We start from the raw sequence: 72,089 nt of genomic DNA on the forward strand, positions 1-72,089 counted from the left end.
GGCAGGTGCAGAGGAACGAATGCCAGGTCCTTGGCCATCCTTTATAGTGTCTACTACTCACCATAGTGTCTACAGATTTCAGGCTTCCTAAGAGTCATTATCTAGAGATTGGGTTTTTTTCCCCCATTTAGCACACAATTATTAGGGACTGTATTAGTTTGCTTGGGTGGCCACAACCAAGTACCACAGATGGGGTGGCTTAAACAACAGAAAGGTATTTCCTCACAATTCTGGAGAGTAAGGGTCCAAGATCAAGCTGTTGGCAGGAAGGTTTCTTCTGAGGCTTTCCTGCTTTGTTCGTAGCCATCTTCTTCCATTGTCTTCACTCTGTATGTCTGTGTCTTAATTTCCTCTTTATAAGGACACCATTCAGATTGGATTAAGGTCCAACCGTAATGACCTCCTTTCAACTTAATTATCTCTCTAGAGGCTCCATCTCCCATAACAGTCACATTCTGAGGTATAGGGGGTTAGGATGTCAAGATGTAAATTTGTGGGGGATGCAATTCAGCCCAGAAGGGGTACCTGATATGTGCCAGCCACCTTGGTGAGTGCTGAGTTGGGTGAGCTCTGAAGCTGGCCCCACTGACGTTCACAAAGTTGGTAGCCTTCGTACACTGCCCTTTTCACTGACTCAGGCCTCCGTGGGTGGGGGGGGCATAAGAGAAACTACAGACACAGTCTCCTAGGATAACTAATTAGCCAGGGGAGATTATTTATTCATCTCATTTCCTCCTGGTCACTGTCAATACCTCCAATGACTTTGGAGTCTTTTGCTTCAGAGAAGTCAAAGCTTCAGAGAAGTCAAAAGAGGTGTCCTGCTCTAAATGTTGGTATTCCTGTATCAAAATGTCTCGTCTAGCATTTGGATGACGTAATAGAACCATGCCACAGATGTGCCGCCCACCCCAGTACTTACGACTTTCCTTATCATTTGTGCTCTGGCAGCAAATGGTTAATATCGTAAAACTGGGGCTGTAAGGAAACCTGCCAGAATTTACAGGGCAAACCAGGAGTGCAGCATGAATTCAAAATCCCTTCCCCCGAGTGCCTAAGTCCTTTCTTAATGCTGTGAATCATGGGATAAAGGATTTTAGGTAAAAGCTGGAAAGTTTTCTCCTTATACAGTCAAAAGCCAAGATTTCTCATGCTTTTCTGAAGGAAATATATCCTGTAAATGATGACAATATCGGTCACGGCCTTAATCCCCACATAAAAGAGCAATTGTGAGACAGACACCTTCCTCCTGTCTTCTCTCGGAGTCCCTCGAGTGTCCCCACCACTCTTAAATCATCATGCCCTTTCTTCTCTACGGTAACAGTGAGCCCAGAAGGACCAAACATCTAAAGCATCTTCTCCCAGGGGCGTCTACTAACTCATAGGAGAGTTTAAGACTCCTGACAAAGTCTCCTGTCTTTTTCTCCCTTCATGTCCCCTTCAGCATCTTCCTTTTCTATTTTCCCTCTGTGATGTGAAGTATTACAGATTCAGAAATACAGCGTTGTATGAATCCTGGAGAACTCAAAGACCAAAAAAGCAATGAGCAAACACACAACACACTATCTGAAACGATGGAGCACCAGACACGGCGTTAAGGTCTGACCTTGTCTACTTGGGTTCGGAGTGCAAAGATCAGGCACGAGGAAATTTTACCAGGGGAGTCCAGGCATAAATAAATAAGGCCGGTAGTGTTCCAATAACATCCAGCCATACTCCCTGCATACTGGCTTGACCCTTGACCCTTGACAACTGCTTCCACAGCCTTCCTTTCCTTGGACTTTTTCCATGTGTTCATTACATTTCAACTTACATTGAAGCATTCTGCTTCTTGAATGGCTCTACTTTATAAAACATCCCAAGTAGACTTTGCCCCTTTGGGTTGTTTTAAGAAGTCCTTGATTATCCATTCCTTTCCTCTACTTTATGTATTAGTGAGTCCACTTCCCCCCTCGGTGTAGGGCAGGCCGTGATCCAGGAATTGGAGGACTGGTTATTGGACCTTCTGGTGACAAGAGAAGGCTGGAAAGTGGGGTGATGGAGAGAAAAATAGAATTTATAAGTCTGTTTGGGGTACTTTGGGAGAGGAGAAGTTGTTTAAAAGGTGGGGAGGCTTGGGGAAGGAGAGAAGGGGCAACAGGAGAAGCAAAGGAGCCATCTCTGTGAAGCCCCCTACCTAGAGAATGTCCTCATGGGGATTTCTGGAAAGTCTGGAGCTCAGAGCTCTTTTATGGTATAAGGGGATATGTTGGCTTGACCAGGGAGACTATCACTCCCACATTTTTATATTCCCTCCCCCTCCCTCCTCTGGTTCCCCTATCCTCTGTGGTGTTGTATCACTGGAAACTTTGACTCATAAGCTTCTGATGACTTCTTTGTGGTTTTCATCCCAGCTGTGCTGCAAACCACATGTTTGATCTTGGACAAGTCATTTTTCCTTCCCCGGGTTCCAATTTCCTCACTTGTAAAACTGAGATGATAATACCTACTTTGCATGTTTGCTTTGAGAATTAAATAGGACAACAGAAGGAAAGAATCTAACAGCTCGTCTTGTATACAGTGGGCACTCAATGGGCGTTTGTTATTGAGAACAGAGATGGTTTTTCTCTCAGTCCTACTAGTACAACATGTGGAGCCATCCCCTATGTACAGTAGGTGCTCCACGAATGGAAAATAAAACAAGTTATAAAGCTATGCCTTTGAGGAACCAGCGAGCTCCACACGTAGGGGTTGGCTGTTCCCTGACACGCTGCTCACCCTGCCAGAGCTCACATGCCTACACCCTTCCCTCCGGCCACTTGAGAACAGCTGCTTATTTGAACTTGGCTGTGGTTTCATTCCTCTCTGATGCTCCTCTTCCTGGAACGTACTTTTTCTTCTTTACCCAGTTAATTCTGCCCCTTTTCAAATTCCGCTCAAATGTCCCTTCCTCTGGGAAGCTTTCCCTGTCTCCCATGCTCCACACCACAAATGATGCCCTGTCGTTCAGGTCCAGGGAATTGTCTTTCTGCCCTGTTAGCCTGAGGGGACCCCTTGTGCACTCTTGTGCCCCCAGGGTCTGAGCAAGGGCCCAAGCACAAACGGCACCAGCCCAGGAAAGGGTTTTGATAATCAGAGACGGGGCTGAATGAATGAGCACGACCGTGGGGCCCTTCAGGAGCAACAGAGTTTGGGTCACAAGCTGAGCCATGTTTCAGTAGATCGGGCCATGACTGCAGCCCGCTGACCTCGGGTGCCTGAAGCCTGGAACCATAGCAAGGTGGAAAAGGATTCTGGAAAAGAACTTCACTTCTCACAAAGAGGCTTCATGACAGAGTTTCTCAGAAAAAAAGAAATGTTCAACATCTTGCTAATGGAAGAAACTCTAAGAAAGATGTTCTCAATTCCACCCAATACTCCCACCCTTAGCATTCTTCGTGGGAATAATGGATGTGGCACTGGCAGACCCGGATGGATGGGTCCCTAGGGGAGGCGCCAGCCTGGCTCAGGGTCTGCAAGGCCCTGGCTACTGAGAACCACCCGGGGCATACCTTGCTTTCAGAATCACTGCAAAGAGAATGTGACTATTATGATAATCAATGAATAATCAATTAGTGTCGTAATCTTCCCTTGTAGAAAACCTGCCGAAACAATGATGAATCATGCAGACTCAACCAGGCCCAGAAGATTATAGAAGGGGGGAAAGTAGCTTTGTAGTTTAAATACATACACACACACACACACACACACACACATTAAAAAAAAGAGAGAGAGAGAGAGAGAAAGAAGGAAAGAAAGAAAGAAAGAAAGAAAGAAAGAAAGAAAGAAAGAAAAAAAAAAAAACCTTAGAAACCAAATCCCCTAGTGTGGCTGTCTCTGGAAAATGAATTCCACAGGCACTGACTCCAAGATGTTTTATCGAATGTGCTTTAGACTCGTAGGTGATGCATTGTCCCTCAGAGTCATTAAAAGGAACCCAGATAGCTGTAACGCAGCTTAGCTTCCAAGAAGTGCACACTGGCCACACTTGTACTTGTGCACAATATATGGTTATTGTTCGATGTGCACATCCCCACATGCTGCCTGGATGGGGGTCTCTTTGTCCTTTATTCAGATGTGCGCTAAGGATGCTTTCAGCACAGCGAGATGGAGCCATGCCTCCCCACTCAGCGCAGCCCCACAGCCCAAGCACGAGACAGAAGCGAAAAGTTCCTTTGTTCCTCATGCAATGCTCATCTTTTGTCACACGGGCCCCCAAAGCTCAGAGACATGCAGACCATTTTAAAATAATGTTGATAATTTCTGGAAAACGCCATCTCTACTAATTTTGGGGTAAGTAATGCCGTTAGGAAAGCTTTCTAATCCATTGTTGTGGGCATCATCCACGGAAGACATTTAGAAAAAAATTATCTATGTGGGTCTGCGTTTCATTGAAAACAGAATGGTCATTATCCAGAGTCCAGATGACGCCTCCCTTTGTGACACTGCGTTGGGGGTCCGACAAAAACCCTGCCCTTTCTACAAAAGACGCTGGCAGAGAAATGCTCCAGGGAAGGCTGCCTGAGCCGGCCTGGGCCCCGGGGAGGCAGCTTCGGGCATTCTGTGCTCTGGGGGCTGAACCTCAGAGCAGGATCTCACTTCATTTTTTGGCAGTGAGGGCAGCGAACATTGACCATTACGGATTTGCCCGAATGGAAGCCAACAGCGTGGCAAAGCATTGATCCCATCGAAGGCCTGGCCCCCAGGGAGGGCCTGATTACATCTTAATGGTTTTCTAATGTGACTTAGCATCGGAGCGGTAGACATGGCTTCACAGAGAAACCGTGCAAGACGTCGTGCATCCTGGGCAGGAAGGGCGATCTGCGCACCCTGGAACCTTAGCTTCTCCAGGACCATCCGAAGGCGAAGCCACTAGCTGAAGACTCGGAGATACTTTTGAGTAGAACTCTTTCACTGTGCACGCTTACCCTCTTCTCCAGATGCCACGTCTGTCTGCGGTGGAGGGGGTGTGCACCATGGCTTGCCGCGAGGATGCCATGAGGGGTCTTTTCCATTCCTCTTCGGAACAATTACAAAGTAATTAATCTTCGCTTTCTCCTCCAAAGACTTTTGTGTTCTCATTCACGACATACCAATTAAATCAGTTGAACTTAATACATCTTTACATAAAAGCACATTTTAAGGATTTATTTTAAGCATGAGATTATCATCATTATTATTTCCTTCCTCCACCCCTTTCTGGTAATACTTCAACCAGCTCTACGGGAGGGACCAGCAGATGTCACTGTAGTTCTGTTCATTCATCTTTCCTCTTGACGGGATTCTAGTTCTCTCCTTTTGGGCTCAGCCGATCGCATTTCTTATTTAATCAAAGCATAATGCATCATAACATTTGTAATTCATGTTGTTGTTATTCTTTCATTGTGTGCGGAATTGGATACATATCTTCGCAAACAGAGACGCAGGCTAAAAAGTAGCCCAGACACCCCCAGTGAGGTGTGGAAATCAAAGGCCCTGCTGGAGAGCCATGATAAGACACGGGGACAAAAGAGCAGTGAAGGGCATCTGCACACTCACTCTTGGTCGTGATGGACAATCTTCGGATTAAAGACAGACACATTCCCTCCATTCCTGTGGAGGCTTTCAGGGGGCATCAGCCGGGGGACAGGGCTAGGGGTGAGCGCAGATCCCCTGTCAGGATGGCTAGAGACTACTCAGTCGAGGAGGAGGACGGGAGGTAGGCCGTGGTGAGTCTTGAGGGACGAAGTCCCTGGAGTACAGCATTCTCTGCATTAGAAGAATCAGTGCCCTCTTGGATGAAAAGAAAGACCCATGTGTTAACTTCAGAGTTTTGGTTCAGCAGAAGGTGTGATATAGTTTCTGAGAAGTTTTGTGTTTGAGGGAGAGAGATGGCCCATGAAATGAAGAGAGTAGGACAAGGAGGCTGCCTGTGCCCTCCACACTGAAAGAAAGTCACTATTGAAAAACTAAAAAGGGCTTCTTTTCAGAGATACTCACATCAATTGTTTGAGCAATAGAAAATTTTGTGATACTTATTTGTGGTAACTTAGGCAAAGAACATGGATGAACAATTATATGTCATTCAGTCACAGAGCCTCGTCTTATTCAAAGATCACCCAGGAGTAAGTAAATGAAGCCCCACAGCTTGGAAACAAAGCCATGCTAATGTAATGACCTGTCTTTAACGGGTCTTTATACCCCCTCTATGGCCCAAATCATCAGCATCCCATGAGCAAAAGACAGAACTTTATGGACTAGTGTCCATTCTAGATGGACACATTCAACAGAAAGGCCATGCCTGGGAGGAAGTCTTCATGCTCAGCCCTCCCACCAACTGGCACTCCCCACACATGCACACAGCTGCTGAGTAAAAACTTGGATTATCCAATAATACAGCCAGTCTTAATTCTCCTCTACAATTTGCTATTTTGACTTAATTTTTATCCAAGAGTTCAAGCCAAAGTCATCGTTAGAAAATCAGATTCTCAATTAAGCATTTTTATTTCCCTTTCTCTCCTTTTCCTCTTTCTTTGTAGTAACCAGTCTTCCAAATGGTTCCCAACGATCCGTCATTCATTCATTCCTATGAGTAATTTCCTCTTACACTGTATCAGGGTTGGTCCGTGTGGCCAATAGAATATGGTGGAAATGAAGGTGTGTAATTTCTGAGAATAGATGATAAAAGACATTGTGGCTTCCACCTTTCTTCCTCATGTCTCGCTTGGCCTGGGGGAAGTCAGCCACCATGTCATCAGGACACCCAAGCAACCTGTGAGAGGCCCATACAGAGAGAACTGAGGCCTCCTGCCAGCAGCCATCACCAGCCTGCCAGCTGTGTGAGTGAGCCACCTTGGAAGCAGCTCCCCCAGGCCCTAGTCTAACCTTCAGAAAAGCACAGCTCCGGCCAGCACCCAGAGTGCAGGTCCACGGGAGACCCTGGCTAACCCTTACATCTAGCTGCTGACCCACTGAAACTGTGAGAGATTGTACATAGTTTCTGTTGTTCTAGAGAACAAGGACTACAGTGAGGCAAGCCAGGTGCGTAGGGTATAAAATTTAAGGAGATGCTCACTCTGGGGGTCATGTAAGTACATCGCCACTAGCCACACCCTAGTCCTGGACCCATCGTTTTAAGTCATTCAATCTTGGAGAGATTTGTTACTAAGCTATAGATAAGCGATACATTATTCTCCTTCTTCTCCTTTTTTTTTTCCTCCTTTGTGGAATTGCATTCAGTTCATTCTGGCCTCCTAGACGTTTGTCACTAATTTCTCTTTAGACTTCCTGTTACCAGAAACTGTGCTGTAACTAACCTCTTAGAGATACTTCTTTTTGATTTAGAGTCCAATATTGTAGTCCTTTATGCCAGTCAATTAATTTAGAAAACAAAAGAGCCACAACCATCAGGCATACACTATGTTTCTAGTATTGATACACGATAATGGCATCTTTATCAGATGCTATCATATCAAGATGATATTAAAGCCTCTCTCTTACCGCAGGTTGTAATAATAGAGAACATTTTTCATGATGTGAAACAATGGGTTTGTGGTTTAGAACACAGCCTGGAGTTATGGGGGGCAGGGTGAAGTAGCAGCTAAGGTTAATGTAGGTCAATAAGAACCAGAGGTTTTTCAGTAAAGACAGGGTGACCAAAGACAAAGACTTTAGTGAGAGGATGAAGGACAAATGTCTCCTTCAAAACTGTAGAGCAGTTAATTTTTTTTTCAATATACCAACATTTTTTATTTAATTTTTTTATTATATGTTAGTCACCATACAGTACATCATTAGTTTTTGATGTCGTGTTCCATGATTCATTGCTTGTAGAGCAGTTAATTTTGAGGACTTGTACACACTTCCTGAACAGAGACTGATAGATGCTGTTTTGTGACTTACCCCAAATTTTCTAATATTAGAAGATTTGTGGGAATGTAGAATTTTAAATGAAATGCAGGCCATTTATTTTATTCTTTTGACTTTTGGCAAGTTTGAATTTCTCTGTATTGTTGTTGTTAAAGATTATACTTTCACGGACTGAATACAGTTCAGGAGTCCTTTTAGATCTCATTTGCACCACTAAGCTGTTATGGAATATAGCTAAAATCTTATTCATACCAATGATTACTTAGACCACATAGAGCATACAAATGTTTTTAAATTAAATTCTTCTCAGATGTGTTAAGAGTTGATGAAAATAAAATTAAGAAGACCAGCATGTTCTTTCTCCACTTCTAAGTCCATTTCAAGGACTTAGTATTACTAGTGTATTGTCAACTCTTAAGACAAAGGGAACTCCTAGCTTATAATGAGTTTGGTAATAACAATAACAAAAACAAGAAGAGGAAGAATAGAAGGAGGAAAATGGGGGGAGGAGGAAGAGGAGGAAGAAGTTGGAGGAGAAGGAGGAGAAGGGGAGGAAGGAAAGAAGAAGAGGAAGAAGGAGGAGGAGGACAAGCAGAAGGAGAAGGAGAAAGAGGAGGAGAAGAAGGAGGAAGAGGAGAAGGAGAAGGAGGAGGAGGAGGAGAAGGAGGAGAAGGAGGAGAAGGAGGAGGAAAAGAAGGGGAAGGAGAAGGAGAGGAAGAGGAAGAAGGAGGAGAAGAACCAGCTAAAATCTATTCAGCATGAACCATCCAGACACTCTTCTAAGTGCTCTTTACATATATTAACTTGTTTAATTCTCACAAAAATTCTAGTGAAAAATCCTATTGTTATGCGCACAATACAAGAGAGACTGAGATGCATATAAATTGAGTAATCAGAGATCACATGGCCGATAAATGGCATACTCAGGAAGGTTACAAATTCTTGAGGTTACCAACAAGTCATTGTTATCTCCTTAGATGTTTTGTTAATGTCCCTCGACACTATTGCTGAGGTCCTTGAGCATAGTCACTTCTAGAAGTGATGTCCTACTCAGCACAACTCAAGGGCCCATAGCATATAACCATAAAGACCAGAGTGAGGAGATGCAGAAGGGCCTCCACTCAGTATGGGTGGAAGAAATCGAGCCCATTATAAAAGTGTGTTGACAATAGCTTCAAGTACCATGAGATGGTTTAGGGAATTTGGTAATTAGCATCCACAAAAACACCGATTTCTTTTCAGAGATACTTTTGATGGAGGAAGGGACAAGTCAGTGTTCTTTATACCCACAGCTACAGCCACCAGTCGCAGACTCCTTGCAGGTGACAAAGAACATGGGGAAGAAGACATTCTTTGAGCCTCTCCATGTACTTGGATGACTATTTCAGTGTCAGTACTTCCATGGATAGAGTGTAAGCTCTTCAAAGGGAGGAAACATCTGATCTTTGACACCAAACACAGTGTCTAGCATCTAACAACCATTCAAACGTATTGACCTGACATCAGAGTAGGAAGAATGATTATATACTCACAGCCAGTGAACTGCAATGGATACAAGAAATAATATAGGCTTCTGGCCCCTAGTCTTTGGTGCTAGAAAGACCTGAGTTCAAGTCCAGGCTCTGCCACTTCCTGGCTATGCAATTAGAGAAATTGTTAATTATTAATTAACCATTCTAAACCTCACCTTTGTTACTCTTACAAAGAGAGTAATTGCAGTATGTATTTCATGGAGATAGGTTGAAGATGCAATAATGAAGTAAGAGTTGAGAACATGACTGCTTGGGTTTGAATTCTTGGTCGGCCTCTTAATGAGATATATAACCCTAGGCAAATTTTTTAGCCTCTCTGTGCCTCAGCTTTCTCATCCGTACAATGTGATAATAATGGTACTTACCTTATGGGGTTCGGTGAGGAGCAAGGTGTCAACACATATAAAATGCTTACGACAATGTCCGGTAAATAGTAAGTTCCATAGTATTCACTGTTACAGTTAAGTCACGGAATGCTTTTAAAGCTCATGGCGCAGTGGCCGGGACACTGAGAATGTTCAATAAATGGTTGTTATTGTGTATTTTATTGGTAATAGTCAATATTAGCTGGAAGGAGGGGGTGTCTAATGTGAAATGTGAGTGAATTGTAAATTGCTACATTGTTGCAACTTAACCAAATGCTATTGTCTATTTCCTGTGAGTGACACTCTAAATTAAACTGTTTGCTCATTAAGTGGCTGTTTCCTGGGATTTTTGAGTCTGTTTTAACAGCCAATAGCTCTTCTGGCTAATGTCACATGTTGATTTGTTAGTGGTGATCATTTAGTGATGATCAGTGTTGAACCTTAGCTGGGGTACAAATATCCTCCGTGTTTTATGGGCTATATATTTGGAACTTTAGCAATACTTATCTGGGGGACTCTTCCTTAAAGGCACACATTCTGATTTTATTGTGCCCATTTTTCTCAAATGTAATTTTTTCCTACAGAGCCAATGCTGGTGGAGATATTACAGAATCAGAATGGTGGGAGACCTTTAGACCCCACCGAAGAGCCTGTGGGGCCCGAACTTTGTCCTTCCTTCTGTCTTTCATAGGCAGGAGGCGTTTACCAGGTCCTTCTTCTCAAAGGACTAACTGGGGCCAGGGCTTGTTCTCAAATGCAGACTCTCCTTTTCTCTCTCACTGTCTGTCGGAATGACTCACCCCCGGTTGCTTGTCAGGTGCAGGCTTTTGGCAACCTGGAGACAGGCTCAGTGGAAGCTCATGTTCCCAACCATGGCATAGCCATTGACAAGAAGGGCTGGCATGTATCACTTCTCTGCGGCCAACCAGGTGATTGCTTCCCCAAAGGTGGGAGCAGGTGCTTCTCCTATGTCTCCACTGTGCCTCTTTTTCTCCAGTCAGGCTGTTTGGTGGGTTGCGCTTTGGTACAATCCACGTAGACAGTGCCTGGCACACATTTTATGCCACTCTGGGGCACCTATGAGAGCTGGTCTTTGCACAGTGGAACAGATCGCCAAACATGCTGGTCTCTTGGCCTGTACAAATCTTTCCCTCAAGCTGGCCCACATTTAGAGGAAGTCCATCAGTAGAGAATTTAAAAAATACATGGCAGAGTTATGCGCAGAAATACAATTTCCTTTGGGAGGGGAAGTATTTTAAAAGTCATTGCCAGTCATGGAAAACGAATGTGAATTAACTTGTCAGGGTTACAGGTGTGGTCCTGAACCGGGCTGCCAGGATTTGGCCCTTCCTGCTTATGTATCCACTGAGGAAGTGTCTGAGGGGACACATCTTCCAGGAGGTACAGTGGCCTTGCTTTGAGGTGTCATCATTCTGCAGCTCCTCAGAAAGCAAATTTCCTCCGAGACCACGAGGCGGGGCCCCGACGCCGGCTTAGGCTGGCTTCTTCAGTGAGGGACATAGTGGAAGAGGGGACACACATTAGCCTTGTGCAAAGTGGGGTCAGAGGAGAGAGTTTCCTTGATGAGCTCACCCTCCAGAAAATAAAAACAGAAGGGTTTGGGATCCAGAGCCCGAAGAGTCTGGTAAAGTTCGGAGACTTTTACGATGTCCCCACATGGGCATGCTTTGATCACCCTGACCGTTTCTACTGAGTGATTTGTGGAAGAGCTTTCCAGATGAAGGGGCCTTGTGCTTGTGTTCAAGTTTGCAGGGAAGAAGGCTCCTGGGAAGACTCATCCTTCCCTGCCCCTTGGCTGTGTGGTGTGTGACTCCAAGGGGCAAAGGCTGGTGGCAGCAGCAAAGCAGAAGGTTTGTGGGGTGGGGGCGTGGGTAGAGACTCACATTCCACTGGAAGGAAGGTGAGCAGAGACCAGGCCCTGCCCACTGGGGGATCTGGCACCCCTGCTGCCTCTCGCTCCTTCCTTTCACTCCATTAGAGCTGCGTTTGTCCCAAGGACCGAGCTCTCTTAGCTGCCCGAGAAGCAACCTCACTCCTCTCCTCACTTGACGTAAAAGAAATATATATACATGCACACATACACACACACACACACACACACGTATTTACTAAAAATACATGTCACTGACATCAGCCATTTTCTTTCCCAGGGATAACTGCAATTTCAAAGATTACTAGGTAAGAAGGAATGCTACACTCGTGGGACTAGCCCTGGCTGGAGACATCTCAGGCATCAGTTAAAAGTCTCAGGGAAACTATTTTATCTGCAGAGGAGTCACAAAGGCAAAAGGGGAAAGATGGGTTGATTTGGTGAATCCACTCTCTAGGAAGTCAAAACTCGGGCCAATACAAAGCTGTTGTGTTGAGTTTATCCCCAATGCCATTTGATGGATGGTGTTACGGTGACATTCCTAGGACCCTTTGGCTAGTACCACAGAGACCTCTTCCTCTTTTATCTCTAAGGCCAGCCTTGTGTGAAGCCAGGCTGACTATGAAAATCTAAACATCCTTGTCAGATAGTAAATTCCACTAAAGTAGGAACCAGACCCATCCTTGAGCATAAATTATGAATGTTTAGTTCAGAACTCTGTGCCTCACGGTCACTTCATAAATATTTGCCGACGTGTTGACACACTGCTCAGAGAAGATGTGGCCATGAAAATAAGCATGCACAGCATTTATCTGTGAGACCTTGGGCCAATTCTCTAGGCTTTTTGGATGACTGTTTCCTCATCTGTAAAAAATACAGGGCTAACATTTATTGGGTGCTAACCCTGTACCAGGCATTGAGTGAAGCACTTTACAGTCATAATCTCATCAAGTCCTTGAAATGTGTCTACAGAGTATGAGCTATTATAATTTTACAGTTGGGAAAGCTGGCAAGAAGAAGCCTCAGGCCTCTGCGTGGTCGAGGGGCAGAGTAACAATCTGAACACAGTCGTCTTGTTTCAGAGTCCACAGTCTACTCATGACCCATCATGGAAAAGAATGAAGATGTCTGTCACTAATTCCTTTATGTACTTACCGAACCTATCTCTGGGGCATGTCCTGTGCTCTAGGACCCTGGAGCTGTGGTGTGAATTCAGTGGAATGAGGAGAGGAGAGCCTCTCTCGTTAGGAATGCTTTGGGCTGCAAATAACAGAACATGGCACTAACCGTGCCCTGCAGGCGGTCGGCTCTCCAGGAGAGGGGATTCCGCTGTGCGCTTGGGTACTCAACATCCTTAGGCTCTTTGGTCGCAAGGGCTATGCTTTCTCGGCATCCACGGGAGCTTGATACTTCACCAAATCTGTGCAGGCCACCCGCATGAGGCCTTTGTCTGCGTCCCACCTCCCCATGCAAAATACTGTCTCTTGAGTGGGGACTAGAGATGCCCTTTGGGTGGCAGAATTAGAGAGGTCCTGGCTCTTCTTATCATAAAGCTTCATTTCCTGTAATGCCTGCAGCCCATTTCTGTGAAACCAGGCCATGAGTAACTAACTGGAAAAGCAATGATTTGAGATTTAAAAAATTACTTTTGGTCGAACCCCCTGATAGTTCCCTTCATTATTTAAAATTAACTTTTTTTTTTTCCAGAGGAGCAATTGAAATGGGGAGTGTGGCAATTAAAAGTTTGGCTACCGCCACTTATGAGGGTCTATGTTTTTCATTACTGTGTCTATTTTTTTCCTAGTAGGGGATATCCTGACATGAGGTTAAAATGTCTTGGATACCCACACTTTCTGCTATGTTTTTATTGCCAACAATAACGCTCTCACTGAGGCCCCATCACTTTGTGGACATTGCAATAGCTTCCTGACTTGTCTCTCCTCCTGTGACCCCTCTAATCTATTCTGTTCCCGACCACCAAATTAATCTTTCTGAAATACTGCTTTCATCATGACATTACTCTGCCCATGAAACCGCGTGGCTCCTTTCTATCCCATGAATAAACTCCAGTATGTCCATCCAGGCACTCAATCCTACACACTTGGGCCCCCGGCATCCCTGTTTGCCTCTTCATTCCCCAATGAGAACTCATGTCCCCCATGAGGCAGCTCCTTGCCCTGTCCCACCTCCACTCTACCTTCAACATGGAGTTCTCCATTCTGCCTCTCCAGCTTCTCTTACTCCACCTATTGCCAAAGGCTCTCTTCAACCATGTAGACTCCACCGGCCAGACTTGCCTTCCTCAGCAATCTCTCCTCCCTACTACTGGATATTCTGTCTCCTTATTACCCTGGGTCATTTTCACAGCTTGTGAGGATTGAGCAAATGCTAGATGAGCTTATTACTTATGGCTCCAAGACCTGACTCTACCATTCTCCCTATTTACTGCCCTCAGTAGATCGATGATGTGTTACAGTATAATGAACAGCTTCTGGGATGGGTTTGAGTCAGACATACTTACAGTAGACATTGTTAGTGGCCCTTCCAATGTCTCCCTTCTTCCTTACCAATTAGATCTCTATTTTATTCAGCACAGTAATGTGCCCAGCCATAGTGGTTTAATCTTAAATATAAGCAAATCAGAACTCTCACAGCTCAGGTTCCATTACATCCAGGGGTGGCTACGTGATACCATACTGCCAAGTATGCGAGACATCTTTGAGAAGTGTTTTGTTTCCCCACAAAAAGCACAGTGTTCGAAGAGAAAGCTCAGGGATACTGAACCTTTCACTTCTTGCCTTAAATATCATTAGGATGTATGAGGCCCATATTGAACATTTTGCAACCACGAGACAACAAGAGAATGAAAAATCAACATAACTGAATATAGTAAACAGAAGGATGAGAAGAAGCTGGGTGCTTGGTGTCTTTGTTGAATCACTATGTCAACATGCAACTATCACTCAGCTTCCTGTATGTGAGATAATCAAATGTTTTTAATATTTAAGCCACTGTTAGTTGGATATTCTATTACTTGCAGCTGAAATCATCCCTAACTTGTTCAACTACAATCGTATTTCCAGAGGCCTAAGCAATGCATGGATTTAATCAAATGCTTTGAACCAGTACAGGAGCAGATGTTGTGATATTTCATAAAACAGGAAATCTTCAGGAAATTAACATTGTGTGTGTGTGCATCTAGGTAGATTATATTTATAAGAGAAATAAACTCTTTCGATGACAAACGTTAAAGTGTGAATTCATAGCCATAACAATCAACTCCATAATAGGACATTTGAGGAAGGAAAAACAAAGGAAACAGTAGAAAGAGTACATTAATCCCACTAACAGGGAAACCCTGCACTTGGGCTCACTTTTAAAAATAACCAACTTTTTAGCTGTGATTAAGGTCCCACTAATAATTACCTCCACTCTTTTGTCTTTGTGTTTCCTTGAGAAATCGTCTTCCAAAGCAATATTCCTGGCCCTCTTTCCCCCCTTACAATTCCTTCCCATGAGAATAGTGAATTACTGTATAAGAAAGTTTGGGAGAAGGTTCTGGTCTACTCCAGCCAGCCTTTCCCTGGCTTTCTGGGTGCTGGTGGAGCAGTGTGACCTCTGGATGCAAATACCTCTGCTAATCCATGCAGTAAGCTTCACGGGTCTTGATCTGCCCCCACATAGGTGATGCCTGCAGTTTGAATGGACAAGTTCAAATCCAAGGGGATATATTAGGAAACTCGATTGTGCCCATTAGTCGAACACAGCTCTCCAATTCAGATTTATTAGTAATTAAGTTGATATTTTGATCTCCATCAGTCTCTCTCTTGTGTCTACTTCTCAATTGGTTTCAGATATAGGAAGGGAAAAGAGTTTATTGTTAGTTGGTGACCTGGAATGCTGATTTAGAGCCATGGGTATGGAATTCTTCTGGGGTGTTTCTTATTTGAGTGTCAGAAAATCCAGTCTTCTCATTTTTGGAATAATAATAACACTACTTTTTCTGATTAGTTATTTATTTATTAATTTATTCAGTGACTATTAATTGAGTATAATATACGCTGTAGACATGTGCTGAATACACAGTGGTCAGCAAAAATACACATGACTCATATAATAAATAATCAAACATAAAATTAGATTATTCTGAGTGCTACTAAAGAGAGGAACAGAAGGTCACCTTCCATGAAAACTGATAATAAGGGGATTTGATTTAATTGAGGAGATCAACAAAGGCTTCTCCGAGGAAGCAATTCTTAATCAGAGGAATGAATTGGTATTAACTAGTTGAAGGGAGAAAGACTATTCTAGGAACATGCAAAGGCCCTGAGACAGAAAGGAGCATGGCAAGTACAAGGGAATTAAAAGAGTCCGGAGCAGATTGAGGAGGAGGAAATAAAGTGATAGTTTAGATGAGGTTAGAGAGATAGGGGCCAAATCATGCAAAATCTGGAAAGCCACAATAAGTAAGGAGTTTGATCTTTATCTTCAGAATGATGTTTTAACTCCCCAGGCCCTTGAGACTCCCCGAATTCCTGCCCTGCTTCTCAGTCTTTCAGCTGTGCTCAGACTATGTGGTACATCAGAATCAACGAGAGGCTTTGTTACAGAAGATCTGAGTCTCCCCTCAGAGTTTCAGATTCAGCAGTTCTGGGGTGGAGCCTGATTATTTGTAGTCCTACAAGGTCCCCTGTGCCACTGCGCCCTCAGTGCCCACACTTTAAGAACCACCGTTCTAGGGAAAAGGCAGCTTTGCATGGGCTTCCTGCCTCTCTGGGACATCGACAGCATGATTTCTCACTGCCTTGATAACTTCCCAATGTCCTTAAAGTGACGTTTCTTTTCACGTGCTGCATATGGCCAGAGAGAGGGTTGTTCTGAAACACCTACTTTGGTGTTGCCAGAAGAAAATCTTCCAAACTAACAATGACGGCTAATGCTTACGGAGAGCGTATTGTGTGTCGCACTGGGGTTGGCATGGCTGTTGATTGAGCAACTCTAGGGGGCGTCATTCCCATTGTGTTTTATATGACTGGGGGGCACAGTACTAGTTAAGGTGTGCAGGGCAGCTGCCCCGCGTAGCTGGCTGCATTGCACTGAACTCGATATGTATGATGTCCTGAATCCCACAAACTTTTTATTACCCTTATTTGCAGATGAGCAAACTGATACTTTGAATGAATCACTTTCCTTCTGTGGTGTGTCAATGGCTAAGACTATTTCTTGACATGTGGGAAACAAAGCCTGCATTAAGCCTCTGAACTTTCCACTCTTCCTATCTGTGAAATGGGCACAGTCGTATTTATTCTCCACCTCAGAGCTGGGTAGAGTGAATTAATGAAGCAGGAGGCTGAAACTCCTGAGAGTTTTGGGGAGAAGAGAATTACCTTTCATTATCGTGATCCTGTTCAAGAAAGTGATTTTGTTAGGAAGGTATAAACACCTCCAGTTGTTAAGCGAGCAAATGAAGACAACCAGCGAAGCAGAGCTAAGGCCAAGGCAGGTGTTTCAAATGGCCCTGCAGAGTGATGGTAAGAGGCAGTCGCTTTTCAAATGGCACCCTGCCTTAAAAAGCAACAGCTTCCCCCACTGAGGCGTGTAAGAGCAAGTTTCTCCTCCCCCAGTTTTCCTCCTTCCCTTAAGGACGGCAGGTGTTCAATTCATTCCTTCTCTCGTTTCTTCTCCTTCCTCAATGACTAACTACAAAGTGCTAATTTAAAAAGTAAGTGTTTGGAGAGCACCTAGATCCTTCAAGCATTGTTATTGCAACATAAAACGCTTTACTTAGAGGTTATAGGTTCAAATCTAGGCTAGGTCAGTAACGACCACATGTCTGATAGCTGGCCATATGTTGGCTGTTTTACAGTTCATGTGAGATGAATTGATGGCCTCAGCTTGCCCACCAGGACACATCAGAACGGGCGCCGCCAGACATTGGCTGGCACTTGGCACAGAGGCCAAGACTCCAATTGGAAGCTTTCGCCCTGCGAGGTCCCTTCTTAGAGAATGTGAACATGGGACAAGGGAGAAAGTGCAAGAGTTGCCTGGGAGAGAGAGTAAGAGTCATTGTCTTATCCTTCCACCTGCTTGATTACAAAGATGATGCCTCTTTTCAGACCTAGGGAAGGAGTTGACTTCCTGGTTTGTCAGAAACTTTACCCAGTAGAGGCGAGCTGGCGATTGCCAGTGGTAAAGGTGCAGGTGATGTTGTATGGAGGAACATTGCTCTTGCTCTCTTGACTAAAGAGAGGAACCAGACTGGAGAACATGCAGGAAGGTGATAGGACAGGGAAGAATGGGCAGGAACCTCTAGAAAGGTAGACACCTCCATTTCTTCTTTGCATGCGTAAACAATCACATGAGCCTCAGAGGTCCGAAGAAGCAAGCAGTAGGATGTCCCGTTGCTTCGCTTTTGCCTGGCTGTCTCCCAGCTGGAATCATGCTCCCTGTAGCCAGGCCAGGTCTCCATCTGTGCTCTTGTTATGTCCCACAGGGTCAACATCAAGGACGGGGGTGACACGGACACCCCCACCCTCCACTAAGGGGTACTACTACTGCCATCTCTGGGTCTAGGCATTCCCAGACTGGTTTTGGCTCAGAAAACAGACCAAACAAGGGCAGTTGAGTGGTTGTTGTTGTTGTTGTTTTCAGTTTGAAAGTAGTCATTTATTAAATGACAAAATTACAAAAAATAATCGTGGTAGGTACCTTAGTTCATCCTTCTAATAATCCTATTGATCGGGTCTTCCCTGTGGCCAGCATCTCCACCTTCTACAAAATGGGTGGCCTTTTTCTTCATTCCCCCTCATGGAGAAGATAATTTGAAGGGCCATAAGAAGGTGTTTGCTTCTTTAGAACATTTTCCAACAGCACAGATCTCATGAATTAGATCCTCCAAGCAGATGATGTTTACAAAGAGATCGAGCAAATCAACGTGTTCTCTCTCAGGGCAGTTCACTTCTTGTTGATTTGCCACAACCATGCTTATAGATCGATTCATTCACCAACTTCAGGTTTGGGTCACCCCCATGCTAAATATGGCTGCACAATCCTTAGCATGTTAGCTGAAGGCTCTTGGAGCTTCACAAAGGTGCCACTGAGGATCTGGCAAAGGTGAAGAAGCCACAACACCTTTTGAGCCTTTGGGCTCACACCACGGCTACCTCTGATGCTGATGACAGATGCCAGTGTGGGTTCCGCAGGTACACAGAAGCCGCCAGCTTTTCTTGCCATCCTCACCTTTCGTAATGCTTAGCTTTTCCTAGATAAGCTTCCTCCCTGCCTTTCCTTTTTTTTTTAAAGATGTATTTATTTATTTATTTATTTATTTATTTATTTATTTATTTATTTATTTGATAGAGAGAGAGAGAGCCAGTGAGAGAGGGAACACAACCAGGGGGAGTGGGAGAGGAAGAAGCAGGCTTCCAGCGGAGGAGCCTGATGTGGGGCTCGATCCCAGAATGCCAGCATCACGCCCTGAGCCGAAGGCAGACGCTTAATGACTGAGCCACCCAGGCGCCCCCCTCCCTGACTTTCGAAGCATCTTTTGGGCAAACATCTTCCTCAGATGCTTGATCTTCAACTCTGCGAAATTCCTTTGCTTTCTCTTAAAGGTTTCTGGCACAGCAGGAACCTTCTTTTTCTTCCCTTCTGTACCCTCCTTGGTTGCAGCTGGAAAAGAGGGAGAGCAGTTGAGTTTTAAGCTCCACTTTTTGTTTTCATTTACTGCATTATCCCTATTGCCACAGTCCTTGCCTGAATCCAAGGGCAACTTATTAAGTACCAGGTCCTTTCCTGACTTTTGTTGGAACCATGGATCTTCAACACACGGTCAATAGAATCTAATATGGCGGGATCCAAATGTCAGGGGCCAGTGTGTGACTGAAGTTGAGGTGGTAGTAGTGAGGGACAGGACTGTTCTGTCCAGCAGTCTGCTGGTGGAAGAGCAAGACAAGGTGATGGGGTAGGGGAGGGGTTTGCAGGGAGGTTTGTTAGAACAAGGGAGGAATCATGCATATATTTTCAGTTTGAGAGATGGTGAAGAGGGAGAATAAAAATGCATGAGACAAAGGGGGAATGAACCACAAGAGACTGTGGACTCTGGGAAACAAACTGAGGGCTTCAGAGGGGAGGGGGTGGGGGGATGGGATAGGCCAGTGATGGGTATTAAGGAGGGCAGTTATTGCATGGTGCACTGGGTGTTATATGCAAGTAATGAATCATGGAACTTTACATCAGAAACTAGGGATGTACTGTATGGTGACTAACATAACATAATAAAAAATTATTATAAAAAAAATGCACGAGACAGAAGGGGAACTACTTTTTAGCCAAGCGCCAAAGGTGGGTAGAAAGGAAAGCAATCAGCTGCAAAGGGAGAGGAGGAATTCCTGAAGATGAGGGCTGGGGGCAGAAAAGGGCACCATTATGGATACACTTCAGATGTGGAGACGGTGGCCCTAGGCTCTGCTTGACGATGTGCTCTCTTTGTGCGTTAGAAGACTCTTCCCTGAGAGGTGGCTGGGAACCTGAGGGATGTGACCAAGAAGTGGGGAAAGGGAAAGGAGGCCACAGGGGGACAGGAGTGGAGGGCTGCTGGCGGGGCTGAGCTCAGATGGATTTGCACCCTTTATCTGTGTTTTAGTATCATTTCCAAAGCCGTGCGCCGTGGCTTGGCTTCCAGTCATGCAGCGGGGACCCCTGCTCTATACCACGGGAGGTTTGCATGAAAATTGGAGAGAAAGCAGACTATAGAGAATTCCGCCCAATATACATGGGATGGGGGGAAAAAAAGACCAAACGAGATTGTCAAAAAGTTTTCAAAGAACTTTCCAAAAAAACTTTTTCTCTGATTTACTTCAAACAGCATGGAAAATAATAATATGGCGTTCAAGTTCCATTGTCTCTGTTGGGGGTGATGCTTGAAGAAAAAGAAAGTGTGTGCTGTTGTTAGTCATATTTTAATTGGTCACAATGTGAGGCAAAAGTTTAAAACTAAATGCTGGAAATATCTCCCCTCTGGAACATTCAATTAAAATCTGTGGGGGGAAAAGCTTCAAAATGACAGCCAGAGAATAACAACAACAACAGCAAAAGTCCCCGTTAACCTGGATTTGAGGGAGGCTGATGACTTGAAATGAGTCAAGTGTGTGTGTGTGTGTGTGTGTGTGTGTGTTTGGGGGGGTGTCGGTGGGGAGCTGCAGTGGTTATCTGGCCACTTCTAGCGAAGACTCAGCCTAGCCTGGGTGTTTAGCAGTATGAGCCCTGCAAGTCTGTTTTGATCTGAGTGAAAGTGTGATGTGGACAGAATTCATCTTTGTCACCTGAAGTCCTTCTTTCCAGGCTCTTTCTTACCCTTCGAAGTTCCTGCTTCCAACCCTTGGGAATAGCCGGTATCTTCTCCCATGCCTTCACTCAGACAGGATTTGAAATGCATTCACACTAAGGTAAAAATAACTGAAGATAGAAAAGATCAGTTACTTATCCCAGGAGTATTAGCACTTTAATAAGGCAGGTCTTAGGTAAAATAAATGTTACTGAACTCCGAAATAGCATCACACGGAGAGGAGCCTATTCCGCTTATTTATAAAAGGCATTTTGAGACCATCCCACACTCCCACCAGCAAGAAGCCTATGTGGGATAGCTTATAGAATTGCTTGAGTCCTAGAGGGAACTTAGACATTTTAACATACTGTATTGATTAAGATGATGTCAAAATCACCATCCTAAGAACTGGAGGTTATTATAGACAAAACGATCTACAAACTCTTGAGCATTTAACATTCCACTTGACAATTTCTTTTTGTCCTCAAAGGAGAAAATTCGTGCCTTACAGGTGGCGTTCAGGTGTTCATGCATGTATGAGCACATGCCCGTCTGCGCCCCACATCGCCGTGCAGCACACATTCACCCCGAAGTCCCACATGCTTGTGAACTCGCTCAGTCCTCAGAGCCACCCCCTGAAGAAGGTACTATTATCTCAACATTACCAAAAAAATGGAGCCCAGACATAGAGAACTTGAACGAGTTGCCCGAACACATGCAGCGTGCCGGTGGTGGTGCTGGGATTTGAACCCCTGGATCCATCATGGGTATGGTATCTGGGCTCTCAGCACTCTGCAAGCCGGCTTTGAAACACTTGAGATGAACTTCACAGAGGAGTTGTTTTGGAACAGGTGCTGCAGGATGAGAATTCCAGGTTGGAATGGGGAAGGTAGGGTCTGGTCAGTCTGCCACGTATGGGACGCGGTGTAGTAAAGTTGGGGGGGTGCAGTAGCTCAGCAAGGTGGGCGGCATCGGCTGGACATGGAGGGAGATCATGCGTCCCCGTTAGCCCCTGGCGGTCTGGGTTTTCATCTGTTTCCCCAGCATAATTGCAAACGGCACTTGCTTTTCTTCTCAAGAGAATCTGGGTTTGGCTGGTGCTACGTGGTGCCCTTACCCGTGGGGGCTTGTTCCTGTAGAACCTTAAGTGGTCCGCTCCAGAGGTTGCATTTTATTCTGTGGAGTGGAAAAACAGGTTTGAGGCCCAGGACTGCGTGGGGGAAAGGACAGGAGTGGCAGAATGGAGACCTGTCCTTACAGTACTAAAGGATCGACTTTGTAGGAGTGTTGAGAAAATGAAGTTAAGTGGGTCGAGAACAGCACGGTATGCATCAAATGCTCAGTACATACTAGCCGTCTTAGCCCTCTTTTCCCTCCTTTTTCTCTGTCCTCTTTCTCCCCTGCCTCCTCATTCCGGCCTCCTCCATTCCTCCTCCTCCTCCTTTTCCTTCTTCTCCTGGTCATTACTGGGAGCTACAACCTGCCCCACTTTCCCCTCTGCAAACCCTCTCCCCAATCTTCTCCTGCCTGGCCTCCCTCCTTCGTCAGTCAGCAGGATCTGTGGGCTTTCAGCTGGGCAGGTCCAGGGTAAGGCTGAGAAATAGGATCCAAGGAGCACCTTGAGGTAGTCGGGAGGTGGGGAGGCAACGTGACGTATGAAGATTTCCCTAGGCCCTGATTTTTGAATTTTAAGAGTTCAGCACGCTCAGAGGAAGGCTGTTACATTGGCTGCTTATTCAACCTCATCCTGGCAGTAGGAGGAAAAAAAAAAAACCCAGCAACCACTGAAAGCCCACATTTTAATGCTCACAGCTGGGAATCTGGTCAGGGTCATGTTACCAATATAAACAGCACAAAGCCGGCAGTCTAATACTAATATCTAATAGATCGAGTATCACACATCAGCATCACGCATCAAACACAGCCGGCTTTTGAAGCAGATATCAAATAATGTTTCCACTCTTGATTATGTTCCCTTTGTTCTAGGGCAGTAAAAAAAGAAATGAGTGAAGAGTCCCTGGTCACATTATTTCGGGAGTTGGTAACAGCAGGCCAAACAGTGAGTAAGGGAAGGGCTGGAAAAATGTTATTATGTATTAAGCACCATCCCTGCACCAGGGACGTGGTCTAACCTTACATTAACGCTGCCAACAGGCTTGTGAGCAGGGATTATTATACCCATTTTATAGGTGGGGAAGCCGTGCCCAGAGATGACAAGAGTTGACAGTCATACCAACAGTGAGTACTAGAGCTGGGATCCAAATACAAACGCTTCATAAGGACAGCCCGGTGTGTTTTGCAAGGAATGATACTCTAGTGACATCAAAATATGCATCCAGAGATAATTTCATAGTTTTGCAATCCTGATGTTGGAGCTGCTTATGGCTTATCTCCAGTTGTTAGGAGGGATACAGGCACCATGAATGAAAAATGTTGAGAGCGGAGCCCTGTAGCCAGGCACGTGTGGCTAAGGTGGAAAACCTGGCAGAAGTGAGATCCTAAGCACATCGAATAAGCGAGTGATGAGAATATAATGCAGACTGATAAGGACTGCGGAGAAAAATAAAACAGAAAAAGGTTGGGGAGTTTGGAGAGAAGCTTGATTTTATTTGAAATTAATTAATAGTAGAAATATTAAGTGAATGTCTGGTGTCCCACAGGCTTCTTGCAGGCATGGAACCTCATAGACGCTGCAGAGTAAAGTGGGTTTGAATTCTGCTTCTACTGGCAAGCTGTCTGACCTTGGGCAATGTGTACAAGCCTTTGTTTCCTTGGCTCTTACAGGGAAAGAACAGTATCCAGCCCATAGGGTTGTTGTTGGGGTTCGGTGAGTTACTGCACATCGGTCCTGAGAGTGCCGGGTGTATGCGGTCTACCTCCATTGAGTGCATGCCCTCATTACCATTTTTACCATTCGGCTTGTCCAGCTTCCTGCAGCGACTTTAGTGGCCCACCCGCAGCTCTGGTTGTTATTCTCTCATGGCTTTAGAAGTGGATGTCCTCTCGCCTTGTCATTTATCCACATTTGGAATTCAGTTGAACTTGACTTTGACGCAGAGTCTTCTCTTCCTATGGTTGGGTTGCTCCCGCACTGTGTGCCATGATTATTTCAAACCTTCTCTTTCAGCCATCATACCCCTCGCTCTGCTCTTAGGGCACACCTGCGCACATAGACACACACTCCACAAACACGACATACACCAAACATAACTATGTCTTCACTTCTGAGAAACCATAAGGAATCAGAAAGGAGCTCCCTCAAGTTCTTGCCAGTAGACCTAGAACCCCCCCACCAAGTCTGTCCATCTCCCTTCTTTGCTCCCTGTGAAGTCAAGGGAAATGTGCCTCCTGCCGAGGACCGTCCCCCACTGCACTCAGAGTCCCAGCTCCTCTTACTTCTGACAAACCTTATACTACCACTTCTCTGATTTTCTTTCCAAGATTATTCCTACATACAAGTTCCAATTTAAACATCTCCACCATTCATCTTTGTCTTCTTGTTTTCCAATAAACACCTCAGCATCCATGTTGATGCTTGACCTCTCCAATCTCACTCCCATCTCAACACTTGACCCAACTGCCCTCCCAAAGTCACCAGTGACTTGCATTTTGCTAATTTCAATGTATACCTTTTCGTAGCAACCAACCTGCTTGACCACCCTTTCCTTCCAGAAAAATATGCTTTCCTTCATGCTGGTTTCCTGATCTTCTTCTCTTTCTCTGGTTGCTTCTCAGTCCCCTTTGCCAGTGAGTCTTCTCCCTCAGGAAATTTTAAATTTTTTAAATCTGCCCACTTTTCTCTGCCTCTGCAACTACTACCCCAGTCCAAAGCATTGATTTCTTCCACCTTAACTGTTCAATAGGCTTTTGAATATTCTTGGCAGGACCTCTCTTTAGATGCCTGCACTGCAGTGACCACCTTCATACCTGAACTCCTTTACTGGCCTCCCTGTTTGCCTAGAATAAAATACTGTCATAGTAATGATCCTTATCATGGCCCAGAAAACTCTGCATGTTCTCCATGGCCTCCCTCTCCAGTTTTGTCTTATAGTCCTTTGTCCCTGACTTTCTGCTACTGATACATTGGTTTTCCCTTTGTCCCTCAAGTAATCATGGTTTTTGTTTGTTTGTTTGTTTCCAGCATCAAGACCTTTGGGTGAGCTCATCCCTTGGTCTGAAAGCTCCTGCCCCATTCTTTGCTGAACTCTTGCTTATCCCTAGGAAAGTTTCCTGGAATGTCAGAGAACTACGTCAAGTCTTTCTGTTACAGACTTTCCTGATACTTTACTTCTCCTTCATAATAGTTATTATAATTGACTGTTAGTGTTGTTTGGGGTCTAACCTCTATCTCTGCTGCTCGTTTTGTAAGTCCATGAAGACATAGCCAAGCGTCTCTATTTCACCATGGTGCTCCTGGCATCTAGAACAGTAAGTGGACCATGTGGAATAAATGAACGAGAGGAAAAACCAACTTCAGTTTTCAAAACCATTATTCCCAAGGTAGACCTGCCAAGCTGTTGTACATAATATCCATGTACTTCTAAGGGTTAAACTCGCAGCTCCTGCCTTCCCTAACCCCTTCATCATCTCGACTCCCTTTTTCCATTGAGTTCAGGACTCTATCTGGATATCTACCATCACTACCACTTCTTTAAGCCCTGTTTTGAATATTTCTTTCCTAAACCCTCTCTGGTTCTCATCTTCTCCATTTCAGCTATTGGTGTCACCATTTCCTTCACTTCTTTCAAGTCAAAATGAGGAAGCTTTAAAAAGAGCATTTAGAATTCTTCTTTTTAAAGAAGATTTTATTTATTTTGAGAGAAGAGAGAGAAAGAGAGAGTGCGTGAGAGAGTGGAGGGAGGGACAGAGGCAGAGGGAGAGAGAGAATCTCAAGCAGACTCCCACTGAGGGCAGAGCCCAACAGGGGGCCCATTCTCAAGACCCTGAGATCATGACCTGAGCCAAAATCAAGAACTGGACGCTCAACAGACTAAGCCATGTAGGCACCCCCAGAGTTCTTTTCTTTTAATTATGATAAAAGTATATGTTCACAGTAGAAATTTGGAAAATATATTTATAGGAAAAACAAGAAAATGAAAATCAACTGTTTGTCTAGCCAGCAAATTGCAACTATTTTGGTATATACTATTTCCAGCTTTTTCTATGCATATGCATACATTATTTTTAAAGTGTGGCTGGGTTCTGCCTTCCTTTTAAAATTAACATTTTTATTATGGGAATTTTCAAAACAGAACTATACAATGAATACTTATTAACATTTTGTCATTTTTGTTTTATCTAATTGTCTTTCCTTTTGAGTAAAGCAAATTCCCTATAATACTTCTGCATGTATCTCCAGTATTAAAAGTTTTTTAAAACCATAACTAAACTGTCATTATCATACCTGACAAAATTAACAATAAATTCTCAATTTCATCTAATTAGACCATATTTAGTTTTCTCTGATTGTCTCAAAAATATCTTTTTATGGTTAGCTTGACTTAGAATCCAGAATCTACAAATTATTTATATACACAGATTTTAAAAATTGGGAACATATTATGCAAGCTGCGTGTAGTCTGCTTTTTAAACTTAAGGATATGTTATGCACATTTTCCCAGGTATTAATGATTTTTCTTCACTGATTTTAATGTCTATATAATATTCCATACTTTTTATACCCAATATCTTATTATTGGACGTTTAGATTATTTTCAATTATGAGTAAGTCTTTGATGTATATACATGACACATGACTGATAAGAAATAGAGAAAACCTAGGCTCAAGGTATATAAAAATATTCATAATATTTTTGATATTGCCAAATTGTTCTCCAGAAAGGATATACCATTTACCGTCCCATAAACAGTGTATTCCTTGCAGATACTGGTATTATAGTTGAATGATTATCATTATTTTTACCCAAATCAATAGGCAAAAATAATATTTTGGGTTTTTTAAAAATTTTGCATACCTTAGTGTGGTTAAATATGGCTTCGCATATTCAATAGACTTTCAGATTTCTGTGGAAATATTCCTATTTATATTCTTTGTCCATTTTTCTAATTTGTTCGATTTCACTACTGATTTGTGAGGCTTTCTTTTCCTTTTTATTTTCGTTGGCAAATTTTACCAAGATTATGCTATGAATGTTGCAAGTATTGTGTTTTTGGAGTTTGTCGTGTGCCCTTTTAGACTTATGTTTTATTTTGCCCGGTCATACATATCCTTAACCAATCCTAATTTATAATTTCCCAATGTGTCAATTCCTCTTTCAACTCACAACTCTGTGACTCTGACCGAACTTATCAACAGCTCTTCCCTCTGACTGATTTTCAAAATCATTCTTTCTTCTAATTCATTGTGGAGGCTGCTGTCTAATGAATATTTCTATAGCCACTTCTCCATCCATGACTTGACAAATGGCTCTTTGTTGCATAGCAGATGAAACCTAAATTCCTCAGCCCAGTATTTAGTAACATCCACAGTTTAACTTAGACTCCTTTTCTAAATTTATTTCCAATTCGTTTTGCACAGGAGCCATCCATGGCAGCCTGAAAGATGTCCTCACTCTTCCTATCAGACAACTCTTTTACCATGTTCTTGCTCGCCCTCCTTTCAAAGCTCACTGCGGTCCAAACCTCTCCATCTTCAAGGTCCATCCTCCAGTCTGATATACTCTGTGAAGTCTGCGGGGAGTTGCCTCAGCCCAGAGATCTCTTCCTCCTCCCTTCGCAAATACTTACCATTAGCTCCATGTTTTTTTTAGCATCTTCTAGTAGTTCAACTATTTAATTTTGGTTTTCTAAAAAAAAAAAAGTGTGATTCCTTCTATGAGAGCAGGTGCTGTGTCATCTTGTTTTGATTCTTCTGTGGTTCATGTGCACGACCCAGGTGTGGACACCAAATTCATGATGACTTGACTCTACATGCGAGAATGGCATTCCTTACCTGCCAAGGGCAGAACGGGGACTTTGAAATCATTTTCCCTTGTAGTGATAAAAATAGTCACAGAACATGTATGATCTTTAACCCCGCCTTCCTTTTGACTCGTTTCACACATGTAAACCATGAGTGATTGAAGTACATCTTCAGTGAGAGAGGAATAGAATTTTCATTTATACTCAAAGCTAACAGACTCACTGAAAGGAATTTAGTGATCTCAGTGGATGGACCTGTTGTATGGAAAGACAACCAACCGATGGGGAGTATCCCTATCTTAGGGGAGGGGAAAATATGAAATTCAATCTGTTGCTTTAAAAAGCTGAACAATAAACTCAAGATGATGTTCACAGAAGCTGTATTTCCATTGTTAGGGGGAAAAAAAACAAGACAGATGAACTCAACCCTCATGTTAAACACACAGGTAAAAAAGAGAATCCATTTGTTTATGCTCACGTTGGAGGAGAACATTGAAAGTCAAGGGTGTATGTCCAGGGGTTTTGCAAAGAGGTGCCTCCCGGGGACCATGACAATCAATGTTGCCCATAGAAAGTCACTGTCTTTGCTACAGTGAAGGACAAATCGTCTCCCACTGGTCTGCTTTTCAAGATTCCATGATGAACTCTACTCCTGGAAATGTCTGAATCAAAACATTTTATCTTGTATCTTAACTCTAAATACAGACTTCTAAAAGTATGAGATAATTGCCCTGGCTGTATGGCAGGTTTTCCGAGAAATTATTTGGATGACAGATTTTATCAGAGTGCATGCTGTTTTGTTTACTGATGTATCCTCATACTTTAATAAGTGCCTGGCAGATAGTAGGTGCCCAATAAATATTTTTTGAGTCTAACTGAGTTACACATATGTATGCTAATGGAAAGAAAGCAAAAGCAAAAGCATGTGCTTACTCCCTGTGCTATCATGGTCCAAATAATGACCTACTGATAATACGATAGTTTTCCACTCACAAAGTTCTTTCACCACCCATCCGCTCATTCAGTGGGTATTTATTGGGCTCTGATTATGTATCAGGCACTGTCTGCATCTGTTTACAATCTAGGAAAAATCGGCAAATAAACAGACCACTGCCAAACATATGTCAGATACAGTGGTAACCAAAGGGGGCTTAAGAAGGACAGGCACGCCAGTCACAGAGGTTTGGGGATGGTTTCCCCCAAGGGGTGGTGCAAGCTGAGACTGGGGGAGAGGCCCCACTCAAGGGACTGCGGCAGAGGGACAAGGAAAGAGATAGGCCTGCTCTAGGGCCTGTCTATAAAATCCTCAGCCTGCTCCTCCTCAAGCATCTGCCCCCGACGGCTCTCCGCTGGTGGGGGGATGGGGCTGGTCCGCCAGGGGGTAAGTGGATCCCAGATAAACGGTCGACACCCTTGCTGATGTGGTGTTCCCATCCCTGGGCGGGGGAGGCTTTGAGGGAGCACCTGATGAGTATCTTTCCTTGAGTAACTAGTCTGTCACCACCTCCCCATCGGGGGCTTGCCAAAAGCCCAGTCCAACAGCTATGGCCCTCAGGACTCTGCTGCATGCTGGTGAGCATGCTTCTGTCCCTGCCCCAGCACCGCGGGGTCACCCTGCTGCTGTCACTTCTTCAAATATATCATTTTCTCCCTGCCCCAGTCTCCTAAGTGCAAGCAGGCCAGTGTCACTAGCATGACTCCCATCCTTTACTCTATTTCTGGAAGGATGGAGTTCTTTCCTGGGCTCCCCTCCTCTCCGGGGCCAGTTGAAGCTCTCTAGTTCCCTCTTGTCTCAGCTTGTATCTGGAGGATCGGCTCTCTGAGTACTGCATGTGGGCCCTGATTCACTGCCTATGGATTCAAGAATGTATTTCAATGAAGGCCATTATTGAGTGAGTACTGACTATGTACCAGGAATTTTGCAATCATGATCTCTAGTGCTATGGACAACCCTGCAAATTAATTACCAGTATTAGGTGAGAAAACTGAGACCTAAAGCAGTTTAATAATATGCCCAGGGTCGTTGTAAGGTCTAGACTTAGGATTCAAATTCTGGTGCATCTCTCTTCAAAGCTATGGTCTTTCTAGAATGTCATGTGACTACCCACCCACCCCATCATACTCCTAATGCCTTATTTCCCAGGCAATCCTCCAATGGAAACTTTCACTTTCTATACCATCCGTCTTCCTGTAGTGGCAGGAAGGAGGTTTCTGTCTCCAGATTGTCTGATACAGACCCTGACGCACAGTACCTACCCCCCCAGGACACTGGGGCACACTCTCTCATGGTCAGCCTCTCCTCCCACCACTTAACTCTTAGAAACAGTGGCAGATTATAGCTTTGTAATGCCTTTAAATCCTTGGGTTTATTATTAAATGGTTGTGATATACTAGGTACTAGGAATGCAAAGAGATAAACTTCATCCTCAAATCCAGTAAGAGAGCCAGATTCAAGGTCAAATAATGGCAATATAATATCAAAAATGCAACAGTTGGATTATGTATAAGGGACAGTGGTAAGAGAGAGGGAGTCCGGGAGAATTCACTAGGAAGATGATGCTTAGGTGGACCATGAGGTATGAGTAGGAGTTTGGTGGGCACCTAAGGGAGGGACAGGACATCGGAGACAGAGGGAGTTAGAGTCACTCTTGGGGTCCTATCCTGGCTTAGCCAACATCACTGGCACATGCAGGGATAAGACATTTGGCCCCTCTAGGTCTCAGTCCCCCCTTTACAGGGAAGACATGTTGTGGAAGCTACCCACAGACCTTCAATAAAAAAAATCCTTTCTGGAGGAAAGTGTGGTGCTACAGCAGAAAAACCTGGGAGAGTGTTCTTGCTTCCTCAGATGAACAAGCATGAAACTCCTTGTCTTTGCAGTGGGCAGGGCATTCGCCCTTTCAAGCCTCTGGGAGTCCATTCAGTAAATGAACTGTGTGCATGGCAGTGGGATTGAGTCACAGCTGACCATTGCCATTGGTTCTGAGCTTGTCCTAGGGACACAGGGGCACCCAGGCCACCCAGCAGCCAGCTAGGAGAAAAAGGGAAAGTTGTCTTTCCCTCTCTTCCTCTGTTACAGGGATTCTGTGAATGCTGAATGTGGGAAATGTAGCCAGGCAAAAGGCAGCATAATGTAATGTTTTTAAATAACATTTTTGTATCTAATTACAAAAGTAACACATAGCCATTGTAGGAAAGGTTGAAAAGTAGCAGGGAAGAAAAGAGTACTTCTCAGTTCTTTACTAAGAACTAGTTATGTCACTATTCTGTCCTTCATGCCTGTGTCTTAAAACTAGACAGAGAGTAACAGTGTGCTCCCCATACTCTTTGAGCCTATCTTTTTCACTGACTAGTATGATGAAACACATCCTTAGCGCTCATCTGGTGTATTATTTTTAATGGCTTCATAATATTCTCTATATTAAATGGCTTCTTCATGATTTATTTAAGCAGCCTGCTATCACTGAGCATGGAGATTATTTCTGAATTTTTCCCAACCATAAACAACACTGTGATGAACATCTTGTGGTTAAGTCTTTGTGCACATGAATGATTACTCTGGTCCTGTCTTCTGTGAGGTGGTGTGGACAGCAGCTTTGTTTAAGGAGTTGCTTCCCCAGTTGCCTGGCCAAGCCGAGATCTCATGGTGGGATGGTACCATCAGAGGAAGAGAGGGTCCTCGGCAATTGTTCATGCCACCAGGCTTCTGCTCAGTGCTTTGGAAAACTAGAAAGAGACCCTCACCCAGGCTGCATCTTTGGTCTAAAATCTACTGCGGGTAGATTCTGGACTTGGCTCTTGAGGGACAGAGCAAAGCACAGTCCTCGGGATGTGAACACTAGATAGAGAGAGGGCCTCGAACGTGCCATGTGGAGATGGATTCTCGGCACGCCAGCTCAGCTAGGTGACCTCCTAGGTCCTTTTCATCTGGAATTCTGGTGATGAGTGGAGCTCTACAATGAGTAGAGCGTGACCAGACTCAGAACACAAACATTTAACAACGAAAGCAGCCTCTGTGGAGTCACAGGCACGTCCTCCTTCTCTACAGCCTGAAACCCACCTCTGTTCTCCCTGAGGTTTGGGGTGGGCTGCCTCCCTTCCTTGGTCTCCTTGGCTGTGGGAAGCTCTGTCTTCCCACAGTAACTACAGAAGCACATGCTAGAGCCCGCTCAGCCCAAGGGATAGGGCTTCCTCCTGGAGTCCTTCTTCCAGATCGCAAACGAGGGCATGACGCCGCACCCGGCCACCACCACCCTTTATTAACTGGTGTCCCATATAACCAGGGCACTTGGGACAGGTTCCCAGTCTTCCTGCTTCTCTTTGGAGGTTTGATGATGGGGTCCTCAGGTTTTTTGGGGGGGGTTGTTTGTATTCACTTGGAATGTAAACATTTGGCCCCGTAGGCACACAAATGAGGGTTTCTACAGGCCTGGCCTGCATTTGGCCAACCCTCATTCAATGCACATTCATTATTAGAATGGGCTACATTCACCTGCCTATCGCTAAAATCTTTGCAGGCAAGAATCCTTATCTAACTTGTTTACAGCTATATCCTCAGGCATGCAGTATGCCCTCAATAAATATTTATTCACTGAATGAACGAAGTACCCACGATGGCAAGGTACTGTGCTAAATGCCAGGGAAGCAACATGATACCATGGAAAGGCCATTGGATTTGCACTCATTCGGTTCTGGGTTCCAATCTACCATCTGGCCTCCATTTCCTCTTCTGAAAAATGGGACTCACGATGCCCACCTCTTGTGGAGGTTGCAATGATTAAATCTGTCTGTCAAATGCCTAGCTAGGCACCAAGACACAGCAGGTCCTGAGCAAGTCCTTATCACGCTTCTCCTTCTGTGTGTTCTGGACGGTGCATCTCCCTGAGGACTGAGGCAGGCTGGGAAGATGCTGGAGAAGGGAGGGCTGGCTGCTTTCTGTTCTGCTGTCGCTCCCTTGTACCTGGTGGAGGAAACTGGCTGTGCCTATACCAAGTCATCAATCTCCTTTCCGGCCCCACACCTGGAACTGGGAACTGGAAAGCATCCACTCCAGCAGCAGCTGGTTCCTCTCACAGCTACAGCCCAGACACACAGAGAATTTCGAAAAGAGAGGAGAAGGAGATTTTTGTCCCTCTCCACGAAAAAAAGAGTGAAGCCTCACTTTTATTATGTACGTTGGCTCATTGGCTTGGCAACTGACATCGTCCTTTTATAGCGTCGCTTTGCATAAGACTGCATGATTCCAACTTACGGTACACCAGCGCTGGGTTATATTTAAAAGTCAAAGATGGAAGATGCCCATTGTCCACAGCAGAGAAGAAGGAGAAGCAACGGCATGAATCATGATTCTTTGTACACTTACATTCCCCAAACTAATTGCTTATATGCTTAAATAAAAGGCTCCACGTTGAGTACCAGTCATTAGCAAATGCAAGCTGATTACATTTCAGAAGAATGTCTGAACTTCCCAAGCCTTACATTTTACACCAGAAACCGAAGATGAAATATTTTCATGTGGTAACACTTTTGATAGAGGCAAAATAATTTAAACAAATAATTAGCCTTGAGAATAAAAGTGTACACAAAAGCACAATTAATGAATTTACTAATTGTTCTTCCCTGCTGTGGACATTGCTCAAAGTTGAATTTTAAGCTATTATATAAATATAAACTACTGTACCAAGCCACAAAACCAGATGACTCACCATTAGTCATTAATGTTGCCTTAAAAACAAACTTGAGCTCTCAGAGAGAAAATGCGTTCACCTAGGCAGACATTATTTTGAAAATAAAGCAAGTCTTAGATGATAAACTGTTCTTTGAGTCTTTGGGAAACACACACACACACACACACACACACACACACACACACACACAGGAGATTTGTGGGTTTTAATGCCCTATATAAATATCAGACAGGCAACATTTACCTTATTTGAAACTCTCCATTAGCTGAACAGGAATGAATTTGGTCCGTCCTGCCCACGTGGTCAAATGAGTCCGCGGTCCTTCCCTATCACACTCCTTCGCGAAGTGGAATCAAAATGTGAGCTAAGGTGCCTTTTGTGTTTGATATTCTCCATATGTGATTGGAGAGAGCTTCATCCTCTTCCCCATCTTTCTGCTTTTCAAATTCATCTTGTCCTCTTCCTGTAATTCCCAGAGAAATGGTGTTTTCTAGATTTGCCTAGAAGGCTGCAAGCTCTAGAAATTGTAAAACAGAAACTGTTGTCATGTTTTTCCAGCCTGGGAATGAAAGTGGGAGAAAGGAACAGAGGGATATGTGCAGGTTAGATGCACTCTTGGCAGAACTCGTGTCGTTTCCTTAACCAGAACAACAAGAAATATCTTTGTAACCCTTAGGTAGTTGTTTTTAAATATGGTCCCAAAGATTGTTATTTCTAATTTTTAAAAAAATTTTTTTAAAGATTTTATTTATTTATTCGACAGAGATAGAGACAGCCAGCGAGATAGGGAACACAAGCAGGGGGGAGTGGGAGAGGAAGAAGCAGGCTCACAGCAGAATAGCCTGATGGGGCTCGATCCCACAACGCCGGGATCACGCCCTGAGCCGAAGGCAGGCGCTTAACCGCTGTGCCACCCAGGTGCCCTGTTATTTCTAATTTTTATATTTTATGTTAAATAATAGGACAGCACTCACCCATAAACAAGGAGCTTTAAGGTAAACCTACATGTATAAAGAATTGATCATTTATATCTCCGACTTTGAAGTCTTAAGGGACTGCATATGGCTTGACATCAATTCATAAAGTGGAACATTCAGACACCCATCCTTGGTGGGGTTTTCTTTCTTCTCATCGACACTCTATAATGTGATTGATTGATCTATAATATTATGGTCTGATCTCAATAGGGACAACTGCAAATAATAAGAAGCCCGAGGATTCTGGAAGGGCTCCCAGTGATGGGATATTCTAGGGATAAGAAAAGAAGGTGAATGGTTTGACAATGGGGCTTGGAGGTTAAAACTTCTTCGGAAACTGCTTTATGATATTCTACTGGGTGGGAGGGGTCAGGCTGTGGAGAAGCAGGGAATGGGAGGTGGAGGAGGGGTGGTGACAACAGCACCTCTTCTCCAGCCGGAGCAAATGTCCACAATGTCCAATGTGTCCTGTTTCTAGGGCAGTGACCTGGCTCTATGGTGTGGCTAGGGCAGGGAGGGGGGCAGTGTGGTGATGTCATCTCAGGGGCTGCATGCAGGGTCCTCTCTCCCTAACGACATTAGGTTTATATTGTAAAACTCTGTCCACCTCCCCTCCCCATCCCACTCTCTACTGAGAGCTGAGGGGAGGAGACTGCAGGGAAAGAGGAGCCCCCAAGAGGGGGCATCTTGCCACTCAGGTGGTCTCTACTGGTGCTAGCGTCGATGAGGCCATGATCTCTTTAATTTTGTCCAGACTGTACATTTCTGATGATTTGGGTAATTTCAGCAGGAGAGAGTGTGGGAGCAGGTGGAGAGGGGAGGGAGAGGGCGGTGAGGGAGGAGATCTGACTTTGAGGGGACAAAGGACACAGAATAAAGATGGGAGAAGCAGGCAAGCCAAGGTATTTTTCCATCTTTACATTTTGCCCAGGGCCATCCAAGTCCACCAGTGCAAGCCCCAGCTCCCTTGAGATCTACTGGAGAGAAATTTCTACAGGCAGAAAATCTAAGCGTTGAGGGCTCTTCTCTGCCCTGTGCAGCCGGGAATGCACCTGCCGCAGAGGCGCCCAGTGGGAGGAAAATGTCCTGGGGGCTCGGCTGGGACAGTCAACCTCAAAGCGGGTGCAGGGGCTGTGTTTGCCCTTATCTGATGACTCCTTTAACGCTGAGTTCTGTACTCAGGATCCCAGAGGAATGACTGCCTGCCTAGTTGCCCTGTTTCCCGCCTGCACTTGGATCCTGGCTCAGTCATCTCCCACCTGTGTGACCTTGGGACAGAGGTTTTGACCTTTCCGTATCTCAATTTCCTCCTCTGTAAAGTGGGGATGGCAACAGGACCTACCTTATAGTCCTGCTGTAAAGATTAAATGAGATAATCAATAGAAAGCACTAGAACAGTGTCTGGTACCAAGCGTCATAAATGTTAGCTAAAATCCCAATTGCTTTTCCCTCCAAAGAGTGCAAAATTCACCCCCGTATCCAAGAGAAGAAGGGATCAGAACTGCTTTGAGTGGTGTTGTTTTTTTTTTCCTGGAATGGTTTCCAGAATGATTTGGCTTCTGGAGAGGGAATTATAAGGCAGCTGAACTTCTGTGGTTCTGTCTTCGACTCATTATCGTGCAGGAGGAACCCAGGTTAATCGCATAGCTAATTAAGAGATAACATTAATGGAATCTGAGTTGGTGCCCTGATAAAGCCGAGCCCTGGCAGACAAATGCTGAGGTGGAGCCAGGCCATTTATTTGAGGAGCAGCAGGGTTCCTATCAGGGCACCAACTCCGGTTCCATTAAAGTTATTGATATTACACCCCGATCTAAAACTGTAAGAAAATTCAATGAGTCTTTTTTTCCCTGTTTCTTTCTTCTGAGGCAGCCCAGCATTGGCAGTACCAGAGGAGCAAATAGCAGGGTCGCTAGGTGATCTGAGCCCCTATGATTGAATGACGTATTTAACAATGAATTCACAAATAAATGAATGAATGAACATAAGGAAATCCATTCAGAGCAAACGCTGCTGCAATTAATATGCTGCCATGTGAAGAGGGACGTTGACAGGGCGTCTAGCAGAACCGATCCCTCCCGCATTGATCAGTTGTTTTTTTCCAGGGCTTTGCCTCTGAGCAAATCAATGACGGACCCAAAGTACCATTTCTATATTTCTCCTCATCTCCTTGCAGTTAACCTGATGAAAGCATTTTGGAGAATTCCTCTCCTCCTTGCTTTAATAAATTCTCTCATGGTTTCTTTAATTGTTGCTTTTTTTTTTTAACCTTTCTTGAGGAATAATGATCAATTACTGCATTCAGCAAGCTGATGTCTGGCAAATTCTATTTGACATAATGCAACCATGATTTAAGGAAGAGCCATCATACTAACTACAGGCCACTTCAGGAGGAGCGATGGGGATTACACTGGACCCTCCATAAAGATTGGGATGTTTTGCAATTAGCTGAGTGCGTTTCTGAGAGCCATCGGCAGTTTAAAAGATAGCCTGACCCCGGCTCAGGACGACGGCTGCAGAACGCTGTCATCGCTGGTCGTGGATCTAGTGACATCCTCACAACTGCCTGCACACAGGCCGCTGCAGCCCCTTGTCTCCGCTCCCCAGAAGCCCCCGCTGGGGCAAATTCCCTTCAGACTCAATACGCTCCAGCAAAGGCTTTGGACCGGGTGAGGGGCCTCAGCCACTGAAGCCATGTGACTTCACTTGGCATTCCTGGGCCGAGAATGTTAAATACCAATTCCATAATGAGAAGTGAACACGGGGGCCATCTGAGAATCACACATCAGTAAGAACGGACTCCTGCCCGGTAGTGGCATAGCTAGAAGTCCACCTGAGCTGTGTCCGAATGCCAGCTGGAACACGGAGACACGCCACAAAGAGAAGTTCCTCTTATTATCGTAGCTGGGATGGCCGATATGGTCCTATAGCGGGTTTTATACACCCGAGTGAAAGCCAAACGCCAAAGCGGTGTAAAGCAGAGGAGGGAAAGCACTATCCCATCTCAGTGATTCACCGGGATCACAGGAACATTCACTCTCCACTGTCTGATTTTGACATCCTGTATTGTGATTTCAAGTGGGAGGGAATTTGACTCCGAGGAAAGTTCTGTCATTTTCTCAGCTATCTAAATTAAAAGTAGGTTGAAAATCGAACACGGATGCACTTTTGTGCTCTTCAAAATTCCCATTTACTGAGTCTCGAAAGCAGTTGTATTCCTCTCAGCAATTTGCCGAATGAATCTGAACACATCTGAGACACCGAAACTCAAGAGGGAAAATTCCTTTTTTTTTTTTTTGCCTCCTGAAATTTTAAGCACAATTTTTACAATGAGACTAGATGTCATAATTTTGTCACTGTACATGAAGGTCTATCATTAAGCCTTATAAACACATGATTACACTATTTGTTTCAATTGCCTCATTAAACAAGCAACTCTTAAGTATGTAAATACGCGTTAACAAAAATAGTCTATGAAAACTCCACGCAAAAGGTCCTCACGGTAGGAGGAGGAGCTGGCAAAGTAAAGAAGCTCACAATTAAGAATTAAATCTCTAAAATCTACACGCAAAGCAAACCAGAGTTTTATGGAGATGGTGACCTACCGTGCCTGTGTACTAGAGAGTAAATTCTATTCTGTTCAGTCCTTGATAAATACACACAATTTCCATGTCGAGCGAACTCTAATTACCGACAGTGTCAATACGAGATACGTGTGCGGGAACACAGAGTAGCTGGTGGACATGACGATTTTCTTGATTTTTTGGTGGGGGGAGCGGTAAGAGAACAGGGGACAAAACTTATGTTTTTGAACCCCAAACAAGCCAGTTCCCCTCGGTGTGTACATCCTTCCGCATCTCATTCCACTTGGAACAAGAACACTGTGCTTTGGTGTGTTGCAAGCTGCTATTCAAGAATGACTATGTGCCCAGGCAGAAACACTGGACTTTGTTCGACGGCCAAGACTCGCTTGACCCAGAGTGAGAAACTTCATCCTGCCCCAGCCCCTCTCGCTCTGCGGAATTAAGCTTCTATTTTCTGTCGTTCTCTGCAGTCTTCATTAGACCCAGGCTCATCTCAGTCTTCTGCCTTAGTTCCTCCCTTTTCACACCTTGACTTGTACAATATGTTACGCACCATCTGTATTCTTTCCCTGAACTCTTTGTGATTCCTTTCAACTCAGTTTTTATTTACTTCATGAGGGCAGAGACAGTTCCATTTATTTCTCCCTAGTCCCTGAGCCAAATGCATAGTCTCTAGCAGATAGAAGGTGTTTCTGAAAGTGTTTATTGAATGACTGAGCGTGGTCCTCTGACCCTCCCCCCTCATTCCTATTATATTTGTCTCCCTTGGGATTCCTTAATCAAGTGGCACTTAAACATCCTCTCTCTTAATGCCCCATACACTCTGGCATGGCTTTTAGGAGGTCAATGTCTTCAGCTCTCCTGGGGTTTCAAAAATGTTCTCAGCTCCTGGGGTTGGGGCCCTTATTCTTCCCTTCCCTGATAGTTTCTCCCTGGAAAATTGCCTCTGTTTCTTTTGCTCAACAAATCACATGAATGGCTTCTGGACTAACCTTGCTTTCGCTTAAGCCCACCACGCGTGTGAAATGGTGAGACACTAAGACGCTAATCTGCTCTAGTCACGGAGGACTTGAACAATGATTCGCAGGGGAAGCCATTGATTCAATGCTTCTGCCCAATGAGGGATGCATTTTGAACCTTGGTCCTTGTTAGAAGTTATTCTTCCAACAAAAGGAGTAATGTAGCTCCATCTCGGCTCAGGCACACACACAGGCCATCGGCAGAAGTGGAAAGCAGCCAACCTCTAACCATATTCCTCTGGTATGTTGAAGTGGGCTTTGGAGAAAAGCGAATGCCCTTGAGCAAGACCTTAGTATAGGCCCGGCTTTTTTAATTAAAAAAACACATGCTATCTAATCATATTCTGCAAGGAGCACTGAGTGTCTATAGAAAGCCAGAACTGAGGTAGAAACACAGAGCTTGATTCTGTTCAGGGGGGACTTTTATAGGGGGTGCTAGTCACAAAGGTGTTGGGAGAATTGCAAAACAAAAATAAGAAACAGGTGGCAGAAAGGCAACCCAGAGGTTTATAGAAGCAGGAAGCCTCTAGGGCCTGAAGATCCGAGGGAGGCATGGTATTTGCAGAGCCCAGAGTTCAGTAGCAAGTGGGGTCATGGAGGGAGGGCCAGACCCAGGACCTGGGACCACAGAAGAGGTGGCAGAAACGCCACCCAAAGCAGAGAGAGAGGGAAGAAATACAATGGATTCCCTTCCCCCCCCCCACTTTAAATTACCTGGGGTCATTTAGAACCCAGTAAACCCAGTGCTTTCCAGTAATTCCAGTGCAGACATCTATGGGCTCAGAACTGTATGGGAGACCTCTAAGAGATTTAGAACCACTTGGAGATCCAAGAAGAAAAATCTCAACCAAATCAGAACAAAGACTAGTCTTACCCACAACCATGTATGAGGGTGGGTTTTTTTTTTTTTTCTTTTTTGGTAACTATTTCTTTTATGAGGAATAAATGGAACTTGGTAACAGACCTCCAGTATAGATTCATTTATGGTTTCTTGCATATAATCATACTTTATGGTTTACCGCACATAGTTCTCGTTTCATGGCATATGTTCAGCAAGTTCAATTAATGTTTTTATTGTCTTCATAAATTGAAGCATCGGAAGATTCTTCCAGGTATTGTCACAGATAGACATTTGAGTAGGGTGGCCCCTTCTTGACCATTATAGGAGTAATATTGGTGCCCAACTTAGACAAATAGGATGTGGCCTCGGTGGCGTCTATTTTTGACCGTTAAAGTTACAAGTTACACAACCATGAACACATTTTTCACTTCTTGTCTTTTAGTGCAGGTCATGTCTGACATTTCGTTTCATTAGACAAGACAAGTGGAGATTTTTTTGTATTGTCTCTTAAAAAATCTAACCCATCAAAATCTGAGACACCAGAATGTTCTCATTCCCCTAGAGAGTGCCTTATCTCTTTGAGTTCCCCTCTGTCCTCTCCCGCTTTCCTTCTCTTCCTTCAACATATTTCTCTCTTCATAGCTAAGCCCTTCTCCCAGGTTCTGACATCCCTGTTTCTGAACTTTGACTGTTTTTCTTCCAGAAACTTCCATTCCTTTTCGCTAATCACTTAGAAGGGAGTGTTCTCCTCCACCAACCCATCGTTTTCAATACCCGGAATAAGCAACCAAATGGCTTTGTTTCAACTGTCCTTCATTTCATCAAAGGGAAGCTGTTCATGGCCTCGCCTCTGCTCTTCTCTCTCCTGACCCAGGAGCAAACCCAAAGTACAAATCAGAGCAGCAAATCCAGGTTAAAGCAAACTCTGTGGCAATCTAGAGTCTTACACCAGACCCCAAACTCCTCCAACGCCCAATCCTGGTAGCCGAGGAAGGGGAATGCCCATCATTTCAAGGGCGGGGGCCCTCTGTGGAGATTTCTCAGCCTCTCCTCTTAATGAGTTTAACTCCAGCGATGGGCAGCTAGAGCTTTCCCGCTGAGCATAATTACCATGATGGGGCACCTGGGGAGAGATTGTCACAAAGATAACTGGGTCTCAGGCTATTTAGCGCTTTACAGATGAGAGTAAGGTGGTGACTTGGAAAAACGAGGTCTGGTTCGGATAGGAAGACTGCTATGGTTCATTTTCCTCCCTCCTGTAGAAGCGTAAACTGTTGTGTTTCTAATTGATGTGCGTGAGCCCAGGGCACAAAATGGACTCAGGTGAGAAATCATAGAATCCCAAGGCCGGATGGGACTGGAGGGGTCATCCTGTCCACCCTGAGCCTGCAGGCAGGACTGCTTACAAACCATCTCGGGAGGAGGGCTCGCTACCCTTTTCATCATGACCTCGGGAGGACTGAACAGCAGATAACCAAGGGCTACCTGGGCACTGGCGCTCACTACAAAGGACACTTGTATGTGTTTATCCCAGCTCTTCTTGCTTAAAAGCCCTACCCAGGGTCAGGGGCAGGTCCCTAACATGGGCAGCTTAAAGCAGCACACTGAAATGTCAAAAATTCACCCGGCAGTACAAACATACTGAAGAACACATAAGGAAAATATATTGAATCATCCTGTGCAAATTCACATCTAACCGAGGAGCTGAAAGAGAAGAGCGATCTCTTAACCATTGTCACACTGTGAGTGGCAGGATGGGATGGGGCTTCTGCTGTCCCGCAAGAAAAAGCCCACGGAGGACTGACAACAGGGAATAGTGGAGTGGGCATTGAACAGGTAGTCCTGAGGCCATTTAGAAGCTGAGATTCAGATGCCTCCTGGAAGCAATTTGCTAAGTACAGATTGGGAGAGGTAGGGCGCTTGGGACCTGCGATTCCTTCTCTGGCCTTAGTGCCTCCTTCGCTGGTATGAATGTGACAATGTGGAGAGGGAACCAAGAGGTGTGGGTCCCAGGAACTGGCAGAGGGAATCAACTGTCCCATGGGTCAGACCAGGCAACGTCCACCAAGAAGCCTGGACACAGTCCCAAGGTGCCAGGGTACAAGGGAAGGTTGTAGGGCCAGTAGGCCCTGCTCCCTGGAAAGAATGGAAGTGGAGTTCTCTCTCTCTGGACTGTCCACACCTGGGCTCATTGGATTTTACATGTCTCCAAAGACTTTAAAGGGGAATGAGAAATCTGTCCTCTTGGCCAGAGCTGGCAAAACTAAAGTCCAGGGCCTGTTTTGATAAAGCCACAAACTAAGAATGGTGTTTACATTTTTAAGGGATTGAAGAAAAAACAAAAAAAGAATATGCAACACAGACCATATCCGATCCACAAAGCCTAAATTAGTTACTATTTGACCCTTCACAGAAAAAGCTTAGTAACCCTTGTGCTAGGCCACTGGTTCTCAAATTTCCATGTTCCCAATAAAATAAAAAAAAGCCAACCACTTAGGGCACTTATTAAATATTCAGATAACCCCCTCTAGACAGCTGACTTAACAGATACTGGGACCCCGATATCTGCAGTCCAACAACCACCAAAGGTAATTCTAATACATGTGAGCATAAGCTGACCTCATGAAATGTTCCCTTTCAATGAACCAATAAGTATATATTTTACAATTTCTATGTGGCCAGCTCTCTGCTGAGTATAGTGGGGGATACAAGTGGTAGAAGATAATTCACTCCCTCCATCTAGTTAGGGGGGAGAGAGCTTCTCAAGTGAACTTATTGGAGATAAGTTAGGGACAAATGGCATGGGGGCTGATTCACTCTGCTTGCAATCAATGTGGAATGGGGTGTTTGCAAAAGAATCAGCCAAGTTTGGGATGTGGGGAAGATATCATTTGCAAAGGCACAGGTCAGGAAGGTGCTTTGGGAATGAAAGCTATGACAGTGTAGGCAGAAAGCATAGTGGTCTGACCCCTGAAGACAGCCTGGAGAGCAGAACCTATGGGCTCCTTCTTCACGGCAAGAACCACTCAGAAGAATAGCTTGTCCTCCTTCTCCCCTTCTAGAAGCCTTGTTAGATCCTAAGCCATGGCAATCAGGATTATTCTGGATCTTTCCACCTAAAATGATCTTTGCTGTTTCCCACCCCCCACCCCACCACCTACACCCATGCATACTCTCTAAGTTCCTATCTCACCGAGATTTTTTTTTTGTGACGCACTACTAATTTATGCCTGTTTCTTTGCAAATCCATCCTTGTAGGCTAGATTGTTCTTTTCATATAGCCTTCTTGGTTATAAGGAAAATTCTGTCTCATTTCTCAAGATGCAACCCAAGCATTATATTTTCCTTGAAGCAAACTTTCTCTGATCTCTTTTCTTCTTGGGCAGAGCTAAGCAATTTTTCATTTTGCAGCAACCTGGTCTCTTGAACAAAACAAAAATATAGGGCTTGCACTGTATTAGAATTATTTGTCTTCATTCCTATCTCTCTCCTGTACAAGACCATGACCTCTTTGAGGTCAAAAACCATATTAATCCATTTTCATTTCCTTGGTGCCTACACCAGTGCACATAGTCATGGGCAGTAAACATTTCTTCAGTGGATAATTGAATGTTCACGAGCAGGACATTTTCAGTTTGTGGACGCCTCGAAACATCAGAGGAGTGTGGCCTTGCTGATACCATCAGTGAGACCCATTCAGGCCCTTAAATAGGGGGGTGACATTACGATTCCATTTTAGGTAACTTATAAAGAAAATGTTAATGGAAAGTGGGAGTCTAAAGATGATTTGTTGAATAGGTAGGAAGGCTGGAGATTCTCCCTGGAGGAATACCATGTCTTACTTCTTTGGTAACTCCTTGGCATCTCAGCACTTACAAATTCAGTGAACAGCTGCAGACGAAGATTGTGGGTAAGATCTGAGCTGGGCACTGCCACACGCAGCATGTCTCAGCTGGTCATCGGCTACACGCTAGCCTGAGCTTTTGTAAGGCATATTGGAAAACCTCCTGGTGCTCTGGAAGGCCAGGATAAGTGAAAAATAATAACTTTAAGATCACCTACAATTCCAAGCTCAGGAATTTTGTTAAATTAAACAACTTGAAACTGCTCACAATGGGAAACAACCGTAGGCAAATGATTTACCTTAAGGATAAGAACCAACACTACATGCATAGCAACTGGAGGCATTCCAGAGAACAACAAAACAAGTACAAAGACAAAGGAAAATAGGGCCTATGAAGTTTAATGAAACTTAGACAATAAGAGGCAAAAGATGGTGGAACAGGCCAAATCGGACCCAATAATGTTGGCTTTCTGGAGCAATAAAGAGGAGGTATGGAGTAAGTAGAAATAGAGAAACATTTCCAATCGGTGGTCCTATAACTCTGAGTTTTATTTGTCAGGGGATGTGGCAATTATTTGGTGGGGAAGTGGCAGGGTCAACCATCTTAACCCCAAAAGTATCTAGCCAGGGCTTTATATCTCCTTGACTCCGCACATCTACGTGGGACCAGATGACAAATACAAGCTAATGGAATGTAAGCAGAAGGAGCTGAGTGTTACTTCCGGGCCAAGAAGGGTAAGCACCCAACATGCCTTCCCAATGCTCTCTTTTGCTTCTATGAGCCCAAGACTCAAGTTGGAAGCCTCTCGAGGAGGGAGAAGCCTGGACCTCTGAGTCGCGGCTTGGAAAAGGGCCACCCAGGAAAACTGCCAGAAGAGGAATATCCACATTGGACTCTGGATGAGGGAGAAATAAACTTTTATTGTGTCAGTCCGTTGGGATTTGAGGTTGCTCACTACAACAGTTGGCCTCTCTTTATTAATGCGGGGTAGGAGGCTGGATTTCTGGGAAGTTTTCAGGGGACAGCTAAATTACAGCCTACGTGATCATTTGGGGCAAAGCCCCCATGGCGTAGGAAGAGTTCTGGGTGGTCTCAGGGCAGGTACAAATATTGGAAGAATCTGGGCCAGCAGTCCTTTTCCCCCATTGATTTTTGCTGGGGGCAGCCAGCCTTGGACTCATCGATTCGAGCTGCTGATTAAGCCATGTTCTCCAGTCTGTCAGCAGCCACTTCATTTCCTTTCATCTCATGTTTTCACCTGCTTGAAGCTCCGCAACAATTGGGATCTTGAGTGTACAACTGAACATTTCAGAAGGGCTTTAAAAATGGCTCCCTTCCCTGCATGGCAGTGTTCAGCCTCGTCCCTTCCTCCCTCCTCCAAGACAATTGTTCTCAGGGCTGTTGCCTGTTAGACAGGAAAAAAAAAAAATGCTAAAGCTGGAGGCAGCTGATCTTCATGGAGGCTACAGCAGGGCAGAGTTCCATCTGGAGGAGGCTGGTGACCTACTGGGAGTTACCTCAAGACCGGAATGCTCCTTTCTCTTCCACAGAATGAGCTGTGAAGATACCCAAGACCCAAAGCAAGCTTTACAGCAAACAGGAACTAAAGAGCATACGGCAGGTGGTAGCTCAGATGCCAAAGCAAACCTCATTCCGGTGGAAGAGGGGGCACAAAAATAGAATCTAATATGGCCCAGAGTGCTTGGAGTGGGAAAGAAGATTCTAAACCTCAGGACAGATCTGTAAGAGAGAGGGGGGTGGAAATTCCCTCTCTCCCCCTCTCCCTGTGTCTCTCTCCCCCTCTCGCTGTGTCTCTCTCCCCCTCTCCCTGTGTCTCTCTCGTATCTGTGGTTGCTTAAACAAACACACGGAACAAGATGGCTGCTGACGGAGAGCTAGCTCCCGGCCGCCGGCTGACGCACCTACGTGCCAGGTTTGCCCAGCTGTACAGATGCCACAGCTGATCCCCTGTTGAGCGTGCGGCACACCACCGCTGATCAATCTGCACATGCCAATTACCCGATTTACAATGGGCCGGGGCTAGTGTGCGGAGCAGGGGGGAAATCGCTCTTGGGTTCTCCTCTGTCCCCCGCTCTCCTTTGTGCCCTTGAGGGGACAGTGGGCCACGGGGAGGGCCGACCCCTCCCTGCACCCCACCATCGTCCGTGTAATGCCGAGGACAAGGTTTGGTGCCATCTCCACCCCGCCTCGGAGGAGGGCCTGGAGAACCAAAACAGATTGAAAGCTCTGGATAGACAGGAGACCGGGCTCCCCTTTGTGGCAGATGCAAATTCTGTCACCAGGCTGGGGGTAAGCAGGCCATTGTGCATCCTTGTTAGGATTTCTGACACGAAGAGATTTGTTTTTGTGCCCTCTCTTTTCCTCCTCCCCGGAACAATAGGCACACCAGAATATTAACTCCCTGCACTGCGGGCTGGAATCGCTCTCCTCTCTTCTCAAGGAGGTCAGCTCCCTTGGCTGCCCAGCCTCAGACATGCCGATGGTGGAGTAGGTGGGGGAGTGGCCAGTGTAGCACTAGTGTGTGTGTGTGTGTGTGTGTGTGTTGTGCACAAATGGTGTTTAGTCAACATGTCTTCTGGATTTTTCGTTACCAGTTTGAATAGCCATCTGAGGGACCCCCAGGGAAAGCCAGCCGGACCTAGCAAATGACAGAAGCCCTAGGGTCCAGAGGGCAGTCTGTGGAATGAAGAGGCCTGAAAATCACGGGTTGTGTCCCTGGGTCACAGAGCAGCACAGCCACGTGCATTCCCAGGACTCTCCGCTTCTCCTCTCCCAACCAAATCCTGGACAGCAATTGCAGACGTCTTCCCATCCTTCTTAGAGCTGGCTCTCCACCCCTCTCCGTAAGCACGGGGTCATGCCTCATACCTGCCGCCTGGAGCCTGGCTGGCCCTGCACATCTCCTCCCTGACCACCTCAGCCAGACGGATCTCCCTTTTCCCTCTACGGAGCTCAATGTCTGAAGGGCTCATGTCCTTCTTCTGTACATCGTGTGGTTTTTGAACTCCTCTAGATAATTAGTGCCGGCACCTTGTCCTCTACAAGCTGGCACCCTAAACAGTCCCAGTAATAGTGCTATTAACTGTGAGACTTCAGATAAACTTTGGCTCGAATGAATGCATTCTCAGGAAGCAGTCACTCGAAGATGTGCCCCTGCAAACTAGATGCCTCAGAAAAAATATTAACAATGAAGACCTTTACATATAGCCCGTGCTCACCACCCCCCGAATCTTCCACGAGAACCACGAAGTCCTGTTGACTGTTAAATGCCACAGTGCTTCGCTGGCCATTGCCCCATCTGCCCCGAAACCATTGGAAACGTCCTTCATCTGCTATCACTTATCACAGGCTCCAAAGCTAGGAAATCACTCATTGCTAAGTTTTGGTTGTCAGGCTCGTGCAGAAGTATTTTCATTTGTGTCCTTTTTCCATCTGACTCTCAAACTAATCCTTCTCAACTTCAGATCTTTGCACAAACCTCCCGTGTCATCACTGGGGAGCTCTGGGCCCAGAGCAAAGGTAGGAGGCAAAAAGCCCCAAATCTGCACGTTTTATTTCATTGGCACATGTATTTAATCCGTCTGCAAACTGTTCATTGGATAGCATTGCGGGCTTCTCTCTCTGGGAACACTAAGGTATGTGTATTCAACAGTGGAAAATAAACATAAGATTTTATTACAAAGTGCCACCGCCGCTCCTGGCATGAGTAATTTGTGCACCTGCATTTTTAAAATGTTTCAAAGTTTTTCCCCTCGGTGGATTCTGTGGTAACGCACATTAGCTTCCTGGCTGTCACAGCCTGGTTCTTGTAGGCTCCTGTCACTTCTGCCCATGGTCTCCAGAAGTCAGCGAGCAGAGAGCAGGCCATCGCGATGACTGCCCATGTAAGCCCTCGGGAGTTCGGGTTCCTGCTCTGTCCCAATAAATGCCTTTCTCCCAAGAATGAGCAGAAGTGCGGAGTGTGAATCTCAGGTACCAAGGGCAAGGAGAACAGATCGCCGAGAGAGGGATTACGGTCAGGATCTGTCCTACTGAGATGTGGGAATGGTTTCTGGAGATGAATGCAGGCTTGATCCCCCCCCTGCTCTCAGCCTGCTTTCTCTTAAGCACAGAGAGCAAGTCAGTTGCCGCCCATCACCAAGGTTCTTCAGCAAGTAAGGCAGCCCAGGATGCACCAGGTGGAACTGGGTCACCCAGTCAGTGAGAGAAACTGGAAAATGGTACAGAGGCGTCGGAAGGGGAGGGCGCTATTATATCCGAATGGAGTACTGCATTCTGGCTTTATCTTTTCCTTCCCTTTCTTTTGCAACAATTCTGTTCTTTGCAGGTGTCTAAAGTCAGTCTGTGTGCACAGCGCTAACTAACCATTTCCCCTGCGGTATCTGTAATCTCCTGGAAATGTTCGTTGATTCCTTCCAATGTCCCCCCAACAACCAGGAAGGCTGGCAATTCCAAGTCATCTTAGGCACATTAATACTTTCTTAAAGTCATATCGCAGCATATTGCGTACTCCTCCCTCAAACAGCAGGTCTCAGAGGAAGACGGTAATGACCCGGTGCTACGCCAACGTGATCGTTAGAATCTCTGTCTCTGTGAACAACACCAGGCAAATAACTTGATCTAAAGAGTATTTATTTATCTGTCCAACGCTGCAAATGGAGACAGAGGGAGCTCCACTGATGGGATCGCTGGGTGTGAAATCTTCATTGTTCAGTATGATCGAGAGCAATGGGATGCTTGTTTCATTTAAATAATACCGAGTTTTCAAACGCTGCACGCCATCTGCCTGGGGAGCTGCCTGGCCCAGGCACAGAACTGAATGTATGTGGCATTTTGAATCGTTTAAATGCACACCGGTTGTGGTTTTAGTGTGAAGGGTGGTAGAGAAGTGGTAGGTGTTGTTTTTACTACAGAGGATCGAGTTCTTATCCTTGCTGTGGACGAGGCTTCTGTTGGCCAACTGTCCATTTCTGAGCTTGACTCTTCAGGAGAATCATTTTAATATGATTCCCTCTCAGAAGAATAAGAAGAATCATGCTTTGACATCCTCTAGGATTTTTGCACACCAATGCCAAGTCGAAATTTGGGGAAAGATTTCTCAAAGAATCCCCTAGAAGCAGCTACCTGGCCCCTCTGGGGAGTCCTGCTTTAAGTGAATATATGAACCTCGTCCCAAGGCAAAGACTCGGAATGGCAACTAAAACCATGTATTCATATGCACGTGCGTGCATGCGTGCGCACACACACACACACACACACACACACACACACACCCCAGCTTATTTGGAGAGAAATGAAAGACTTATTTTGGTGTAGTTATCTGGCTTGTTTGTTCGGGGCCCCGGTTTCTCATGGAATGTGACTCTGTGTGAAGAATAGTGGCAGCACAGTGGGAAACTACGAGAAAGTGGCTGACATATTTGGCTGTGTCATCCTTTGAGCAGAACTTGGTAGATATACCTTGTCTTGGGTCCAATATCTCCCAGGCTCTGTCCACAGTTTTAGGCAAAGAGGTTACTTGAATTAATTATCTCATTGATTCCAGATGAGGATGCTGTATTAGGATACGTGACTCTGTTACAATGAACCCTACAGTTTCAGCACCTTAACATAATAAAGATTTCTTGTTCCTCCCATCACAATCTTACGAGATTTAGGGGATAGCAAGAGGCTCTGCACCATGAAACCGTCCAGGTATCTCCCGTCTCTTGTCACCTCCACCTCTACCACGTGGTCTGCAAGGGAACCACAGAACACAAAAGAGAGAAAAGAGAATGTGGAACTTACACTCTGAACTGCCTTGGTCCCAAAGGCTTTCCTCAGTACAAAAGGGCTCGGGAATATAAGCGCACTGGTCCCGAGGAGAGGGGCTGGTCACTGCCCCTGATAACTGTGCCTTTATCATGTTCCTATTTCCTGTGAAAATATCTAGTTCCAACCACAGATCATCGCTCCAACTCTCTCCTCGTGTCACGTCATGGTGCTGGTGGAAGGAACACCTGCAGAAGTCCCACATCCTTGAACTTTTCCTTCAAGGATCCCTGAAATTTTCCTTCATGGGCACGAAACCAACCCGTTACACAAGACCAATGACCTCAAGAGCAGTTGTTACGAGTGGAGCTGATTATAACTATGTTTGACCTGCTCTTTGGTCGGTCTCAAACAGGGCCGTCTGGTTTAGTTATTCCTTACAGTAGCAAAATGCTATCTGAAACAAGGCCCTATACAATTAGGCTATAAATATCATTTTATTATGCAGTTTTAAAGGCGTTGTATTTTGAAGCATTGGAGTAGCGTAGAAGCCCAAATCATTCCCATCGCGCATTATTTAAGTACTTAAACTCGCGTTTGACATTAACTGCCCTCACACAATGCCTCCGACACGTTGGGCCCACGTTATCAAAATGTTAATATTTTTTTCAGCCCTTCTGAAACATTTCTTATATTTGTGACTTGTCCTGTCTTTGGAGTTGCAATTGGAAACAATAGAATAATGAAATTATTTCTGGAGTTCTGTTAAGTGGGATTTGGACCACTTCGAATAGAAGCTGCATTGTTCATGGTCCCGGCTTCATATGTTTATATGCGTCCACGCTCTTGTGCCTGAAATAAATTTGCCATAGTCTTTGTCTCTGCTCTATTCTAAACACACTGTACAAACAAGGGCCTACTTCTCAGGAGAATAGCCAAGCCAAGGATGTCATGTTCCATCTTTATGATGAAATGCAGATTTGTCATTAAAAGGCAAATTCTTCATTTCCAAAACTGCATGTGAATGATGCTTTAAAGGATCTTAGCTAATGAAATTTAGCCCCCTCTCCTCCCCCCCCCAAAAGAAGAATTTAGGACTATGCTCTGGAACTCAGCCCAGAGTATTTCATTTGGTTTCAAAAGGCATCCGTTTTCCTTTACTTCATGATCTTGCCTTATGGTATTTTGTTGTCCAGAGGCCAGCAAGCAAATGTCAATGGACTTGTTGAGCTGAGGAACACCACCTCTTCGGCTTTCCCAACTTCCTTCCATGCCTCCTGGCGAGTTAAGCATGACCTGTGTGGTTTCTGGCTGCTCTGGCCCAGGAAGACTGGGCTTGGAACTGTCGCCCTCACGCTACAACCTTCGCCACCACCTGATTGTCAGTCGGGAGGCTCCCTCTCTGCCTTGCAGCCCATTTCTTCTTCCTCCTTGAAGCACTTTGTACAAGAAGGGAGGACAGACATGCTTCTTCCCCTCCAACATTTCTTTCAATGTAGGCTGATTTTTCAATCTGGACACTGCTTAGGGGGTTGCCCGGTTTGGAGGGGCTTTAGAGACTCTTTCCGAACTCATCTGCCAGTCCTGGTAGACTCCGTGTCTCACAGCCCCTCAGTCAGTTCCTTATAAAGGGCCGCGTATGAAAAGCTCCCTTTACTCCCATTTCCATTCCCATGGCTTGGAGGGGGCGCTGGACACAGGTTGCCGCTGTGAACTGGCCAAGGAGAGTCAAATGAAGGAAACTCTGAGGCTGCATCCAGTGTGCTGCCCTCAAATAAGCAAAGGCTGCTATAGAGGGAGTAGCCCTGCTCAAAAGGAGGCTCCACGGGGGAAAGTACCAGACCTTCAGGAAGATGAAATAAATTCAGTGGCTGAGAGAAGCATCTACTTTTCTTCCTATGCGGTGCTGGGGAGCCAGGCATCAAACACCTTTTTGTGTTTTTTGTTTGTTTGGGTTTTGTTTTGTTTTGTTTTGGGGTTTTTTTTTTTTTTTACTTTGCTACAGCTCCAGTGTGACTTTGGGGAATTCAGTTTCAAACTGTCCCACCCATTCCTCACCCTTGAGACTAGGAGTTGAGAAATCAGACCCCTAGTTTCACAAATGGGCTGACAACAGTGGTTTCTCCCTACCCATGACTTCTCAATGCCAGACAATGGAGTTAGACTGATGTGGTCATTTCCAGGGAGCCCAATGGTCCATGCATGCCATGGCTCTGGGGAAAAAAAAAAAAAAAGCCCACGGGGAGACAAGTGGCAGTCATCGGCACACCTCAGGGGCCCAACATCGAGGCCGGGCTGTGTGACTCACTTTTGATGCTAACTTGGATGAAGGAAGGAGCTGAATGACATTCCCACCCCGAAGTGATTCCATTTCATCATTTTGTACACATACATTCATGATGGGCTATATGTTATATATAATTTACTAAAGCAGGCTTTTAAAAATAGATTTGAGGAGCGTGGAGCCCCCAGAAGCGTATGTTATTGTACCGGGCTTGAGTTTCCCTTTCCCTCCCACTGGGGACCTCTGAGGGTCTATTTGAGGGCATGAATATGGAAAATTCAGCTCCAGCTCCCCCACCTCACTCCCTGAACAGCACTGCAGAAGTAGGCTAAGCTCTCGTGGTTTTGAAGGAACCGATGCAAGAGACAAAATAAGTATAAAAGGAATTTGGGGAATGGGTCCTAAGAATCACCACATTTCCTATCACTCTCAGAAAATGCATCTCTTTTCAGGGGCACCGTACATCTGTGTGGCTCCAAACCACCAATTATTTTTCCAAGCAACATAATTACAGCCTTCTCCTGAAAATGCCAAACACTCACATGAAATACAGCTTCAGAAAATTTCACTTAAGTTAATTGGTTCCAATTACTCAGACCTGCCTTGGCCCCCCAAAACCCATGAAAGCCAAGTTCTTTCTTTCTCATCCTGTTCACTTTTGAGACACACACAGAGAGAGAGAGAGAGAGAGAGAAGAGACCTACACCTGAATTCTACATATTTTATTAGAACACACAGCCCGATGAAAATAGGAAGTATAATTGAAGGAGGCAAGGAGAGCACTACCCCAGCTTACAGCTGCACCCTTTGTCTGTCTGGGCAATGAAAGGCCACAGATGTCACAGGTCTTCCTTCCGAACCACTCGGAATGTAATCTGTTGGGTTTGGTTTGCTGAATGTATATGCACGTCAAAGATTGCAGGCATGGATTATTTATAAGATGTTCACTTCCAATGAGCACTGCTGAAAACATGAGCGTCCACCTGGCACGTGCGGCGGCCGTCTGTTCTGAGGGTGGGCGGGTCTGCGGGGGGCGTAAGTAAGCTTCTTGCGGAGCAACGGTGAACACTTAGCTTAGGTACCATTGGAAGCAGCCCTGTTTGTGTCCCCAATTAACAACACTGGAAATGACACAGTAAAAGACACGGCAGGGCACACTTTCAGAAGGCTGCCCTGGGAGCAGCCTGTCCAGGCCCAGAGACCATTATGGTCATTTGAACCCATTGCTCCTCAAGCGAGTCCCTGGAGAACTGACCATGTCTCGTTTAGGACCTGTGCCTGCCTCCGTGGAGACCCCATTTTATAACATGGTGGGGACTCATAGATATTGGTTTCTAATTCTACAATCTGGTATGGTAGGAAAGCTACCAGGGGAAATCAGTTTAATTTAGCCATTTTAACCAAATCTAGTTAACCAAATTTAATTAATCCATTTGCTGAGGTTAATGAAAGCCCGGTTGACTTGAGTCGGAAGGTGGAGGAAAAGGAGTGCCTTATGTAAGTGCAGGTCCCTGCAGGGCTCTATACCTCCGGGAGCCGTGACCTTGTCAAAGACAGGGCACTGGGTTCATGCCTTGAAACTTTGATTAGGAAGGAAGTCAGGACAGGACACGTAGCCAGCCTCTAGTATCTCCTAGAGTTATTCAGAGCTCCAACTTGTTATTTAGTTTAAAACATGGGGGATGCCGGGAATCAAGGACGTAGCCCACTAACATTGCAGCAGGACATGCCAACGCCAGATGGGAGCGACTCGGGGTCCATCCACACTGTCTAGTAGCTGACCCGCGGCTCCCTGTTGGCCGACCACCTCCTTCTCGGTCAATGGCATTCGTGAGGCAGCCACGAAGGCCTGGAGATGTGATTCTTCTGCCTGGAGTTTAGCACAGGTGCAATGAACTGACAAGCTTTACCTGTGCTTTAGTTGCCAGGTGTCACTGTCATAAAACTCCCCGTCATCTGGCACTGGCTGAGAGCCCCATCAGCTCACCCAACTCCAAGCTTTTGAACACAACCAAGGCTGGTGCCCTTTCCTACTTTGCAATGGAATTTACTGAGTGGTTCTTTTGGTTTTCCGATTCTTGGGGGACAGTTAGCTTCCTCAGCCTGTCCTCAGCAGGAGGGGGGCTCATTCCTTTTCTGAAAGTCAAGCTTGTTCCCAGGGGATAAAGAATGGGGAAGATCTTTGCACACAGGCAGAGGGAAGGGGCTAAATTGGAACCTTCTGCAATCAGAGAACAGTCTGTCAGGACACCAAGATCTTGAGAGCTCCAGAGGGCAGAGTATCAGGAAACCATGGGGTTCTCTTCTAGATTCAGATGGTGGCATGATCAGCTCAGGACTGACCTGGCCGAGAAAAGAGATTTGGGCACATCACGTGTCACTGAATGCAATGAGCTCGAAATCTGGGGGTTGAGAGAGGAGGGGCCTGAAGCATCAGGAGATACACTTCTTCCCTCCCTTAACGCCGTTGCTTCCAATCGAGCCCTCCGTGGCGGTGACCTGGGGGTAAAAGAGCAGAAAAGCAAAGTGAAGCATTTCTGTACTTTAAAGGGACACTTTCAGCCAGCCCCTACCTTCTTCAGTCTTGTAAGGAGAATGTGCCAATTGCCAGATGAACAATTTTATTCCCCATCACCCAAACAGGGAAGGGGTAAAAAGCAACTGAGTGCTATAGGAAGGATTTCCGTAAGATAAGACAATGTCAGTGAGGAAACACAGTGACAAGATTTGGATCAGATTTATAACAGGAGCAGAGGGTGCTCCCTGGGTGGCTCAGTCTGTTAAGCGTCTGCCTTCGGCTCAGGTCATGATCCCAGAGTCCTGTGATGGAGCCCCGCATCAGGCTCCCTGCTCAGCAGGGAGTCTGCTTCTCCCTCTGCCCCCCACCCTGCTCATGTTCTCTCTTTCAAATAAACAAAATCTTTAAAAAATATTTAAAAAAGTACATGACAGGAGCAGAGGCTTTTCTTTGTCATTTTGAGTCTTTTTCAAAATAATTTCCCTGGGACTTTGGAAAAACTCAGTGAGAAGGCATCACTCATTCAGTTATGGGTGGTGATGGCACTTTCTTCTTCTAAGGTAGAAAAAAAAGTATAATAAATCTGACATTACTTAACATGGAAAATATTTGAGGTGATGTTTTCCTAAACATTACTGAGTCTTTCAGAAAGTACTCTTTTCCCAAAATGTCTCAAGTTTTCACCATCTCTCTCAGCCATAATCAGATAAATGCCTACAAATACATTTTAGCCATTATTCTGAACCAAAAGTGGTTTAGGTGTGCCAGAACTGAAATGATGCTCTGATACTGATTGAATTGATAAGTTGGTATTCTTTGTGGGGTCCTCTTTTCATTTTCCCTGGGAGGGGAACACCAAGGGAGGGCCAGCAAGGCCAAGAATTCAGTCATGAAACAAATACTCATTTCTACTACTGGGGACACAAAAGAGTAAAAGTCATGGATTTTGCTCTCAAGAAGAGATGAATTCAGGGGTGCTGTGTTCCCTCTCTCTCTGGCTGTTTCTCTCCCTCTGTCAAATAAATAAATAAAATATTAAAAAGAAAAAGAAGAGATGAATTCAGTTAGTAAAATAAGACCAACCGACACACAAAGGTTGATAGCACTAGAAATTCCCACACTTCACCAAACACAGGCAAGCCAAGTCAGTATTGGCTTTATTATTCAAATCAACACCAGACTGATGGATCACTTTTAGGAGTTTGACATCATGGAGGGAAATCAAACACAGAAACATGCCAAGCACTGGGATGACAATCCCAAGACAGGCCTCAGAGATCATCTGTGTCCTCACTCCATGGTACTGATCCCAGAACTGAGGTGCGTGAAGGTAAGTGACACGTTCAAGGCCACAGAGCTTCTAGGTAACAGAGCTGAGTTCAAACATGCATTTCCTAATTCTTTTTTTTTTATTAAAGATTTTATTTGTTTATTTGACAAAGAGAGAGACAGCGAGAGAGGGAACACAAGCAGGGGGAGTGGGAGAGGAAGCCCAGGCTCCCAGTGGATGAGACTGATGTGAGGCTCGATTCCAGGACTCCGGGACCGTGCTCTGAGCTGAAGGCAGATACTTAATGACTGAGCCACCCAGGCACCCCCATTTCCTAATTCCAATTCCAGATTTCGTAGTCAAGTTCATAATTAAAAGCACTTCTGGGGTTCTTGGGTGGCTCAGTTGTTAAGCGTCTGCCTTCAGCTCAGGTCATGATCCCGGGGTCCTGAGATCAAGCCCCATGTGGGGCTCCCTGCTCAATGGGAGGCCTGCTTCTCCCACTCTCCCTGCTTGTGTTCCCTCTCTCGCTGTGTCTCTCCCTGTCAAATAAATAAATAAATAAATAAATAAATAAATAAATAAAAGCACTTCCCCCCTCAGCTTTCCCTCATGACATTCCTGTATGTGCTAGAAAAGCACTGGGTCATGCATTCTGGTCTCAGCTTTGCTATGTGTGTTTCAGCAAGTTGTGAGACTTCTCTAGATTTCAGATTCCATGTCTGTAAAATTCGGAAACGAGACTTTTTTCAGTGTTCTCCACAGTTTCCCACTGAAGTCCCCCTCATGGCAGACAGAGTGGATGGTAACATGGGGTAGGGGTTTGGAGGTGCAGCAATAAGTGACCCACTGCATGCAAGAAATACACTTGAAGTATTGGGATTTGTCTTAATAATTTATGGAACTTACACAATTTGTTTAACATATATCTGCATTTGCTTTCACATGAAAATAATGTTTGAAATTTCTTGCCATCAATTATAGTTGATTTGCTGGGGGTTACCCTGTTTATCCTGGGGGTACAAGGACAAGGTGGTTTTCCGAGGCCACTTCCCTCCTCATTGATGTCATGTTCTTTGTCTGTATTTCTGATTTTACCACACATTCCTGTTCCTATTTCCAAGAATACAGTAGCTCTCTCATGGTAATATTCAATAGCTCTCAAAAAAGCCTGGTTGTTTAAGAGTTCCTGAAGGAAAAATTAGCAACGTAAGCACAGAGTCTAGAAAGAGAACTAGGGCTTCTCTTCTAGAAAAGTTGAGGAGTGGCTTACCAACATGGCCTCTATCTGAAGGAGACCTGCTTCAGTGTTTAGCCAGATTTTGATCCTTTGCCTCAAAGCTTTTCTGGAAAGAGATGGGTTACAAATAGATATTTGGATTTAGATGAAACATCTTTGAAAAATGCAACTTTACATCTTATTCGGATATGGGTCTTTTGAGTACCTCAGAGTGTTTTGCCTTCTCTCTCAGGCAACACCACAGCTGAGGGCCCGTCTCTAGCTTTGCCTCACTCTACCCAGCTCTCTGATTATGGTTCCCATCACCTTCTGGATGTGTGAGGGTGGCCCGAAGAAAAAAGGACGAAGCTGAGGGTAGGAGCGGGGGACAATTCTCACCCAGTGCCTGGGCAGTTATCAGCAGAGAGAGGGAGGCCAGCCAAATTCCTTGTCGGCTACAGGAGCACAGGCCTTCTCCCCAGTGACTTTTCCAGATGGAAAAGTACTCTGAGCTCCTGACCATTTCCCGGAGGATTAAGTGAGTTGGATAAGGGGAAACTTTTGCTCTTCTGAGCAATCGAGTCTGCATGAACCAAACAGCATGGCGGCATTTCCAAGCACTCTGCGCATAGTGGGCACGCAAGGATGATGTATCAGATACACAAATGAATGTTAATTCTCTACCAAAGAAGAAAAGTGGGCAGGTAATATGAAATAGAACATTCCATGACAAACCAGGATATTATACAACCCAGTACACAACCAGGTTTAGTTATCAATGCTGTAGGTATTGAGACAGTAACAGATTTAGATGAATCTGGGTTATCGAATTATGTCTAACCAAGTGGTTTCAGCTGTGGCCTCGTACTAGAAACACCTGACAGGCTTCCCCAAAATAAGGATGCCTGGGCCCCAGTCCAGAGTCGTCGAATTGGAGGCTTTGGGGAGGGGCCCAGGAATCGGTATTCTGTTTGTAATTCTCAGGTGATTCTGGGGCATGAGAGTGTGAATCTAGTCAGGCAGGTGAAGTGGTTTTCCCAGGATCTCACCAGGCTGGTGGCAGAGCTGGGAGGAGAATCCAGGTCTCCTCATCCAGTCTGTACTCTTTCCCACACACCACATCAATTCTCCTTCAGCCCTGTGGCCCGTGGGATAACTTGCACTTTTCCACTGGGAAAAGGGAGCAGTCGTTGACCCACTAACCCCCGGGAAACAAGTGTTCCAGCACCATGGGAATTTTCCTGGTCCTATTTGTGGAAATGGTCCAACCTTGGATGTTTTTCCAGGAAAGGATATTATGAGCAGGGCCCCCTTGGTAACTCCCTATAAGCAATATTTGTAAGGCATGGGAAGATTCTAGCCCCAAAATATCCCCTTTGCCTTCGGTTACTTATGCTGAAAGGCATCTCAGGAATATCTGGGGGTTAAGATATATTATTCATTAGAATATAAATGAGGCTGTGGGTGACCTCTTCTCTCCCTGCTGGTCTAAATGAAAAATTGGAGATTTGTGTACCTAGCACAGTGCTTGGTCTTTACAGTTTTACAATATGTATATGGTAACTCTCTCTTATTATGTTCTTACTATGTGTAAGGAAACCATGCTGGGCCTTATGTACATTGTCTAATTTAATTATCGTCCTAAACTTAGGAGGTAGTTATTACTATCCTTTTATTAAGGATACACAGTCTGAGGCTCACATTCTAATTCTGATAATTCTGATGCCTACAGGTTTCAATTAAACTGGAATATCTTCTGAGCTTAGACTAACCCCTCTGCTTTACATGTGAGGGAAATGGAACCTAGGGAGGGGACATGGTTTTCTCTGGGAATATATAAGATAATCAATTGTTTATCAAAGATTCAAGCCTCGTAGAAGTTACCACGTCTGCTTCCCTCAAAATTGGAAAAAGAAAGGCCTCTGAGTCTCTCAGTTTGGTGTTCAAAACCCACCCTGACCATTTTCTGTTTGTAAGTAAGTTACTGAATCTGTGAGGGACTGACTTTCAGGAGGAAAGGAGAAAGGAAGACAGCAGGGAAGAAAGAGAGAGAAAAAGGAAAATAGAGAAGAAAGAGGAATGTAAGGAAGAAGAAAAGTACAAGAAAAAAAGAAAGACAATGGAGGGAGCAGGCCACGGAGGGAGCGGGACGTTCAGAGCACAGCGGGGAGAAGGAGAGACAGATGACGGGATGGGGGAGTGTTTGCACTTCACTGAAGGACATTTTGTGTTATTGTAGGATATTTTGGAGTTGTTTTCCAAAGGGCACTCTTTTCTAATCCAGGATCCCAAGCAGAAGACCAGGACCCCATTGCAAGAAGGAGAAGAAGGCTTGGAACAGAGACAAATAGACAGAGGTTGGATGTAAGTCAGAGTTTCTACAGAAAGAGGGCAAAGGAAGAACTGAATTTGCTCCAGAGAAATCCAGTGACAAGAAATGTAGAGAGAAAAAAACAAATGTTGGGTCATTGAAGGCTCTGAAGGGCTCCTCTTGAGGACTGAATTACAGACATTATAGGAGTCAAAGGCGTGAAACAATATTTTCCACCAGAAGAATGTACTTCTTTGAAGTGAACCCCTCCCCCCCTCCCCCCCGAACAAGTGTGTCATGGACTATAGCTTTTAAAGAAAGGAGAAGGAAAAAACTGGTTGGAGCAAATCAAAGGAAGTGATAAATCTGTCTGTGACCCTCTCTGAAACAAAGCACATGGAGCTTAATTAATGCACTTAGCTACCTGACCAGAAGAGCCTCAAATTCAAGCCCACCTTAGGGGCCTCTTCTAATTCGGGAGTTCCTGGAAGATGAAAAGCTCTTTTAAGTGCTGACTCTGACGATGACCATGAGCCCAGGGAATTCCATGGGGAAAGAAACAAAAACCCTTATTCAATGTGTTATAATACTTACGAGTGCCTCGTTGAAGGCAGTGTGCCCTCTAAATGTAGAACAAACCTGTCATGGAGTAAAGAAAGGTGAGCAAGGGATGGAGGGAGGTGGGGGAGGAACACGCGGAACCAACAGGATTGTTCTTGAAGGTCAGAACCTGGACAAGGTGGGGACAGAAGCGTTGAGGAAGAAGGTATGGTGGACGAGGACACATAAGACATGAGATGACCCATGTGAGGCTCTGAGAAGAGAAAACTAAAGCCACTGTGTGGGGGTGGGGGGGAGAATGCGAAAAGAAAGGACTTGTGTCACGCTGAATTAGAAGTCACTAAATCTCTAGAGAAGGGACATTACCCACATGCAAAGGCACTGGGCACCAAGCCCATACTACTGGCCTGGGACAACAGTGAGAGAGCATGCCGAGGAGCAATAATGGAAAATTGGAATGTTCCTCCTGGATCGGTATCCTCTCCTCCTCTCTGTGTCCTCCTGTCTTCTGTCTCTCTTGTGTTGCTGCCATCTGGGGTGGGGGTGGGGGAGGATATCTCTCATCAAGGTTAGCTGAAATGGCAATAGATGATACTCAAAAATTTTAAAAAGCAAAAAGTAACATCATGAGCAAAAGTGGGAACTTGTTGACATGGAACCATATCAACTTATTTTTCTTCACTCAAGGAGATTTCTGAGCTAATACATGAATCATTCAAAGATTTAGAAGATGATGGCCAAATAGATGAATAAATGGCAGGAGCAGTGATGCTCACACTGAAATGTGATTCTTAATTTCCTTCTTCTCAGTATTTGATTTAAGAACAAAAGAGCATTTCTGAGCTTTACTCATAATTTGGGGAAGACTTCAGCAACTCTGCCAACCTTGCAGAGGGGGGTGAACAGAGGCCGTGTGGCATGGCAGAAAGAACCCAGAAGTGGGGGGTCCGGAGCTCTGGCTTTTTTTTTTCTTTGCTCTTTCTGGAATCTTCAGCCTTGGCCTCTCACCAAATCTGGGTTTCAATTTGTTTTCCCATTTGTCTCAGAACGAGGGTGTCCCAAAGATCTGATTATAAAAATCTATTTTTCTAAATTGGCCTATTATCAGGAACTTGCTAATAAAAATGGGGAGATTTGGCATTTTAATGATCTCCTGACATCTGTTTCAAAAAACTGCTTTCCATGAATTGGCTTATGAATCCAGAAAAAAAAAAAAAAAGAATTAGTTGTCCTGAAGTCTTATTTTTGCTGGTCAAGACGTAGTTGAGAATTGTGCTTCTTTCTAGACAGCTCTGATACAGTCTTCTTCGGAAACGTATGCTTCAAGGCATCCCCTCTCCCCTGTCCTAATAAAATAAGTGTCTGGAGTTAGCCTTCAAGTGCTCCTGGCTCCCATCCACTGGGAGCCCAGCAGAGACTGGTGGGCTAAGGGCTGGGCGCCAGTCTATGCTCACTTCCTCACCAGCTGTGTGACTCAACCAGGTTATTTGCACTTCGAGCCTTGGCTTTCTCCTCTTTGAAACCAGGAGAACTGTTCTTCATAGAGTTGAGTTCATTGAATGAATTAATACACAAAAAACCCTTCACGTTATTTCCAGCATAGAATAAAAACAATAGAGGTTAACTCTTCTTATAATGTCTTTGTCATTAATATGATTACCAGGAACTTTTTACATAATGAGTAACCTCAAATTAAATTCTGCTCCCTGCTCTGGTGGCGTATGACTCACATGGCTTTTCTCCCCGCTTTCTGATTCTTATTGCCCGGTGGTTTTTCCATTTAAAATTTACCAAGCCAAATATTGTTTAATAATAATAGTGAAGTCAGGGCAATTACTTTCTATTTTTTAACACTTGAATTCATTCTGCCTACCTTTCTGTTGGGGGCTTCAGGGTGAATTCGGAGCGGCTCTGGACTCGCATAGTTGATTAATCACCAGTAGAACGTTTGGGAGAAAGCTACTCAGATGATTTTCATCTTTGTATCCAATTCCCAGGAAATCCTGGGGGAAAAAACCCCATTTTACTAGTCTAAGGCCACCTACAGTATTAGGTAATTATTAAAGCTGATTGCATATCAGAGCCTAAAAACAGTGTCATGGAACGGTTCTTCATTCACGCTTCCCTCATGGCAAATGAATCAGAGGTACTGCCATGTATTTTTGAAGAGTAAATCTTTGTGCTAATTAATTATATTAATATCAACACATTGATATTGATATAATTAGCACAGTGGATGACACTGATATAATTAGCACAAATATTTACTCTTCAAAACTAAGTGGCAGTGCATATGCATATAATAACCTTAATAATAATACTGAGCAGTTACAGCACCACTTTCTCTGAAGAGCTTATAAAATACATAAATAGCAAATAACTGAAATTCAAACTTCACTGAGAGCTCTGATAGCATCATTGAGCAAGGTTTATGCAGTCAGAGAACACCCCATAAATACATCCCAACAGGGGCATTTTTTCCCAAGTAGAAGCGCATCTCCAAGTTGCTACCAATAGGCCTAAAATTAAGAGGAATTCCAAATTATATCATTGAAATTGGATGGGGCTCCTTCTCTTTCTTTATTCTGATCAAACCACAATCATTTGATTTTAAAACAAAACAGAATTGGGTAAACGCAGGGATACTGGAGAGAAGACAGAAAATATATTTGGACCGACCTATCTCCAATGTCTTTGATGTAGAAAGACCATGGTCCCACTGACCAGGAGATCTGTCCCTCGGTCATCTCTCTTTTGTCTGATGATGCAGATTCCATGTCTCTTCACATAACTGTCACAGGAAGAGAGGGTTTGGGGGAAATGTATGTGGTATCATGAGAGGAGAAGGTGGGCATGGTGCCTAATGGTTCCTCTGGCACTCTGCTGTCAGGGGCCTATGAGAACCAACTGTCCCACTGTGTTTGTGATGGGTGATATTAATCTCAACCAATTTCTTATTTCTTTATTTATGAGTACAGTCTACTCAAATCATATGTTTTTTCTTACCGCAACAACTGCATTTACGGCCCCCATATTTTTGAAGCCACAGTAGCACACATACATAGAAGCACACACATACATAGGCACACGTACAAATATACAAACTATACACACAAAATAATACGTTACCCTTAGTTCAAATTAACCCACTGGGGAGCATGAAAGATATGGGCAAAGAGACTTTAAAATATGTTAAATTTTGTAAAACCCTGACCTACTGGCAAACATCTGAAAAGTAAGTCTGGTTTTATGGACTGACAGAAAGGAACATTTGTTATTTTAACCCTCTTTTGCTCTGAGCACTAACTCTTATAATGGAGCATCCCAGATGTTCAGCTTCTTAGTGCCTCTTTGGATGTGAAGATTGCACAGCAGGAGACAACATCTGGGGGAAAAAGGAAAGATTGGGAAGGAAATGGTGTATTGGTGCGTGCCTAGTTGTGATTCTTGGGTATGTTTTAGGCATTTTTAAAAAAGGCAACCTCTTCTGTAGATTATTATTTACAGTGTCTGGGTATAATAGCAGAAGAAAATGTCAATATTTCTTCACGAGGTTTGAAGTTTTGATTTTCATTGTTTTCTTGTATTTGTGCAGTTTTAGAATTCCAGCTGTAAACTGACCTGCCCCCTTACCATAAGCCATATTGTTTTGCAACTTCTTATTACATAAGACAGCTTTAGTCCTTCAACAAAGGACTTCACTGTTCTCATAGTGAGAAGTAGAAAGTCTCAGCATCTCATGAACACCACGGCACACACAGTGGAGGTTCAAGGAGGTTGGAGTTCAATCCTAATGCTTATGATTGTCTCATTTCATTTTGACATCATAATTGAGACTAATCTCCACCAATTTCTTTCCCACCTCCCCAATATGCTCTTGCTTCCAACTTCAATCTTCCACTGCAATTTGAACATAACAGCACTGGAGTGGGCGCCTTTGCAGAGACACACACTGGAATCATTTTGCATTGTAGCCTCAGTTCACGATGGTTTGCAAAGCAGGTATCCAAAGGCACACACTGAAATCATTTTGCCAACATAATCTTGCCTTTTAATAGCTTCCTAACAGGGTATCCAAAGAAACACTCTGGAAACATTTTGCCCTCCTAATTTCATGTTGTAATGACATCAAAATGTCATAAAGCAATTACCATCCCAAGCACAAAATGATCTTTAAAAGTTACTTTCTCCATAGGCTCATTAACTTCTTTCTAGCTTTAATATCTTGATTGTTTAAAAAAATGTTCAATGCTAATTGAGAGACTTCATTTAAAACTGAATACCATTTATTTAGCAGAACCTCCCCACTTTCTCCATCTTTCTCTCTCTCTCTCTCTGTCTCTCTCTCCTTCTCCCTCTCCTTCCCTCCCTGCCCTGACCAAATTGCACTAGGCTGACAGAACCCTGGATTTATACACACACGCACACACACACTTTTCAATCTCTGCAGTTAAAATTCTGAGTGAAATTGATCTGGGACAAAGAAAAAATTCAGCATAATGCATGGATCACTTTGGGGACAAAGGGAACAGGTGGATACTGGAGGTATCCTTGGCAGCAAGCATGTCCCAAAGTTTCTGCAGTACCCCCAGGACTACTAGTCTGAGTACTCATTATGAGGCCTAGAAGAAATGTGAGATGCTTAACTGGAGAAGTTTTACATGTCAACACACCCATCTGATTTCAATATCCCCATTTTTAATGATTGAGATCTGCCAGGTATATGCCTCTGAATGAAAAATGTAAATCAAAGGAATAGATTATGACAAATTGGATTCAGCCTCATTCTGTGATATAGGCTGGGATTTGCAGCTGTACCCTCCTGAAACATCTATGGGAGGGGTTCAAGCTTATGTTTTCCTGTGAGCTATCTGAAATAAAAAAGGAATGGCAATCAACCTCAACAACGTTTTCTAGCATAAACATAGGAGCCAATTTGCTCATCTCACATGTACCAGGTAATAGTCATAACTCAACTTTTAACTCTCTGAGCACATTCTTATCTGCGTAACGGAAGGTTTAGAAAGGAGCTCAACTAATTTGCACAAAACAATGCCAAGGATGTCATGAACTCACTACTCAAATCAAGAGGTAAGATGGCCTCTGACTTTCTCTATAGACTCCCTGTCCATGACTAAATAACACAGTTATATTTTTGCCAAATATTTTTTTTTTCTGTTTAAAGTCCCTCAAAGGTGACCTATGGAGCTATCAGCAACTAACTTGATCATTTGCTGATCGTGAAGAGGCAGAATGATTGGTTCAGATGCTTGAAAATAAAGCTAAAACGGGGAGGAGCTATTTGGTTAATAATAAATAGCAAGAAAGATATATGAATAAAAATAAGCATCTTAATGATTTACCATTGCTATGAAACCAATAGGTGGTGATCCAATCCGATATCCACAAATTTGTATAATCCTCAGGGTAAAACAATTTAATGGGCTGTCTCTTTTATAGTTACAAAAGGCCTTTCATGTGATCAATTATACATAAGAGTACAATAAATGTAACTTTCTTCATACTAATCACATCTCACTTAAATTCTCTTGCTGGTCTTTGGAGTGTACACAGCATTCCCAATAAAGTTTTAAGTTCTGACTCTTACCAAAAGTTAATCTGCCCAGAACTTCCAAATAAATCTTCAGTACCAGGGACTTTATTTTTCCCCCAAACTAAATAAAAGTGTTCAAACAACACAGTTTGTTAGGAAACCGCCACCTCCTCCTGTTCTGGCCCCTTCCTCAGCACAACAGTCCTGCTGCTTCAGTCAGCCAGTGGGCGGTGGGGGGTTGGTTTGATTGTTTTTCTTCTGTTTGGTTTTGTTTGTGTTTTGTTGAAAAGGCAGCCTAACACTGTGTTAACACCATCACCCGAGGCTAACAAAATTTGGCTAAGAGATGGAGATTTCCAGTCCTCACTCAGTGACAGGTCCCAGGAGGCCCTCGGACCCTCAGATTCCTATAAAGTCCAAATTCCCATCTGTTTTATTATAGGTTTAATTGGTTTGCTCCTCTATGGAACCGGAAAGTAAAATGAAACCCCCCCATCACATGCCACTTAAGTTAGGGGTAAAGGTCACATTGATTCTGAAAGTCGGTGTGAAAAATAAAAAATGACTAAATTTTCCAAACTGCCTCAGCCAACCAGTTGATGCTTGACTCTGAGTTAGTTGATTCAATAAATATTTTTTTAGCCACAACTTAGTACCAGAAGCCGTTCTAGATGTGGCAGGCATGAGTAAGAATTAACTCTGCATTTGCTTCAAAGAGCTGAGGGAACTTTAAACCATCCCCCTGTTCCTACATACACACTATATACAATTCATTTTGCAGTATGAAGCATCTCAGGCCACAAAAGATAGGACTGAAGAATAGGATAAGGAAAGGCAGTGGGTATTTTTCTTCAAGTGTCTAAAAAGAAAATGAAAGATTTCTGAGAAAGGAGATTTCTTAAAGTCCCAATTGGGGGATTAGTTAGTCCCTTGAGGATGAATTGTGGGGCAGCGCATGCTGAGAAAGTTACATGCATGTGAAAATTTAGGAAAATTCAGGCTTACCCTCTAAAATAAAAGATGGAAGAGTTTATGTGTTTGTGTGCATGTGTATATGTGTGTTTAATTAGCCTGAGAGTATCTATGAAAACATATTCTGAAGGCTCACTTGTTGTCCCCTGCTCCATGATTTTGGCCTCTCAAGTGTGGTTTGCTAAAGAAATCAGGCTGCCAGCAAAGTACAGCAAATTGGAAAAATGAACTGGAACATCATAATATGCTTCAGCTATAGCAAAGAAAAAGACATCTGGTAGACCACTTGGAAGCCAGCCAATGATGAAGACTTCAATTAAAATAAAGAACATGTCCTCAGGAGAGCATCTCTGAGCTCAAGAAGTTATAAGTCCAGTGTGCTACTTGAAAGCCAACTACTAGAGAAAAGTCATTTTCAAATAAAGCGAGACAGAGAGAGCAAGGCTTGAATTCTTGCAAGAAATATCTTTCTGCATGTCTTGTCCTAACTGATGACTTAATAGGAGCTGGAGGTGCCACCACCCAATGCTGGAAATAGGCTATCATATAGAAAGTGAAGCTGTAGTTCTGCTCATAATGTTTCTGGGGGAAATTCAGATGTTAGCACAAAGCATAGGGGGTGCCGTCATGTAGCTAAGAGTATGCCGGAGCAGGAATCAGCCAGCCAGGATTCCAGTTCTAACTCTGCCACTTTCGACCTATGAACCTGGGGCAAGAAACTTCATCCTTGCGGGTTTCAGGGTTCTCAGCTGAAAAATGAAGATACTAAAACCTATTTCATAGAAAAAGGAAGGAGTGCGTGAAACATTCTATAGAATGGCATTTAATACAATGCTGAGCATACAGTATGGCTGCAATACGTTAGTTAAATAGAACAGATCAAACAGAAAAGAAAATCATCTTTGCTAAAAATCCAGTATGTATTTTTATATTAAAGAAATAAAGTCTGATATAAACAGCATCTATGAAATATACACCCCGACCCACAAGATAATGCTGCATTTGGTTGGAAAGTGTCACATGGCTATGGAAGAGATAAAGCAATTTTTCAGAACCCCCAAAACAGGCTCAAGGACTGAACATAGAAACAACTGGACATTGAGACATTGAAACTCCATTCAGGGAAAGGAATTGATGGTCAGCGTTTGCAAGGTGATGAAAGTTCTGCAAATAGCAGTGGCATAGAAATTCTCAATAGACACACAGTCTATTTATAGTTTCATGGTATATCAGTAACAAAGTGTTTTTGTTACTATTCTTGATATCAAATTTCTAACAAGATCATTTCTATATTGTAATTATTCCCAGAAACCCTGGATAAGCATGGAATCAAACACCTTGGTGAATTCAAGAGAACTAGCATAGATTATGCCCCTAACCCTTGAAAGGGTAATTCTTAAGTTACCAATTGATACCTTAGAAGGAATTTGTTTATTGGGCCTTTCTTATTTTATTAAGTCCAAACAAAACCCAATGCTACAGAGCCTTTTTGCAATACTTTGTTATAGCATTTATAATTAACCTCTTCGTGTATGTTTTTCTCTTCGGCTAGTCTGGGAGTATCTTGAGAGTAGAGGCTGTCTTTCTCTCTTAAGACCCACAGCTCCTATCACAGAGACTGCACATGGTATGTGTTGTGTGTGTGTGTGTATGTGTATACGTATGTGTATATACACACATATACATATATATATATAAATACACATATACATATGAATGAGTGAAAAAATGTTCCTCAAAGCATTCAGTAGGAACAATTCCAATTGGAATGATATATGCAAGCAGTAGGAGCCCCAGTGGGGCACCCATTAGGACTGGGGAAGGAGGGAAGAAGAGGTTTAACAGAGCGTAAGTTATAGAAATAAGACTTGCCTTATATCTCAGAATTCAGCTAGGAAGAGTTGGTTCTTACACACCTTCCTAATTTCAGTTGATTGCTTTGTTGAGCTAGTGACCTGGGAAAGCTAAAGCTTAGTACTAAACACTAACTTCCTATTTGGAAATTGATGAATGGACTCCAAAATGAAGAAAAACATATGATGATTCCCCCAAATTAATGACTGCAGATTACAATAAAAGTCCCCCCTCCCCTGCTAACAGCGACAGCCTAACACCCTGCAGATGTTATCTCATCCCCCCCGCCCCGAGTCAGAAGGATCTGAAAATCTTTGAGACATTGAGAAGCATGACTTGGTTTTCTGTGGAGTCAAGGACACATGAATTCTGGGAGAAAGTTGAGTCTGTGCCAGAGAACTGGGTCTTTACAAAGAAAATATTCTCAAAAGTGACATTAGAGAAGAAAGTGAAATCCAAACAAGAATAAATACCATAGAAAGAAAATGGAGAAAGAGCTAATTTTGGTAGCACAGCTACTGTACCAAAGATAGCTGTGAAGAAAAGGAAGAGGAGAAGGAAATTCAGAATCCTTATTCTTCAAGGCCTGTTTAAAAATGTTCTTCTTTGCTTACCTCTTTGTTTTGGTTTTTCAATGGAGATGGGCACAGATAATAAGCCAGTCTGCATCACCAGATGAAGTATTATCACACGGGCTGATTTCCTCCTAATGCTCTGCCAGCCACTTTAGTTCAAAGGAGTCTTTTCCACAGGAAGAAAAATCAAAAAAGACAAATAGAGACATCATCCATCTCATTGTCTTGGTCTTTAGCTCGGATCCTTAGCCACGGATCACAAAAATCCACAACCTTTCCTGTATCCACACACTGGTCCCCTATCCTGGGAGTGGGCAGGAATGCCAGGGGGCAGGAGTGATAAGATAGCCCTGAAAGTGGAAACCTAAAGCTGCCTCACCAAACACACACACATTGAAATCATCTTCAGAAAATATCAAGAAAGGCATGAGAAATTTACACTGATGGATTTTCTTTTTCCACGAACATCTCCTTCACTGTATCTGGCCTTATGACCACACCACCTACATCACTGGATAACAGAAAGAAGTATCCTAGTCCTGGGATCTATCCTGGTTTTGCCATTCACCTGACCCACTGTGGACAAGTTAGTCACCTTCTCCAAGACTGCTTCATCTTTTATAAGAATGGAATTATGTTACCTCTCTCAAGGGTCACTGGGAGGATTGAAAGAGACAGCCCATGTGAAAGCACATGGTGAAATCTTAATAGTTTGTTTTGTTCACGTTCTTGTTCCAGAGGACTACTATTTGCCCAAGTGGACTTCTCAGAGCTGTCCTCTTTATTCCTTATTTCTCCCACACCCACAGTAGCTTGGTCAAGGAAATTGCCTGACAGAGGTCACCCAGCCCGTGCCATGTTCCTGACCCTATGTCATTTTCTAACACATCTGTTATGAAGTTTATAGGCCCCCAGATCATCAGCTAAGTAGGATAGAGCTACAAAACCCATTGCCATCCATGATTTTGGAATTCTCCAAGCTCCTGAAGATGATAATAGTAATAGTAATAATGACCTGCTACTTTGAATAGCTTGAAATGCATTTGATACTAAGAATTATATAATAATTATAACTTAAATGAGTTATATTTTTGAGCACTGGGAATTAGTGTTTTACCTAACAATGATCATATAAATAATAGCTAAAATTGAATGCACACTTAAAATCTGCCCACTTTTACTTATATTTATCTCCTTCGGGCTTCCCCCGATACAGGAATTTGGAGTTCAGAGGGGGAAGAGGCCTGCTTAAGGCTGCAAAGCTCTCATGCAAAGGTGGGATCCAATTCAGGTCTAACTCCAAAAGGTTTGCTTTTAAATGCTATACCTACTGCTTAGAAATCCGAGTTTTCAGGGGGGCGGGAGCTTATTTGAGAGCATGGTATATTCCCACAGCTGTAGAATAACTCTAGAGAGAAGGGGCTGTCTCAGGTCAGACAGTTAGCACTTTGGCCCACTTAGAATTTGGGGACTCTGAATTCCACGTATTCTCCAATCTGCACCCCCTGAATAAGCCCCTTAATGGTGAAGTACCTGCAGTTTGAGGGTTTTGTGTTTTGTGTTGCTTGATCCAACCCAGAATTAGAAGCCCTGGGCTGGTTTTGGGCAAACACCCATTCCTAACTCCCAGTCTTAACCAACCAACCTCCTGTGGGCCCAGGTGTATGCCTGGGTGGGACTGGAGTTCAGGAGTCATTCAGTGAGAGCAGAGGCATGGTAATTTCCAGAAGCTGGAGTAGAACTCTCTTTTCCAAAATACCTCCCCACTGAGGTCTGGCACAAACTCTTTAAAAAGGGAAAGTCCTTCATTCCATAAGGCATTGGTCCTGGAAGAGAGGACTTAAAATCATAGCAAGGTGGAAATACCTGGAGAATTTTCTATATTGGACATTTCTATATTGGGAGGGGGAAGGGACCTGCATGCCTAAAGATGGAAAGGAGAAAAGGATGCATTTCCACGGAGGCCCGAATTGTCCTCAACAAATACTCCTGTGATAGTCCAGTGAAGGACAGAGCTTGTCCTAAATACAGTTCGTGTGACCACCTGCAGTGCATGGCTAGGAGCTGTTTGGAGACAGGAATGTGGCTGAGGTGTGGGAGGTGTGAAAAGGAAACCAGTGAAGTGTAGTGGTGAAGAACCTGGGCTCCNTAAATAAATAAAATCTTAAAAAAAAAAAAAAAAAAAGAACCCGGGCTCTGAAATCAGACAGGCTTTGACTCTCACTCTGCTGCTTATGGGCTGTGTCTGAACATGGCGTGAGTGTTCTACCGTCACCACGCCTGTCTCCTTCTCCACAGAATGGAGGTTATGCTAATAGCTCCCTCCCTCTTAGGCTTGCTATGTTGATTAAATGAAAACAAGAACAAAAACAAACAAACCCCCAAACCCAAACATATAAAGCATTTAGTACAATGGCTGGCAAATAGTTGATGCTTAATAAGTGTTATTAATAATTATTAATAAGGATAATATTCATGAATACCATTAACTTTCTTCAACCTCCCAACTTTTCCCAATTCAGAGCAAGTAGGAAGGGAAGTTCATCTTCATGGATTTGGAAATCTGATAAATGTCCTGTGAACTGAGACTATAGAGGAATGAGGGACAGTGGGGAGGACGGGGTATGGATTCCATTAGGCATTGAGCTCTGTGGGCCATGGGGTTTTAGAGGCACATCTGAGAGTAGCCGAGACTCTATAGGCCTTGTTTTCACGAAGGTTCTTAACGGAGAGCACAAAGACTTTACCATTTCCACTGAAAACTCAGTCCTTCTGTCTCCACCTGGTGTGTAAGTATTGTCATCCCCATTTCGATGCCAGAAAGACTCTGGCGAGAGCCTGAGTGTCCGCAGCCCACCCCCGCCTGCCTCGTCCGGGGCCAGCCCAGATTTAGTTGCTCAGACAAGTCAGCTGGCTGTCAGGGTAGCTCCTTCTTGCCTCGTCCCCGAGTCCTGAGAAAACGATCAGATGTGTGAGAGGGTGTGTTACAACTCAGTGTTTTTTTGACTCCAATAACACATCTCTGCAAAAGTTGCTCAACACCAGGATGATCTTTTCACCAAACTCTCTTTCTGCAGGTTGAAGTCTTCCTGTGACACATCCCAAGCAGGCCGGAGTCAAGTGGTGTCTCCCTTACAAATTACCCAGAATGCCAGGGCTGATGTGTAATCCCGTGCCTGAGCCCATTAGCTCTCTTAGCCGCGGTGATGGAAACCAGGTAGCTGTCTGCTTTCAGTCACACAGAGCTCTGTTCGGAAAGAGTGCCAGACAGCTGTGGAGAACCTTTTAGAGAAGGAAAGAAATTGCGTTGAAGGAATGAATAGTACTGCAAGGCTGTGGAGCCTGGAAT

The 72,089-nt window shown here is 44.3% G+C and overlaps 1 pseudogene; it reads right to left on the minus strand.

Moving 5' to 3' along the window:
• Window positions 1–18,360: 18,360 nt before the first annotated feature.
• Window positions 18,361–53,734, minus strand: LOC100464217 (annotated as a pseudogene).
• Between the last annotated feature and the right edge of the window lie 18,355 nt (window positions 53,735–72,089).

Source organism: Ailuropoda melanoleuca, chromosome 14, assembly GCF_002007445.2.
Source record: "Ailuropoda melanoleuca isolate Jingjing chromosome 14, ASM200744v2, whole genome shotgun sequence".
Classification (NCBI taxonomy): Eukaryota; Metazoa; Chordata; class Mammalia; order Carnivora; family Ursidae; genus Ailuropoda; species Ailuropoda melanoleuca.